Below are 63997 nucleotides of genomic sequence, written 5' to 3' on the forward strand. Positions count from 1 at the left end.
TTTCTGTCCCTTTTCATTATTTTTCGACCTTTTAGTACCTTAATCCACCTCTACCTCCCACCCCTTTGTTGACTATGGATCCCAAGATCAATAATCCTCAATCAAAGAAATTCTCCCCTTATTTGCTTTGGTATTTGACATGTATGCCCTTTTCCCAGCACTGACCTCTCTGGGCACCTCCTGTCTTCTTGAGTGTCATATACTGCCTGTTGCATCAGGTAAGAATTAGAATTGTTCTATCTTTCCAGTTTTGGAAAACCCAACAAATATTGGCTTGATGAAATAGAGATTGCTCTTCTCCCAGGTAGCTGCTAGCAATGTCTCTTCCATTCTCATGTGGTTTCGTGGCTGCAGGCTTCAGATCTATGTTTTAAGTAGGGAGAGTTGGGGTGACAGAAGTGCGACCACTGTTGATGCACCCACTTTTATCTAAGAATGTATGATTTCTCAAAAAGCCCAGCTGACTATGTATGGTTGGGTCCCGTCGGACAGCCCTGTGTCTCTCTCTTTCTGGGACTTGAGTTAATTCATAAGCTTGCATTCCACCGTTGGACTACATGCATCTCTAGGGCACCGTGGGCAGGAAGCTTTGGTAAATTTCTGCTGTCTCATAGTGTTCCCTTTTACAGGGAGCCAGACAGTTGGGATTATATAGTATGTAGCCTTTTGAGGCTGGTGTTTTCACTTAGCAATATGCATTTTTAAGCTTCCCCATGTATTTTCATAGGTTACGAGCACATTTATTTTCATCACTGAATAGGATTCCATTGGATTCCCAAGTTTATCTGTTCACCGATTGAAGGGCATCTTGTTTCCTTCCAATTTGTGACAATTGCAAATGACATTGCTAGAAGCGTTCACGTGCAGCTCACTTGGGTAAAGACTCAAGAGCACCATAGGTGGCCGTATGGTAAAAGTACGTTTAGTTTGGTAAGAAACTGCCAAACTGTCTTGCAGAGTGGCTGTAGCATTTGGTGTTCCCACCAGCAATGACCGAGAGTTCTGTGGCTCCACGTCCCTCCAGGATTTGCTGTTCTCACTGCTTTGGGTTTAGCTTTCTCGTAAGTGTACTCATGACCGTTAAAACTAATTCCAAAACCCACACAAACCTTTCCTTAATGCTGCCTCTGTCATACAGTAAGTGATCTCTTCCCCTTTGAAATCTGATGTGTGGCCCTTCTGGATTCTTCTTGCAGTCCACAGACCTAAAATACTACTTTGCATCGCAGGAGCAAGCCCACGCCTCTAGAAGTTTCCTGCAAATTCCCAAGGCACCACTTCCGCCGTTTGTCGGCTTGTAGGCTGTTTTCCATCTTCATGTGAATCAACCCAGACTCAAAACTCCACTCCTTCCCTGTTTTTCACACAAAAGCTAACCCATCCCGAGAATTATATGAGTTTGTTAACTTAAAGGGGAAGAATCACATAACAAAGGTCAGGATCTCTTGACCATGTCTCACTTTTCTTCTCTTTTTTCTTCTCTTTCTAGATAAAAATCATTCCTCTCTGTCTCATGTGTAATTGTTTAACATCTTTCTCTTAAGCTCTTGTGGTTCTCTTAGCTTTTGTGGTTGCATGTCCCACAGGGATGTACTCTATTGTAATTAGGCCTATCAAGACACATTAAGCACTAAGCCATCTGGCCACCTAGGAGGAATTCTGCTATGGACAGCTGAGAGAATACAATTTGTCTTCTCTTATTGTATGTAGCTATTTTTACACATATTTTTTCCTCTCAGGATAGTAAGGTCCTGAGGCATAAGAATTAATTCTGCACCTTTTTGATCTCCACCATCTTGGCTTTAGAAGTAGTACTCACTACATTTATTATTGAATAAGTGAATGGTACAGTATGTATGACTTCAATCTTTTTTTTTTTTTTTTTGGTACCAAGGATTGAACTTGGGACCTTGCACTTTTGAGGCGGGTGCCAGAACCACTGAGCTAAATCCCTGGCCCTTTCAATCTTCTTTAAAAGACTAACAAAGTAATCCTTTTATGTCGACATACTTAAATTAAAACAGCAGATATCTAAGTAGAAACACAAAGCACTATTTCTTTGCCCACTGTGTAACCTTTATTGAGACACGTCAGAAAACACAGTACTACAAATAAAATTAACATAGCCAACAGGCAAGACTGTTATGATCCTGAAATCAGGGGCTGGATCAGCTGTTGCAGTGTAGAAAGATCCGGCCTACTTCTTAGAGGCTGCATGTTGAGTGAAAAGTTTCCATTCCCTCTGGCGACTTGAGGAAGGTCTTTTGGCTATACTCTGGCATCTCTGATATAAATAGATAATAGGAGGAAAAATAGAGTTGTGGACAATTCTTATGGAAAGAATTCTACAATATGTTGGCAATTTTTGAGCATCAGAAATAGTACATCCAAAGCATTTGACAATCACACAGTGGATTCACAGCATTTCTGTGTTCACAGTGGTCACGGTATTCATTATAGAAGGGAATCAGATGGAACTGTGATGCTCATATTCTCGGTGCCCCCATAGTAGAAAATGAAATAGAGGTCTAAGAACTTGCTAGTGGTCTGGGGGTGGTCAAAGAGGTGAACAATTCAGAGACACTGTGTTGTGGGTAATCGAAAATTAGCAACCTGCCTCTTAAAAGGTGGGCTCACAGCAGTAGCAGCAGCAGGCCGGGCGGCAGCAGGACTGTCCACAGTAGGATGGGCGGCAGCAGGAGGCCTGGGCATGGTGCAGCTGGCAGCAGGTTGGGGGCGTGCAGCTCACCACGCAGCATGGGGGCAGGCAGGTGCCCTCCACATGGCAGTCTGGGTGGCACCACCTGGTGCGGCAGCTCACGGCACTGCTGCCACCCTCCTGGCCAAAACTGATGCCACCCCCAATGCCATAGCCAGTGCCAATGCAGCTTGGCTCCTGGCAGCTGGAGCCACAGATGCCACCAGTGGAGCAGCTGGGAAGTCCGCAGAAGCTAGTGGAGCAGCCAGCCATGGTGTAGGGAGCTGGGTTGAGCTGGGTTGCTTGGAGAAGCGGAGAGCTTTCTGAGCTTTGGAGGTGACGTCCACGTGGGCCCTTTTATATACCTAAGCCAGACACTCTTTATAGAATTCTTCACATATTTTTCTTGTTTTTGTTTCAATTTATTCCTCAGTTGTCTTCTGATTGGCTCACTTTGAAATACTTTTGACTATTATGAGCAGCACTTTGAAAATGGCTTACTTTATAAGGTCACAGGGCCTCCTTGTATCAGCCCTTAGCTCTTTAGAATATGCTTGTGGTTTCCAGTGTTCAAAGAGTCCTCCTGTTTTACATCAAGTCAACGCCCTCTTTCCAAGTAGTAGTCATTCCATGCGACAATCTGTTCAGACCTTAAAGCTGAGGGTAATTTTTGTGCTCTGTTTAAGTATTATTTTTTTCCCTCCTGGATAGACAGATCAAATTCCATTGAATCTAGAACACCAGACTATTCACTAAAGGGCCACAGTATCTTTGGTCATGTGTAATCAAAACGTCCACCTCATCCACTTCAGCATCATATCAAATTACCATTATAGTTCCTTTGGTTTCAGCCAATTTGAAATGTGAAAATATTGTTTGTGTTCTAGGCCCAAAATCTTTTCTTGTGAACCAAATGGTCTAAGGAATAAGAACATGTCTAGCGTGATGCTTAGCTTCTGGTAGAATTAAAAAATATATTTACTGAATCTAATTCAATGAATGTATATTACATGGGTGGAGTAAAAGGCATGATTCACAGGTTCCTGTACAACTCATAAAGGATTAAATAGAATTTCCAAGCTACAGTGTCTCATGAAGGGGACTTGTTATTTGCTCTGAAGAGAGACTGGGAAATGCTGGATTATTTTTATCTGAATTTGCTAGCTGAACCAAGACAGAAAAAAGACATCTAGGAGATATGATGTTTTGACAACTGTACCACCACCTGCTTAGGTCTTTTCTGAAATTTATTATTTTGTGTGTGATCCATCCAGGGTAAGTGCTGGGAGCTTGTGAAGAACTTTAGAAGTGTTTTCATAGTTTTCCTGTATTTATGTCCTGTTACTGTATTTTATACATTGCACTCAAATGCTTGAAGAAGAATTTGGAAATTAATAGTAAAGCCTATTTCTTTCTGTTCCTCTTAAGAAAACTTATTTTCCAATTGGTCTGCAAAGCATGATATAGCTGTTTCGGATTTCTAATTTGTCTGTCTGACGTGGTCACTAGGTATGCCACAGAGCTGTGTGTCCTACTGCCATCTAGACCAGAGTTACACCATGTACACGCAATAATAATGAGAGCTGAACCCCAGCCATGTGGGGAACAGGGGGAGGAAAGAGGCAGGCTACTATATAGGAATTAAATCTTGGAAAATAAATGGCATTTGGTAGATATTTTCAAATCTATTTAACAGGTATTACAATTTTGAATGTTGGTGTGAAGGAAGGTGATAATCTAGTATGTTATATGATAAGAAATTACAGAAGTACATTTAGGCAGGAACCTATTGCTTTGATCAGCCTGAACATTTTAACTAAAAGTGGCTGTATTGGTCTAGACTAATTATAATAGGTCAGAGTATGGAATTATTTGAATAACTATGACAATTATGGGAATGTATGGAACATTTTATCAGTGGACAGATTCAAACATGGTTTAATTTGGATTTAATCTTCCTTGTTTAGGTGATATGTTTATGGCTCAAGATTACTATCAAAATGTAAAGCTCTCTTCTTGATTCCCAGGGGTAGTTGGATATGGGTAGAAGCAAAAGAAAGACACGATCCTGCTTGCTTTGCACATCTGAGAGTTTTATTTAACAGTAATAAGGGCTGTTTAAGTGGAAAGCAGATTTGAAGATGCACAGAGATCAAGAGACAGGGAGGGAGCCGAGATGCCACGGAAAGGAAGACCTGCCCATTGTGTTGCCTGCTGCAGCAAGGCAGGATCTGCAGAGCACAGTGACTGATCCGTGGTTTCAGTGAGCCAGATCAGCACATCTGTGAGAGGCCAACTAAGGGTTGTGCTATTTGTGAGCAGCTTATCAGCATGGCCATACAGGTTGAGTGGAAGGAACACTTCTTAGGAGACTGTCAGATGTGCTTTGCTCCCCTTTCATCCTTGAGTAATCAGCAGCTTGGTCCTTAACAGGTGGGCTGGCAGCAGGTGGTTTAGCAGCAGGTGGGCTGGCAGCATGTGGGCTGGCAGCAGGTGGGCTCACTGCAGGTGGGCTGGCAGCTGGTGGGCTCACAGCAGTAGCAGCAGCAGGCCGGGCGGCAGCAGGACTGTCCACAGTAGGATGGGCGGCAGCAGGAGGCCTGGGCATGGTGCAGCTGGCAGCAGGTTGGGGGCGTGCAGCTCACCACACAGCATGGGGGCAGGCAGGTGCCCTCCACGCGGCAGTCTGGGCGGCACCACCTGGTGCGGCAGCTCATGGCACCGCTGCCACCCTCCTGGCCACTGCTGGTTCCACAGCAGCTGGTCTGGCAGCAGCTTGGCTGGCAGCAGCTGGTCTGGCAGCAACTGGGCTGGCAGCAGGTTGGCTGGCAGCAGCTGGAACCACAGTTCCCACTGGAGGAACAGCTAGGGAAGCCACAGAAGCTAGTAGCGCAGCAGGCCATGGTGTAGGAGTTGGCTGAGAGGTGATTTGTTAGGAGAAGTTTGTGTGTTGGCTGCACCCCTGACCTGGCCTTTATATATTCCTTAGAGCTGTTTGTTTACCTAACATTCAGCATCTTCTCTTGATGTTATTTGCAAAGTCAGGCTCTGATTGGCCCATCCTTGAGTTGTTTAGGCAATTATAATTAGCATTTTAATTATTTGCTTTGGTCAATATTCAATTAAGGCTCATTATGTTTCTCCTTTGCCCTCTGGACTAAGCAAAGGTGCATCCCGGAAGCCAGTGAGGACAGCACCTCTTTTGCAAGTTACATGGCAGAAGGACCTGGGTGAACACTGCCCCTGCTTGCTTTGTCATAGCTGTCCTTTTCTAACCTTTAGGCACGGTTTATCCAAACTGAACATTTACTTCCTCCATGGTCACTCAGTTGTGATCCTGATTTCATAAACAATTTGTTCAGACTTGGAAAGATTAATCTTAGTGTCATCAAAAAATGACCTATCGTTCGATTCATCAACACCCAAACAAAGCCTGTCTTTCTATGATCCATTAGTACAAGTAATACGTTTAATTAGCATTCTTGTCTTCTGTCACCAGTGTACACATCACCAACTGAAGCCCTTAATGACTTTTGCCTGTAAATTACTTTCTGACTTTGTTAAATTGAAAATATATGCTATTGTATGCTGCATTAATGGATACACATTGTAAGAAGTCAAATACTATAAAGTCATACAAGGAAGAAATAATATCCTCCCCCTACCCCCAACATACACACATCTTTCCAACTAGTACTCCAGAGATAATCAATATTAGAAGTTTGGTGCATGTTCTTTGACACACGTATGCCTGTGTCTGAAAATATAAGCATATATATATGCACACACACACACACACATACACACACACATATATACACATGTCTGCTTTGGTAAAATTTGGATCTCATACATATTTAAATTGTGGTGAAATACCAATAACAAAATTTATGGTAGCAATCTTAACTATTTATATTAATTATCTCAGCCATTTAAAAATAGTCATCAGTCTTGCTAGAAATCTTTTTATCATATATTTAAGAGTTTATTTCTGACTCTTCTATTCCATTGGTCTCTATGCCGGCATGTTAGTGTCTGGTTGGATTACTGTCACTTTGTAATACATTTTGAAACAGGCAATGTGAGACTAACTTTGTTTTTTTTCAAGATTGTTTTTAGTTTTTAGGACCCCTTATAATTTCATATGAATTTTTAGATGGATTTTTCTAATTCTGGAAAAGTACTGTTGAGATTTATATAGGGATTGCATAAAATCTGTAGATTCTTTTGGTGATCTTAACAGTATAATATTATAAATGGAATTGTTTTCTTAATTTCCTTTTCAGATTGTTCAACACTAGTGCTTAGAAATTCCAGTGACTTTTGTGTGTTGGTTTTGTGTTTGTGAGCTTTGCTAAATTCATTTATTAGTTCTAACAGTTTTCATGTCTGTGTGTGAAATTTTTAGTGACTTCTACATATAAGATCATGCTGTCTTTTAACAGCAATAATTTACTTTTTCCTTTCCAATTTGGTTGGCCTTTATTTCCTTTTCTTGCCTAGTTACTCTGCTTACAATTTCCAGTATTATAATAGCTAGACTGTGCAAAACTTGGCATTCTTGCTTTGTTCCTACCTTACAGGAAAAAGCTTTCAGTGTTTCATTGTTGACTATGAAGTTAGTTGTATTCTTTTGAAATATGAATTTTATTATGTTGAGGTAGTTTTCTTCTATTCCTATTATTTTCTTAAATTATGAAAGGTTTTTAATTCTGTCAAATACTTTTTCTGCATCGGTTAAGATGACCACATGTGTATTTTCTTTTATCCTATTAATGTAATGTAATAGACTGAGTGATCCTTGCATTGTCGGATAAAGTCTCACTTAGTCATAGTTTTTAAATCCTCTGTGTGTATGTGTGTGTGTGTGGTACTTGGGATCGAACCTGAGACCTTTTCGTTAAGCTATATCTCCAGCCCTTTTAAAATTTTTTATTTTGTGGCAGGGTCTAATTATGTTGTTAAATTGTCCAGGCTGGACTTGAACTTTGGATTTTTCTGCCCCAGCCTCCCCAAAGGGTGGGATTACAGGCATGTGCCACCACACCTGGTTAGTTGTTAATTCTTTTAATGTGCTGTGGAATTCTGTTTGCTAATATTTGCCTGTTGATTTTGGGGTTTTTTTTCTTTTTTTGGTACTGGGGATCAAACTTGGGACCTTGTGCTTGCAAGGCAGGCAGCAGAATCACTGAGCTAAATCCCCGACCCTGCCTGTTGATTTTTGCATGAATATTCACTGGGGATATTGTTCTGTACTCTTAGAGAGTCATCTGACTTTGGTGTCACAGTGGTACTGGCCTTATAAAATGAATTTGGAAGTGTTCCCTTCTCTTCCACTTTTTAGAAGAGTTGAGGATTGATGTTAATTTTCTTTACATTTTTGGTAGAATTCATTAGCAAATCCTTCTAGGCCTAGCCATGGATTTTTTTTGTTGGGAAGGCTTTGATTACTCCTTCAACCTCCGTTAACTATATATTTGTTCAGATTTTTCTATTTCTTCATGATTCAGTTTTGCTAGTTTTTGTGTTTCTAGGAATTTATTCATAGATATGTTTCTTTATGAATAAGACATATCTATTTTACTCCATTCCTAATACATCCTACATATAGAATTCATTTTTAATAGGTATATAATGTTATGGAGTCTGATCATTTCAGAATTTATTGAGTCATCTCCTTATTGATAATATGTCAATCTTTTTAGGTTGATTTCGAATTTTAAAATAATCACAGAATTTTAGGGTGAAGTGGATTTAAAGTGAGTTGAGGTGATTAGAGATGGTCATACAATGTAGGAGCCTGAGCTCTCCACTGAGAAGTAATTTATTTAAAAGGCCTTTCAAACTCTTGCTACAAACAAGTGATTGTATGACCTCAGAAAAATCACTAATTCCTCTGAACATTCATTTCCTCATTTGTAAAATGAGGTTATCTCACAGATGCCTTCTTGGGCTAGAAGTGTATAGTTGCTACCCTGTTATTCACTCCTTATGGGGTACTATCTGCTCATGTCAAATTCATGCCATGCCCTACACAGTGCCTCTGTACCATCCCAGTTCAGTAAAAGATTGTGGAGTCAGAGAGTGAAGAAATGATTAGCAATGCATGGCACTGATGAAAAATTAAATGTCATTTTGTCAAAGTCACTTGTAATTTTATTTCATCTTTTTCTCTCAGTAGGAACTGTTTACATTATGATACCTGAAAGTGATGAGTAGAGTGAAGAGGTCCAGAGGATTCTCCATTTCCATTCTGACATTCAAAAGGGGTGTCTGGATTGGATCAGTCTCTAGGAGAACTATCAGGGAAATAGCTTCTTTGTTTATAAGTTGTCCTTTATTCACGGTTTCTAATTTTCTGATTTTTTGTTAACCATTGAATTAATAAAATGTTGTCATTTCAACCAAAATATTAGAATTTTAACCAAAGTAATATTCTTTGCAGAAAAGCATACCTTTGGTTCCCTCCAATTCTAAGTCCAGGAACCCAAGTATCAATCCTGATCTCTGTCTGAAAAACTATCCAAACTTATGAAGGACTTCCTAATAATTGTGTATAAATTTATAATCTATGTGTATTCTATATAAATGTGTTTATATAATAAATACCTATATGTTCCTATTAAGTGAATATTCTATACCAAAGAACATACATTAATTGTAAATATTGAGTGAAGGCTGGGGATGTAGCTCAGTGACACTACACCTGCCTGGTAAGCTCAAGGTCCTGAGTTCAATCCTCGGTACCAAAACAACAACAACAACAAAATATTGAGTGAAACTTGCTATCTTCATTTCCCAGATAGAAACTGGGGAAAAAATACTTGGAATAAGAAACCCCATCTAATTCAGACCATATTTTTTTCAGGATTTCCCTCATATTTCTCTTGCTCTATTCTGCAAGACTCTATGTGAATGAAAGAGTGTGGTTTACTAGTGTATATTACCACCGTTTGAAGATTGCTGGAAATAGCATCTCTCTACCTAATGACAAAGTATGACCCATTTAGGCTCTAGATTCAGAGGTCCTGGCTTCTATATTTCTCTGCTTTTGAGAGCACTGTGTGAGGGCTAGGTACAGTAAGAGATCCTACACCATTTCTCATGCCCTAGGTAAATGATTTCACTGTATATATATATATTTTTAATCATATCTGATTCTTTTATTTATTTTTTCCCCATTAACTTTATTGGTACATTTTAGGTATAAAATACAGTTACGTTCATCATTGGGATCTTGTACCATTACATGAGTCTCTTGGTTCTTATTTTTTTTCCCCTTCCCTTGCCCTCCCTTCACCCCCTCCACCCTTCCCTATTTGCAAAGACCTTGTTTCCATTTTTTCCTCTTCTCATATTTTTTCTTTTCCCTTTTTTCCCTTTCCCTAACCCTCACAATTCCCCTGCTCTTTTAGACCTTTTCTTCCTGTTACACAATATCAGTTATACATTTTTTAAATTACAATATCAAGATCTAGGAGACATTACCACAGATTTTCCAGAATTTAAAAGGATATAGAAAGCATATTACAAAAATCTTTTTGGAAATAAATTTGACAACTTCTAAGAAGTAACTTGGAAGACAAATTAATGAAACTAACTCTGGAGGAAATATAAAATTTGAATAGCACCTATTAAAGAAAGTATATTCCTAGCTTGAAAACCTACCTATATGACAACAGCAGGCTCATAAACATTTTAACTGATAAATTATATCAAACAATTAAAACAGAAAAAAGAAGGAACACTTCTCCCCTCATTCTAGGAACTCAACATTGTGCTAATCTTAAAACTGAATAAAGATAATAGAAGAAAAAAGTATGAACATAGATAGAAATTTGTTTAACAAAACAAACTGTTAGAAGTCAGATCTGGCAGGATGTAGAAAGTGGTTTTGTTATAGGGATGGCAGTGTTGGTTCAGCATTGGAAGATCCACCCCCAAAAGTCATCATTTTAACAGAGGAAAGGAAAAAGCCATATGATCCTCTCACTAGTTGGAGAAAAAGTATTGGACTAAATTCTACAACTGTTCACGGTAAAAGCTATCAGGAGACTACAAGTAGAACAGAAACTTCTCAACAGATTAAAGATATGTACTCCATACTTCCAGCGAGAATGCCTTATATGAATGGAGAAGATACAATGCTTTCTCCTTAAGGTGGGGAACAAGGGCAGATATGCTTACTCTTTATCTGTCCATTAAACTTTGAAACCTAGTCCCCACCAAAATAGTCTGGTAATAAAATGACACAACTAGGATAGGATTGGCAAGGTAGAAGAAAAATCTTTATATGTAGATGAAATGAATGATCATCTACAGAGAAAATACTAAGAAATCTTTAGGAGCCCCTAGAACTTGTATTTGAATTTAGCAGGATTAGAAAACACAAGGTATATATAAAAATTCAGGTCTGTATATACTTGCTATAAATGAAGAATTGGATATTGAAATTTAAAAGTTATGTAGGAGTACGAAGGACCTAGAAAAGTAAAAAGAAAAAGAAAAAACAACAACAGTGTTTGAAGATGTTTAATACCTAATTTTAAGACTTTCTCTAAAGCTACAGTAATCAAGGCAGTGTTGGTATAAGGAAAGACATATAGATGATTGGAATAAAACAGAGAATCTAGAAATAGAACCACACATATATGGTCCACTGAATTTTGAAAGATTATTTAACATTAGCATTTTATACAATATAAACTCGATTCAAGAGTGGAGGAAGAGATAGTGTTTTCAGCAAACGGCACTACAACACCTGGTATCCATATATAAAAAATTAATCTCAACCCTTTTTTTCCATACATGAAAATAACTTGAAGGGATCTATGAACCTAAATAAGAAAGCCTAAAAGTATAAAACTTTAAGAAGAAATTATAAGGGAAAATATTTATGAATTCAGGGTAGGCAAGAACTACCTAGGATACAAAAAACATGATGGATAAAAGAAAAAAATTGATAAATGAGATTCCATCAAAATTTAGAACTTTAAATGACATCATTAAAATGAAAAGTAGTCCTTAAACAGACCATATTTACAATGCATATAACCTATGAGCAGAATATATGAAGAATTCTTAGAGCTCATTAATAGACAACCCAATTAAAATGTAGACATAAGATGATAAATAGCCAGTGTAGCACAAGGAATGGTGTGCAACTCTAGAATGAGAAAAACACTAATCAGTACAATAATAAGATTGAATTTTACACTCATTAGGGAGATGAAGTTAAAAGTTTTAAAAGCCTTGTCATGACTTTTTCTTTTTGTTGAATTCTCCCCCTTTGCATTTAATTTGTCACGCCCAATGGATTCATTCTGCTGGGTTTCCTGGGGTTGTGATCCTCATTGTCTTTTCCTAGGGTATTGTCTAAAATTTTTTGGAGTGCCGGTTTGGTATTCATGAAATTCCTGAGGTGCTCTTTATCATGAAAGTATCTTATTTCTCCATCAATTTTGAAAGATAGTTTTGCAGGGTACATCAATCTGGGTTGGAGGCTGTTTTCCTTTAGGGCTTGAAATACATCACTCCAAGCTCTTCTTGCCTTGAGGGCTTGCACTGAGAAGTCTGCTGTGATTCTGATGGGCTTTCCTTTGTATGTGATTTGTTTCTGTTCTCTCACTGCTTGTAGAATTTTGTTCTTCTGTTGGATTTCTGGAATCCTAACTATTATATGCCTATGTGTAGATTTTTTTTTGATTAAGGCTAGCTGGAGTCCTATATATCTCAATTATCTGTATGTCAAGTTCTTTTCCCCTGCTTGGGAAGTTTTCTGCCATCACTTCTGTGAACAGTTTTTTATGTCATCTGCACTCTCTCCTCTTTCTTCATTGACTCCAATCAGTCTTATGTTATTCTTCTTTGCATCGTCTAGCAGCTGCCGGATTGATTTCTCATGTTCCCTTACAATTTTAAAGCAATTTTTCTTTTCCTCCTCATTAATTGCAATCTTATCTTCTATATGTGAAATTGTATCCTCACATTGGTTCATTCTGCTGTGCAGATTTTTGATGGACTTTTTAATCTCCTGGAAATCTGTTTGTCTCTGTGTTATGGATTCCATTTGTTTCCTATGTTGGGATTCCATCATGTTCCTCAGATCCTCTATTTTTTTATCTGTGTCCTCTCTAGATTTATTAATCATGTCTTGTACCATGAGCAAAATCTTTGCTGTTATCTGAGTAATTATTTCTGATTTCATTTTTCCCAGATCCTCTTTTGTTGCCAGTTCAGAGACTCCAGGTGGTTGAGTATCAGATTGTTCCATCTTGTTTCCCTTTGGGATTGCTGTAGGTGATCTGAAAGTCTGCTTTTGAGGCTTGTTTATGTGTCTTCTCATTTCCACGGTGTGTGTGGGGGGTGCTTCTGGCACCCATGCAGCTCACCTTCTCTGCCCTAGGAGCTTGGGTTGGCAGCAAGGGAGCTTCCTTCTGGGTTCTGGGACTGGCTCAGCTTCTCTGCCCTAGGAGCTTGGGATGGAGGTGGGGAGCTTCCTTCTGGGTGCAGGGACTGGCTTGCCTTCTCTGCCCTAGGAGCCTGGGATGGCAGCAAGGGAGCTTCCTTCTGAGTGCTGGGACTGGCTAAGCTTCTCTGCCCTTCACTCTGTCTTTTTATGGGTCATGCACTGGACCTTTCCAAACCAAGGTATGCAGAGTAGTTTGGGATAGCAAAAACAGATTGAAATCTTTTACGTGATATTCAATGAAATATCTATCATGAGAACACTTGTTACAGCTTGTCCCCCTAGATGTCCCCCTAAAGCCTCATGCAGTCATAGGTGGGGCTTTTCAGAGGTGACTGGATCTAGAGTGTGTGATGACCAGTTTGATTCATGGTTCAATACTAGGCTCAAGGATTAAGGGTGTGAGTGCTACCTGCTCTAAGTAGCCTGGATGTGATATAAGAGCTAGAAAGAGCTGTGGTCATCCCTTGTTGCTCTGGTAACTTCTGCCCACCATGAACTGTTTCTCTATGATGCTGTCCTGCTTTGGAGCCAGCTGATTATGGACTGAAATCTCTACAAAATGTGAGCTAAATAAGCCTTCCCTCTTTAACGTTGAGTGTTGGGTAACTAAGACAGAAATTTGGTATGAGAGAAGTGGGGTCATTGTTGTGAGTGTACCTGACCATGTGGTTTAGGAGCCTTTGGAACTGACTTGTGGGAAGGGAAAGAATTAGGAAAGGTTTGGAGATGCCAGATGAAAAAGTAGAGCTGGAAGGCCTTAGGCTGTACTTGATGAGAGATTCTGGTCAGAGCTCAGAAAACCAGAAGGCTGATAGAAATGGTGCTGTTAAAGACCAGGCTCAGGAGCTTTCTACTGGGAAGAAGGATTGCATTGGCTATTGAACTCCAGATGATGTATGTTATGGCTTGGCAGAAAGTTTGTCTTCATTTTTCTCATGTCTAGAGACTTTGCCTGAGACTGAGATTAAGTGTGGTGGACTAATTATTCTGGAAGAAGAAATTTCAAGACATTCTAATGTTGAGGTGATAGCATGGCTACTGTTGGGGTTTTTTAGCCAGATTTATGTTGAGAATCAAGAGCAAATAGCCCAGCAGAATGATTCAAATAATTACGAGTTTGGTCAGAAAGGAAGCTCCAGTAAAGTTGCAACATACAAAGATGGAAAAGAGGAAAAATTGGTTGCTGAAAAGACTAGCAAGAAAAAGCCAAGTATTTCAGAGGAAGACAACAGAAAAGGTGGTCTGAGGACATCACAAGAGCCAACAGGACTCCAGCCTTTGCAGCCCAAGAGTTGCAAAGGTAAAAGACTTTGGTTTGAGAAGAGAAGCCCAGAGCACCATGTTCCAGAATGGTGGCAGCCTCAGGAAGTTATTCCTCAGGATTTGGTTCATAGACACTTGATCCCTACAGCCAAGAGAGAAGAAAGCCTGGCTGCTGCTCCAGCTTGTGACAGACCTTGGCATCATCCCCGTAGTGCTGGTTTTAGGTGCATGCAGAATGAAAGAGTTGTGGAGTCAGAAAGGTTTCCACCTAGAGTTCAGAAGAAGGCCTTGGAAGCAGGCAGTGTGCCCCTGATAGGGCAGTGTGTGAAGCTGTGATTGTAAAACCAAAGGTGCAGTGGAGATCCCAGAAGTTTGGAGAAATCAGAAATATGGATTGTTTAAGGGAAACTGCAAGGAGGGAGTAGAATCAGCCTGAGAGAAGCCATGGGAGTGCCCACCACTGGCAGTGTTGTGAGGGTGGATCCATCTGAGCCCTTTGGAGTTGCCACAGATTGCAGGGGATGCTTGAAGTGGAACTGTGAGATTTAATGTTTGTCCTGCTGGATTTTGGACTTGCTTTGTTCCCATTCCCTGCTATCCCCGTTTGTAACATTTGGAATGGAAATGTCTATCTTGTGCCATTGAATGTTAGAAGTGATTAACTTTCTTTTCATTTGTACAGGGGCTTGCAGCTAAGAGTTTGCCTTAAGTCTCAGAGGAGACTTTGGACTTGGACTTTTCAGCAATGTTGGAACAGTTAGGACTTTGGCAGCACCTGGAGATGGACTAAATGCCTTTTGCATAAAGAAATGTGCATGAGTCTTGAGTCTTTGGGGGGCCAAAGTGGAATGTTTTATGGCTGTGCCTAGATGTCCCCCCAAAGCCTCATGCAGTCATAGGTGGGGCTTTTTCATTGGTGACTGGATCTAGAGTGTGATGCCGGGTTTGCTTCATGGTGCAGTGCTAGGCTCAAGAGAACTAGAATTAAGGGTGTGAGTGATACCCACCCTAAGCAGCCTGGATAAGATATAAGAGATAGAAACAACTGTGGTCATCCTTGTTGCTTTGGTACCTTCTGCCTGCCATGAACTATTTCTCTGTGACTGCCCTGAATTGGAGCCAGATGATTATGGACTGAAACCTCTACAGACTGTGAGCTAAATAAACCCCCTTGTAGCAGACATCCCTGCCCAGAACTGGTGGGCTACAAGTCACACATGCTTCTTGCCTTCCCTAATTTAGCTATATTGTTTTATATCAGGAGTCAGACTGAAGCCCTATGTGACTCAAATGGGCATGTTAGATAACAAGTTGGGCTAGTATTGCTCCTTTTCTAATGGCTGTCACTAAGGCTTAGGTCCTGGTCTGTGAAGTGGCAGGGCTCTGCTGAGTTATATCCAGCTGAGGTCAGCATGACTCCCATTAAAGTTCTTTTTCCTAAATTATGGCTTCTCACTGACCTGATGGGTTGCTTGCTAATTGCACCTCCTCCCAGTACCTGTTTGTTCTATCCAAGCAAGATAAGCAGTGCTTCCTCCCTAACATCCCTGCTTGGCACCATTATGTCAGGTGTTTGGCAGTATTTCACTAGATGCCTTGAAAGCACACCCTGCTCCCTATTCCTTCATGTCCCGGCCCGCGGGTAAGTCAACGGAGACCCTAGAGGGGGAGCGAGGATGAGAGGGGACAGGGGACACGAGAGATGGAGACAAGACAGGTTTCTGATCAAGTCTCGTTTATTGCAGAAGCTGTTACAACATATATACCATAGGGCTAGAGGGGAGGAGCAAGAGGAGGGTACTGGGGCTACTTCCTTGTTGCCGGGTAGATTTGTAGCAGGCCCGGATATGTCCGTAAAAGGCACTCAAGATTTCCAGCGGGGGGGGGGCAGGGCCCCCTACAGGTCCTCCCTTTTAAAATTATTTTTTAGAAAAGCGTCAGGAGAATCAAGCCTGCGGGGGCTGAGCCTGTCTTGGGTCAGAGCAACATACGTGTCTGCACCGTGCACCTTACCCGTCATCGGTTAACCAGAGAATCAAGGCTCTGGCACCTGTCTTAGGCGGCACACGAGGGCTCTCTCATTGCATGGCACGCTTGCTCAGTTGCCCGTCATTGGCTTGCCAGCCCGCTCACCAGGTGGGGCGAGAATTTTACGCCGTGGCAGAGATGGAATCGGCCCATGTAGCGTATGTCCAGCCAACATCCTGACAGTAATTTACCGCTGATTTTGACGTACATCTTTGTCTCCACTATAGCTCCAGGGGAAATCACAACCTTACAAAATCAGAACTATCCGAGGACATTTTAGTTACTAAGATTAACATAGGTTAAAATACAAAGGGGAATACAAGGCTTTTAAATCATATCAGCCTGAACCTTTTATCTAAAAATCAAAGCGATTTCTACGTATAAGCATTGGTATCCATTGTATGCAGCAGCATGACAATAACAGACAAACACATACAATTGCAATGGCAAGAAACAATTGTTTTACCCATTGTAGGTTGGGTAGCCATGAGGTCAACCATTTAAATAGGTCTCCGCCATCCTCATTGTGCACCTTATTAGCCAGGTCTTTCAATTGTTTTATTGTATCATCGATTTTTTCTCCATTGTCAGTCAAATTAAAACAACACATATTTTTTATTTTTTCACAGCCCTGGTGATGAAAAAGCAACAAATAATCTATTGCTGCTCGATTATCCAAAATAGCTTGTCTTTGTTCCTGTAATTCTTGATTAATCAACGCCAGGGCGGTGGAGGTGGCATTCAATCCTTTTACCACTTTACAGGCTAATCTTCGTACTGCCGCTTCCGCGTGCACCCCGATGGACGGCAGAGCAACAAAAGACCCTATCATGACTAACACTTCTGCATCAGTCAATAGACCCACATCATCATTACATCCCGGGGCGGTATACGGCGACCACCGTCTAATTCGATTAGGTACAATCAAATCAGTTCTGTCTGGTAATATCACAGCCAACCGACTCAAGCAACAACGAGTGTCACTCAAGTTGGCCGGAATGTAATTAAAAGTTTCCCTTTCACAAGTGTAAAACCAACCCATTGGCAAAGAGACATGGCAATTACTATACATAATTTCTTGTTCAACACGGCAGGACATGTTTTCCAAACGTTTAACTTGCAGACATTTAGTTGTACAATTTCTGTATACAGCACATTCGGTCTTATTAGACATAATTACCTTAGGTGAATATAATTTGACAGCATTCTTGGGCCTGCGACAAGTAGCAGATCCCCAATTGTAACTATCTGCATATGTGAGATTTTTTCCTGGGATATCTTTAAACAGAGTATAAGGCCGCAATGATTCCAATGGGGTACATACAGGAACGAGGCAACTTCCCAACATATAATGAAAGTTTACATCAGCACTTAGACAAAACTCAGACAAGTTGAGCGAGCCTGCCAACTGAATCCATATATTTTTCATGTGGTCTAACCCTTCTGAAGGCGACACCACCCATACCCTGGTCAGCAACATCAGGGGAACTAGGCATTTCCAGCTCATCCTATTCTTGTTTTCGGATCGTTCATTCAGCCAGATGTCCTTCATGAGTTCCCTCTTCATTGTGCGCCGGAGGTCCAAACTTTAAATGATGACGATGTTCCCTAAGATCACATGATATAAATTTCACTAAGGAGTCCCTTTGAGGAATTAAGACCAGAACAATATTTTCTGGGTGGCCACTTCTATATTCATCAAAGGGAGTTCCCATCTAAAAATCACTTTAATCTAATAAATTCCAGTGATACCTTGATCCAAGAGAAAAGCATATCTTTAACAAAATAACATCATCAATGTAACGATGGGTGAATATCCCTTAAAGAGAAAAGAACATTTTGAGCTCAATTACATGACCACAAACAACAAACACTAGACAAACATGTAAGACGGTGTAGAACATCAGGGTGCACCCAAACATTACTAGATAAGCTGAATTATATCCTTGCTCATTTTAAATTGAAATTGTGGGCGCCATTGTTAACTGATCAGGATTGGACAACGTCAGGTCATCGGCATCATCAGCACGCCCATCAACTTGTTTTACTAGGCGTTCTGGGAGCCATCTGGCTGACTTCATTTCCTTGGAATAAATACACACCGATCCTCGGCCCCAGATAAGTACAGGATCGGGCCCGTGCCATGAGTGGTCCAGGGGGTCTTTCCACATCACCGAGGCAAATTGTCGTTGCGTCTCTGGTTGCCAGAAACGATTGGCTGCAGATGAACCTTTGGCATCCAAATTTAAGAAGTTAAGAATAAATAGTGCATGTGATATCAGGTTTCTAGGAGACCCCTTGGTAGGGTACCATTCCCCCTTTTTTATTTTGTCTAAAGTAATTTTGAGTGTGAGATTAGCCCTTTCTATAATGCCTTGTCCTTGAGGATTATATGGGATTCCCGTTATATGTGTTATTTCAAATTGTTTGCAAAAGTTGGAGAAGCCAGAGCTGGTATAGCCGGGACCATTGTCTGTTTTAATTTGTTGTGGACATCCAAGTACTGAGAAGGCAATGAGGAGATGAGCGATGACATGTTTAGTAGCTTCCCCGGACTGCAGGGTGGCAAATATGAATCCACTATAGGTATCAATGTTGACATGTATATATTTAAGATTTCCAAATTCAGGGTAATGCGTGATGTCCATTTGCCAGAGGGCATTTGGAATCAAGCCACGAGGATTAACTCCCAGATGAGGTGTAGGAAGGTGTAGAGTGCACGTAGGGCAGGCCTTAACAATTTGTCTAGCTTGTTCTCTAGTAAGCTTATACATAAGGCGAAGCGTGTGAGCATTAAGATGATGCAGTTGGTGTGCCTTTTGTGCCTGGTCAATTGGAATGGGGGCATCAGTATTTATTGAACAGGCCAAAACTTGAGGTCTTGTAGCTAGGTCTGCTAAGCGGTTGCCCTGTGTGAGTGGGCCAGGTAAGTTAGAGTGGGCACGAAGGTGTCCAATGAAAAAGGATTCGGATCTCTTTCTGATTAAATCTTGTAATTGGAGGAAGAGACCACCAGTCTGAGAAGCAAGTTTGATCAATCCACATGTTTCCAATAAGGGGACAGATTGAGCAATATAAGCACTGTCAGTAAAAAGATTAAAAGCTCGGGCAGGGAATGTAGAAAAGACCGCTATAACCGCCTGCAGCTCGGTTAATTGGGCCGAAGAGTGGGCGGTTTGGAACTGGGCAATGTTATCGTCCCACACATAGGCAGCCATCCCAGTGGAAGAACCATCTGTAAAAACGGATAGGGCTTCTGGCAGAGGAGAACAAGAAGTGACCTTTGGGAAAATGAAGTCATGTCTGTTAGCAAAGTCAATGAGTTTGTTGGGAGGATAGTGATTGTCCAATGATCCTGAATAAGAAGCGAGAGCAATTGGCCAGGAATCGGTAGTCTGCATAAGCCAATCGATTTGATCTTTAAGGTAGGGTTGGATAATGACATCAGGTTCCTTTCCAAAGTACATCTTTCCATGGTCTCTACCTAGAACAATCAGGTCTGCAACTGCAACATAATAAGGGTAAAAGGCCCGCTTAGGGGAAACTGGGAGATGAACCCATAAAAGGGGAGCGGTTTGCCAAAAGACAGCGGTGGGGGAGAGAGAGGTTCTGCAAACGATATATTGTAAAGGAGAGTTATAATCTACAAAGGTAATTGTCTGATTTTGAATGGCTTGTTCTACCGTGCTAATGGCTTTGCGCCCCTCAGCAGTGAGCTCCCGAGGCGAAGTGGGGTGGCTATCACCTTGCAGGGTATCATAGAGAGGCTTCAGGTCATGTTTAGTGAGCTTTAAATAGGGCATAAGCCAATTAATATCTCCGAGCAGTTTTTGGAAGTCATTCAGAGTTTTAAGACCGTCCAGCCGCAAGGTGAGCTTCTGGGAGGAAATATGACGTCCCTTCATCTGAAATCCGAGGTAACTGTAAGGGTCTTTTAGTTGAACCTTATCAGGGGCAATCTGGAGGCCACAAGATTCAAGGGCCCGCCGAAGGTCAGCATAACAAGCCAAAACCTCACTTCCCAATTGTCCCGCCACGAGAATATCATCCATGTAATGGATAATATACATTTGAGGCCAATTGTCTCGGGTGGATTGAAGTGCTGTGGCTACAAATGACTGGCACAGGGTGGGACTATTGGCCATGCCTTGGGGTAGCACTAGCCATTGAAAGCGCTGCATTGGGGCGCAGAAATTGGTCGCCGGGAGGCTAAAAGCGAAGCGTTTTTGATCTGCAGGATGTAAGGGAATGGTGAAAAAACAATCCTTTAAATCAATAATAACCTTATAATATCCAAGGGGGATGGCTACCGGTGAGGGAAGACCGGGTTGTAAAGCTCCCATGAGTACCATAGTTTTATTAACTGCTCTGAGATCTTGCAAGAGCCTCCATTTTCCCGACCGTTTTTTAATGACAAAAATGGGAGTATTCCAAGGGGAGTGGCTAGGAATGATATGGCCAGCATGAAGCTGCTCCTGCACCAGCTGTTGAGCTGCTAACAACTTCTCCTTGGAGAGGGGCCACTGATCGACCCACACTGGATCATCCGAGAGCCAGGTGATCTTTTCAGCATGGACCGCAGGAGCGTCAGCGACCCCTATGGAAAATGGCCCAACCCTGCTCGAGGGGGCCGAGGGACAGGCTCAATGGGGTGAGTAAGGCTAGTAGGGTGTTTTCCCAGCCCTGTTCCTGGAATGTACCCATTTTTAAACATCTGCATAGTGACAATTTCATTGGGGCTGGAAATAATTATCCCCATTTGTGATAATAGGTCTCTCCCCCATAAATTAATGGGTAACCCTGAAATGATATAAGGTTGAATGGTGCCCTGATTACCATCTTGGTCCCTCCAGGTCAGATCTTTGGCACTTTGTTTAGGATTTTGACTCTGCCCTATACCCTTGAGATGGGTGAGGGTGTCCTTCAATGGCCACGCCTGAGGCCAATCCTCTCCCTTTATGATAGTTACATCGGCACCAGTGTCGACCAACCCAGAAAACTGTCTCCCATCTAACCACAAGGTCATGAGAGGCTTTTGTGCTGAAAGTACCTCCGACCAGTAGACATCAGATGAGCCGAAACCCTGGCTGCCTCGGGCGTTTTTAAGAGCCTTATTAGAGGTGGAGAGAAGGGGAAGGAGTAACAATTGGGCAAACCTTTGGTCTGATTGAATGGTATTAATAACTTTGGGGGAAGAAACCATAACTTTAATTTCCCCAGAGTAGTCACTATCAATCACTCCTGGGTAAACCAGCAGTCCATTCATGGTACTGCTGCTTCGGCCTATTACGAGGCCAAAGGTCTCCTTAGGTAAGGGTCCAAAGACTCCCGTAGCAAGGGCCTGAACTCCCATTTCTGGGGTTAATACTGTGTGGGTGGTGGCACTGAGGTCCAATCCGGCACTTCCTTTTGTGGCTCTGACGAGGTCTGAAATGGATTGCTGTTTATTGGAGCAAAATTGAGCGCCCCGTAAATTTGTTTGGAATTGGGGGCCCGGGGCTGGCCCCCTTTCCCGTTTCCCGAATTCAAACCCTGGAGAGGGGGGAGGGGTCGACCCTGGGCATCAGTCTTGGATCGGCACTCACTCGCCCAATGCCTCCCCCGATTGCATCGGGGGCAGGGCCCTGGGGGCGGAGCGTCGGGGCCCTGCATTTTAGCGGTCGGGCATTCTCTAGCAAAATGGCCGACGGCCCCACACCGGAAGCATTTATTGCCGACGTGGCGTTGTAAGAATTGTTTGACTGTGAAGCCTTGCATGGCGGCCGCCATGGCAAGGCCCTGTTGGTAGGCGGCCCCAATCTCAGAACAAAGGCGAATGTAGCCGGAAAGGTCAGTTTTCTTTTTATAGGGGCGGATAGCGGCCTGACAGGCGGCATTGGCGTTCTCAAAAGCAAGCTGTTTAACAAAATCTGTCCCTGTCTCCGCGCTCCCAAAAATCCGGCCTGCCGCCGTGAGAAGGCGGTGGACAAAGTCCGCAAACGGCTCGTCCGGCCCCTGCCGGATATTAGTGAGGGAGGCACTCACGTCTCCTTTGGAAGGGAGTTTCCTCCAGGCCCTAGTGGCTGCGGTCTGAATCTGGGCATACAACCCCACGTCAAATTGCATTTGCTGGTCGTTAGCGGCGTAGGCCCCCTCCCCAAGAAGCATGTCAAGCACCCAACCATTCCCCGCCTGAGCATTGCGTCTAGCGGTCTCTCGACAATTCTCAACATACTCAGATTTCCATAATAAGTAGTCACCTCCTGCAAGGGTGGCACGGGCCAGAGTCTGCCAATCAATTGGGGTGAGCCAATTTTCTGCCACCGATTCTAGAATAGCCATGGTGTAAGGTGCAGTGGCCCCGTACTGAGCCGCAGCCGTTTTAAGCTCTTTAATAACCTTAAAATCAAAGCCGCCATGGTGTCTCCATGCCTGACCCTGTGCGTCAACAGTCTCAGTGACAGGGAAGGCTTCCACGGGCTCAAGTTCTAGGGGTACCCTTGACCCGGACGGCACCCTGGGGGTCGCCCCTCTAATGGGGGGTCGTGGCTTATGGGTGTCCTCTCTAGGGACATTTCCATGAGCCTTGCCTGTTCTTAAGCCCTCAAGCTGGGTAATAAGTTCTTGATGTTCCTTTTCTAACCTTATCTGTTCTTTTAGAAAGTCTATTTTGTCCCGGAGTTCCTTTTGGGGATCAACAACAGGATAGGCCAAAGCGGGAGTGCTGGGGCCTGGACGGATATAAGGAGGGGGGCACCCAGAGCCGCCCCGCAATGCTTCCCCCGCAGACTCGTCAGTTCCGGAGTCCTTTTGGGGTGGATCTGGGGGCGGAGGCAAGCAGCGATAGGCTTGAAGGGAGGGATATAGGGGCGGAACCTCCCGCGAGGGTGGGGTTGCCTTAGAGGCAGTGATGGAGGAAGAGGAAGCGGGGGTCCGGCAAGGCTTTGCCTTATAGGGCTTGGCAGGGATCGCGGCCGTTTGGGATTGGTCCGAGGGAACGTTATGTCCGTCGGGGGCGGGATCATCATCACTGTCAAAGGACATCAAGTCCTCTTCCTCGTCTGGCGAGGAAGGCGTGGCCTTAACTGGCCTGGGTCCCGGCGCCATATTGGCGTCCCGGGGAACTGCGTCAGTGTCACCAGCGGGTGTCAGCTCCTCACCACTACGGAGGGCTACCTCCCCAACCTGTATAGCCTGAGCTACCAGTGGATCCCTTGCTTTTTGGGAAATAATATCATTAATCAAATTCCAATATGAGAACGCCGCAATCGGGACCTTCCCGGGTCCGCAAGTGGCATAATAATCCTGGAGAGCCTCCCCCACCTTTTTCCATCTCTCTTCGTCAATGGTTCCCTCAGCAGGGAACCAGGGACAGAGATGTTTAATAAAATCAAAAAATTTCAGCAATTGTTTGACTGTAACCTTTACCCCTCGTGCCTGTAATGTCTTCTTGAGACCTTGCACAAACAGTTCGTGCTGACTAATGCCCTGTCCCATAATCGCTGCTCAACTTACCGAGGTGCAAAAAGACGGCAGGTCCACGTCAATCGCAAGCCTCTTCTATGTCGAGTATGCTCTTTGTTCCTCAATCTTAATCTTAGGGCCCCTGAGCAGCGTCCTTCACTGGATCCCCCGTTCTCTGGCCCCACGTTGGGCGCCACTTGTCCCGGCCCGCGGGTAAGTCAACGGAGACCCTAGAGGGGGAGCGAGGATGAGAGGGGACAGGGGACACGAGAGATGGAGACAAGACAGGTTTCTGATCAAGTCTCGTTTATTGCAGAAGCTGTTACAACATATATACCGTAGGGCTAGAGGGGAGGAGCAAGAGGAGGGTACTGGGGCTACTTCCTTGTTGCCGGGTAGATTTGTAGCAGGCCCGGATATGTCCGTAAAAGGCACTCAAGATTTCCAGCGGGGGGGGGGGGCAGGGCCCCCTACACCTTCACATGATTGTACTCAATAAATACTGGATGTGCTTGGAGGCCTTTATCTTTGTAGACTAGGAGCACTGATCAGGTCCCAAGACACAGCTTCTAAGTCTAGTTTCCTGTCTTTATTCTTTTGCCTTGTGCTTTAGTGGCTCACAGGAGGCCAGGACCCACTGCAAGGGTTCTGGCAACATCCCATTCCCCATTCTCTGTACCCCCTTTAACTTCAGGTGTTGATTTTGTCTTGGTAATGAGAGAAAAGTAACTAAGACGACACTCTATAAAAAGACAGAGATTTTTGTTGTGTCAGTAGATATAGTTTATTAGACCTTGGTGTATTATTTCTTTTTCATAGGAAGTGCAATCTACAGGATGGAGGAGTAGAGGAGGGAAAACTAACTGAGAAGAGCAGACAGTTCTTCCAAGGCCCTGCAAAGCAATGAGCCTTGCAGGTTGGGGGTCAAACTTTGTTGATGACCACTAACAAGGCAAATTAGATTTCCCATTTCTTGAATCAAATTTTTATTTTGGCATCCACAGAGGAGAGATCCAAGTCTTTCCAGTGCTGAATGGAAACAGTTCTTGAGGCTCAAATATTTGATAATCCCCACAAAAAAGCGAAATTAAGTTCAAGAACTTGTTTGAACTCCAGGAATTGCTGAAAAGCTATTTAGAGCTGAGTTGGAACTTGAAACTACAAATTGAGAATCAGCAGCCTGGTACTTAACAGGTGGACTCGCAGCAGGTGGGTTTGCAGCAGGTAGGCTGGCAGCAGCTGGGCTCACTGCAGGTAGGCTGGCAGCAGGTGGGCTCACTGCAGGTGGGCTGGCAGCTGGTGGGCTCACAGCAGTAGCAGCAGCAGGCCGGGCGGCAGCAGGACTGTCCACAGTAGGATGGGCGGCAGCAGGAGGCCTGGGCATGGTGCAGCTGGCAGCAGGTTGGGGGTGTGCAGCTCACCACGCAGCATGGGGGCAGGCAGGTGCCCTCCACACGGCAGTCTGGGCGGCACCACCTGGTGCGGCAGCTCATGGCACCGCTGCCACCCTCCTGGCCACTGCTGGTTCCACAGCAGCTGGTCTGGCAGCAGCTTGGCTGGCAGCAGCTGGTCTGACAACAGGTTGGCTGGCAGCAGCTGGTCTGGCAGCAGCTTGGCTGGCAGCAGCTGGGCTGGCAGCAGCTTGGCTGGCAGCAGCTGGTCTGACAACAGGTTGGCTGGCAGCAGCTGGGCTGGCAGCAGCTGGGCTGGCAGCAGGTTGGCTGGCAGTGGCTGGAACCACAGTTCCCACTGGAGGAACAGCTAGGGAAGCCACAGAAGCTAGTAGCGCAGCAGGCCATGGTGTAGGAGTTGGGTTGAGAGTTGTGCTGTCTTGGAGAAGGTTTTGAGTTTGGTGGTGACTGCTACACTGAGCCTTTTATAATCCTTGGCCAGCTGTTATTTTCCTGGTTCCTACAGTTTCTTCCTTATTTGTGTTTAAATAATTTGCCTCTGAATGATAATTGGCCTGTTCCTGAGTTATGTGTTCAGACTTCTGAGAGCCTTTTAAAGTTGTTTTTATTTGGTCTTCAATTAGGGTTCTTTACCATGGTATAGTCATTAGCATTCATTGGGAACACAACCCCTAAACCCCCATATTTGTTAAAATTTTCCCATTCAAAGAATAATTGGCTAATGCTACTCCCCCTGTAAGGAGTGCCATTACTCACTGTTTATCCTTGTAATTGGGCTTTGGGTCTCAAATGACAGTATAATTCTTAGCAACGTGTCTTCCAGTGTTGACAGCTGTTTCTTCAATACCTTTCCCATTTTCACTGTGACTATGAAGCCAGGCTAGATCCAGCTGGCCTGAAAAGGGATTCTTTCTTTCAGCCTTGGAAAAGTGAAGGGGTTGTCATTAGCAACATTTTCAGAGTAGTTGTAGACATAAAATGTTCCCAATATCTTATGTGTATCAATTCACTTAATTTTCACAGCAACAGTATGGGGTGGGTACCATTTCGACTCTCATAATCCAGCCGAGGAAACTGAGTCACAGATTTAAGTGACTTGCCTGAGTTCACACCAACAAGTAGGTGAATCTGAAAACTGAATCCCCACCATACAGTCAATTTCCTCTTTCCTGACGTAAGTAGTAGTTCTAAGGAAAATCAAAGGGTGAAAGTCAGATGTGAAAAAGAAAAACACCTGCTGACTTACAGATGTTCTTGAGAGTAAGGGGTAGGTCTTAGGGTAAGCAATAACATGCTTATAGCTACTTCTTCAGAGATTTTATTTATTTATAACAGCAGAATAAGTGCCTTTCAAGAACAAATGGTAAAAATGTGAGTTTATCTGTCTTGTGACTTTGTCTGTCTTTTACCACAATGTTATGGTGTAGATCTAAAATCTTTCCCTCAAAGTCTCATGTTCGTAGGTAGGGCCTGGTCAGAAGGGCTGGGTCACTGGCGTTGTGACCTTAGAGGGTGTATTCTTATCCCTGACTCTCCCTCCCTCTCTGTTTCCTGGCCACCATGTGGTGAACAGCTTTCATCTACTGCGTCCTTCCACAGTGCCATTTTTGCCTTGGAGCCAGCCTACCATGTACTGAACCCATTGAAACTGTGAGCCAAAATAAATCTCTCCTCCTTTAAATTGTGGATTTCAAGTTTTGTGTCCCAGTGATGGGAAAGTGACTGAGACACAGAGGATGTTCTATAGATTTAAATGTTCTTAGCTGTATAAAATCTATGGACTTAGCATATGTGACACATTATAGTCTATCAGATTGCAGCATCTGGGTTATTGTAGATGTTAAACAGTAGCCTAATTGGCTATAATGTTTGAATTGCATATATGATTTGAATGAGGCAACTGATGAAGGTGAGGTTGAATGAATTCTTTGGGTACAATTTTTTTGTTTTTTTTAAAATTAATTTTATTGGTACATTTTAGGTATAAATATAATGACATTCATCATTGGAAATTTGTACCTTTACATAATATATCTTGGTTCTTATGTTTTCCCCATTCCCCTGCCCTCCCTTCAACTCCACCCCTCCATATTTATAAAGACTTTGTTTCCATTTTTTTCCTTTTCTCATATTAATTTCATTCCCTTCTTTCCTTTCTCCAATCCCCCACACTCCCCCTTCCCCTTTTGACCTTTTCTTCCTATTTCACATTATCTACTATACTTTTATTAATTTTTCCCCATTAAGTTTATTGGTACATTTTAGGTGTAAAATACAGTTACATTCCTCATTGGGATCTTGTACCATTACATGAGTGTCTTGGTTCTTATTTTTTTCCCCCTTCCCTTCCCCTCCTTTCACCCTTTCACCCTTCCCTATTTGCAAAGACCTTGTTTCCATTTTTTTCCTCTTCTCATATTTTTTCTTTTCCCTTCTTTCCTTCTCCCTACCCCTCCCACTTCCCCTGCTCCTTTAGACCTTTTCTTCTTATTACACAATATCAATTATACATTTTTTTAAAATTACAATATCAAGATCTAGGAGACATTATGACAGATTTTACAGAATTTAAAAGGATATAGAAAGCATATTACAAAAATCTTTTTGGAAATAAATTTGACAACTTCTAAGACGTACCTTGGAAGACAAATTAATGAAAGTAACTCTGGAGGAAATATAAATTTGAATAGCACCTATTAAAGAAAGTATATTCCTAGCTTGAAAACCTACCTATATTGACAACAGCAGGCTCGTAATACATTTTAACTGATGAATTATATTGAACATTTAAAGCAGAAAAAAAAAGGAACACTTCTCCTCTCATTTTAGGAAATCAACATTGTGCTAATCCTAAAACTGGATAAAGATAATAGAAGAAAAAAGTATGAACATAGATAGAAATTTGTTTAACAAAACAAACTATTAGAAGTCAGATCTGGCAGGATGTAGAATAGGGATGGCAGTGTTGGTTCAGCATTGGAAGATCCACCCCCAAAAGTCATCATTTTAACAGAGGAAAGGAAAAAGCCATATGATCCTATAAGTAGTTGCAGAAAAAGTATTGGACTAAATTCTACAACTGTTCATGGTAAAAGCTATCAGGAGGCTAGAAGTAGAACAGAAACTTCTCAACAGATCAAAGACATGTACTCCATACTTCCAGCAAAAACACCTTATATGAATGGAGAGGATACAATGCTTTCTATTAATTAAAAGTTTTAAAAGTCTTGTCATGACTTTTTCTTTTTGTTGAAATCTCCCCTTTTGCATTTAATTTGTCACACCCAATGGATTCATTCTGTTGGGCTTCCTGGGGTTGTGATCATCATTGTCTTTTCCTAGGATATTGTCTAACAGTTTTTGGAGTGCTGATTTTGTATTCATGAAGTTCCTAAGGTTCTCTTTATCATGAAAGTATCTTACTTCTCCATCAATTTTGAAAGATAGTTTTGCAGGGTACATCAATCTGGGTTGGAGGCTGTTTTCCTTTAGGGCTTGAAATACGTCACTCTAAGCTCTTCTTGCCTTGAGGGCTTGCACTGAGAAGTCTGCTGTGATTCTGATGGGCTTGCCTTTGTATGTGATTTGTTTCTCTTCTCTCACTGCTTGTAGAACTTTGTTCTTTTGCTGGGTTTCTGGAATCCTATTATATGCCTATGTGTAGATTTTTTTTTGTTCGAGGCTAGTTGGAGTCCTATATGCCTCATTTATCTGTATGTCAAGTTCTTTTCCCCTGCTTGGGAAGTTTTCTGCCATCACTTCTGTGAACAGTTCTTTTATGTCATTTGCACTCTCTCCTCTTTCTTCATTGACTCCAGTCAGTCTTATGTTATTCTTTGCATCGTCTAGCAGCTGCTGGATTGCTTTCTTGTAGTCTCTTAGCATTTTAAAGCAATTTTTCTTTTCCTGGTCACTAATTGCAATCTTATCTTCTATATCTGAAATTCTGTTCTCACACTGGTTCATTCTCCTGCGTAGACTTTCAGTGGCGTTTTTAATCTCCTGGAAATCTGTTTGCATCTGTTTTATGGATTCCATTTGTTTCCTATGTTGGGATTCCATCATGTTCCTCAGATCCTCTATTTTTTTACCTGTGTCCTCTCTAGATTTATTAATCATGTCTTACACTATGGGCACAATCTTTCCTGTTATCTGAGAAATTATTTTTCCAGATCCTCTTTCGTTGCCAGTTCAAGGAGTCCAGGTGTGTGAGTATCAGATTATTCCATCTCATTTCCCTTAGGGGTTGCTGTAGGTGATCTAGAAGTCTGTTTTTGAGGCTTTTTTTATGTGTCTTCTCATTTCACAGGGTCAGAGGTGCTCCTGGTGCCTGCACGGCTCACCTCCTCTGCCCTAGGGGTGATAAAATGGCAGTGGGGGAGTCTCCTCTTGGGTGCTGGGATTGGCTCACCTCCTCTGCCCTTGGAGTGGTGCAGTGGTGGCGGGCCTCATCCTGGGTGCTGGGCTCTTTGGGTACAATTATAGGTGACCTGATTTCTGTGGAGCATGGACTCTATTACAGAGAAATTGAATTAAAATGGGCCTTGAACACTATAGGCATGTTCTGCTTCTCCTGAAGTGACAGCTTTGAGTTTAGGTCATAACTCTTTCCAGGTCAGAATTAAGACACGTTTGAAAATCTCACATCAAATCTGAATGAAAGTATGGTTCTTTGTGAGTTTCTTGCTACTTTTTAAGCAAAGAAACCTTATGGCTTCTTTGATGAGCTAGTTTGTCACCTTGGATATTTGAAATTTATATTTGTCATGGTTACAATCTCAGAAGCTATTTATTTCATACTAAATTCAGCAGAATCTTTGTTACTAAAAATATTTATCTCCCCTTCCAAAACATTCAGATATTTGAGTGTTGGAAATACATTATTGATAACAGCATTGAAGATGGTAGCATTGGATGTTGGATCTTCATTTTAAGTTTTCTACTCTGGCATTGTTTTCAACATCTCCCTCAGAGCAAAATTTAACTCATCGTTCATGTTCATGATCTTTGGCTGCCCTAAGGGAATTATTGAGAATAAAATATAACACCTAAAATTCAAGAATTCTACTCCTCAGCTAGAGAATGAAGATTAATCTGAATGTTCCCCTTCTTCTCCTAAATCCATCAAGAAAATTAAATTTAAATAGAACCTTTCCCCTAGCATTTGAACCCATATCTTCTTGATTTGTTTCTACGGAAATAGAGTAATGTCACAAGTCATGATGTTGTTCTAGGTAGATCATCTATTCCCTTTAAGTGCTAGGTAGTTCTATCTCTAGATTTCTTGGTGAAAATGCCACTACTGTGAAACTTGAGACTTTTGGGGGGGCGGGTACCAGGGATCAAGCTTGGGTCCTTGCATTTGCACAGCAGGTGGCAAAAACAATGAGCTAAATCCCTGGTGAAAGTTGAGACTTTAAAAAAATGAGTGCTTATTCTTTTTGGTTTTCATTTAAGTTAAGGGCCAAGATTGGTCCAGCACCACAAGCTGAAAGGATATGTTCATTTGTTATTTTTAAACATTTGACCACTGTTTTACAGAGATGTAATGTTTTGAGTTATTTTTCTTTATGATGTTGGGGTTCCACTTTCCTAGTCACAAGCTTTGAAGAGTCTCAATTCCTTCGTTTCCATTTTACCAGTTCTCTAGTCCAATTGCATGTGTCCTACTTAGATTTCTGAGGGATAAGATGTGGCCCATGCACCAGCTGCAGGAACACCCCATCCATGGTTCTGTGCTGAGCTCCATCGTAGCAACCTGGACTTGACAACAGATCAATATCAGGAACCTCCTCCCACCCCCAACTTTCTGTCTTAAACCAGGTAGCAAGATCTTTCTCAGTTCTCTTGAGTGCCAACCTAGGTCTTCTTGGTGCTTCTGAGCTAGAACCTTTCTAAGTGAAAGCTACAGCAATGCTAACCCTTCTTATCCTGATGGAGACAAGAGATCTATACTGCAGAGGAGGGGAATGTAGCCCACATTGGAGAGCCATCAAGTGTAGATCAGAGTTGTGTCCTGACATGCGGCTCTGTCCAGGCAGAGGAAGGAACACCAGGGTATCTTCACACCATGGTGCTGTAGGCTGAGCCAGCTGGATGCCCCAGCTCTGTGTTCATCCCAAATGCTGCCTTTTTCTAATTCTAATAAAGCTGTGGCCATGGAGGGACAGCTCATCATGCCAGAAGAATAGCCCATAACTGTTAAGTAGGCCCTTCCATACCCCTCTCTCCTCAATCCCTGGCTCACCACACGGATTTTAGGATCAAAGACTTTATCCCATAGGATGGAAGCCTCACGTGTGACTTTCATTCATTCTTGCTTTATCTCAGAACTTTCTGGAGATTGGAGTAGGAATGGTGATAGTGTATGGCCAACATCATGTTCATTTCAATCCATCCCTGTAATGAACATTGGTTTTCTGCTTCACAACATGCAAGAGGTTTGTACAGGTACAGTGAAAATATCAATAGATATTCCTTTCATCATTTTCTAAAGTATATTTTGAGGGCCATTGGTATTACAGGATGTCAACAGGTAAAATAGGAGCAGAGGATTTTTGGCTAAATCTTTTTTGGGGTAATGTCATAGAGGTTTCTTTGTTGCAGGGCATATTTCAGCCCCTTTAATATTCTTCTGTGCTTGTAAACCTTCAAGAAGGCTATTGAATATTGTCCCCTCTGGGCATTAATTGTTAGTATCACCATTTAGAAAGAAATCTACTCTGTGTCTATGCCTCCTGAAAGGGACATTGTAAGTAATACAACTCAATTTTCAGACTAGGAATAGTTGCCCAGGCAACTTGCCCAAAATGTCATTCACTGTTGGTTTCAAAGCTTGGACTACAAATCAGGATGCCCTCACATCTTGTGCTATTGTTTTACAATCTTGTGTTTACGGTTTTTCCCATTTTGTGTTATCCTTTTGTATATCTTGATCATTGGATGAATTATATAGACTCATATATAAATAATGGGTATGTTTTTACAAACATTAGGAAACTAAATGGCATTTCCTTTTTGTAAAATTGATCTTCGAAAACCCTAATCCTACCACTTTGCCTACGTAAGGACCTTAGGAAATACCTCAATTGTGTCCTTTTAACGATATGTTTTGGCTGCAGAATACAGGGACATTTAATGGCAAAACAAAGAAAAATCAGTTTTAAAGACTGTTATTAAAGAATAAAAATAAAAACGATAGGCCATGTTGAGATTTTGAAAAATCCCAATATCCTGGTACCATTAAAGAAAAGAAAGTTCTAACAATGACTTCAATAAAGAGGTGGACATTTTTTATTAAATCCAAGTCCCAATGAGCTGTTGAAACACTTCAGATGATTTTACAAAGAAGTATTACACATCCCTTTTCACATTGTAGGACTGCTGTTGATATTCAGGCCTGTGGAAGATTTTGGATCTTGCACTTGGAAAATCATGTAGCTGTACCATAAGGAGCTGCAAGCTGGGTTATGGGTATTGGAATCGGGACTCAGTTAGGTTTGAAGGGCCAGCTCTCCAGATTTCTATCAGAAGAAGGTTTTTAGCAGGTGGGCTGGCAGCTGCTGGGCTCACAGCAGTAGCAGCAGCAGGCCGGGCGGCAGCAGGACTGTCCACAGTAGGATGGGCGGCAGCAGGAGGCCTGGGCATGGTGCAGCTGGCAGCAGGTTGGGGGCGTGCAGCTCACCACGCAGCACGGGGGCAGGCAGGTGCCCTCCACGCGGCAGTCTGGGCGGCACCACCTGGTGCGGCAGCTCACGGCACCGCTGCCACCCTCCTGGCCGAAACTGACACCACCTGCAGTGCCACAGCCAGTCTGGCAGCAGCTGGTTTCCCAGCAGCTGGGCTGGCAGCAGCTGGAGCCACAGTTCCCAGAGGTGGAGCAGCTGGGAAACCCACAGAAGCTAGTGGCACAGCAGGCCATGCCGAGAGGAGCTGGGCCGAGAGTGTGTTGTGCAGCGAAGTCTGAGCGGTGGTCGCTCGGTTCAGCTCGAACCCTTTATAAGCTGCCGCCAGCTGATTAGTCTGTGACCGAAGCATTTTTATCCTATTACTCCTTCAACCAGCTTCTCTAGGGCCCTCTGTTCAAATTCTGAGTTACTTTAAATAGATCTCCAAATTGGTTTGCCCTTATTACTCAGCTAATAGTCGCCAAATGTGTTCATCCTTCGTAGAAATGTTAATGCTTCATTTCCAAACTATGCTGTATTTTCCCCTGGAGCCTCAGCTTGAGTCTTGTGCCTGTGGTTGCAGCACCTGACAGGTGACTCTCCTCCTTAAATTAGTGTGATGTGGGGGTCACACGATCAAACCTCAACTTTGGGGAAAAGAATTATTGGCCATAGACGATCCTCCGTGTAAAACTATACTTATATTTTCAGATTGATAAGGGATAGTCTCTACAATCAGCCAAGTAGAAACTCTGATAAACCCCATATTCATAGAAATTCATAGATCTCTCCAGATATTGGATCTTCCCTCAATTTCTGTGATCTTTCTGAACTTCAGACCTTCACATTTCAGGAAGTATTTATTACTCAGTGTATAAATGGAACACAATTTGTTACATTCCAATTTAATTTTTAAAAGGAGCTAAAATTCATATGCAGTCACTGGGGAAAAAGAATCACAAAATATTGTAAGTGAAATTTACACTTCTCTGCTAGATGAATTATTTGGGCAGTATTTCTCAAAGGCAGGATTTACTTCCAGCTTACATCATGAGATGTTGCTACAGCATATGTTCAGTTAAAGGATATTGGTTGACTGCTGAACTTGCAAAGGACCAAAAATGAAGGAATTAGGAAACATTTTTTTTGTATCAAAGTGTTTGTAAGTCAGGTTAAGAATGGGTGATCAAATATGGTTCAATGGGTATAAAGATCAAGATAAATTCCAGCCAAAGAAAATTTGAAACAATTCCAGGGAGTTGCCAAATGAAAAAATGTGATTTTTTTTAATAGTAGTGTATGCTGATTTTATTTTATTTTATTTTTTCCCCATTTAGTTTATTGGTACATTTTAGGTATAAAATACAGTTATATACATCATTGGGATCTTGTACCATTACATGAGTATCTTAGTTATTTTTTCCCCTTCCCCTGCCCTCCATTCACCCCCTCCACTTTTCCCTATTTGCAAAGACTTTGTTTCCATTTTTTTCTTCTTATATTTTTTTCCCTTCTTTGCTTTCCCCTACCTCTCCCACTTCCCCTGCTCCTTTAGACCTTTACTTCCTGTTACACAGTATCAATTATACATTTTTAAATTTACAATATCAAGATCTAGGAGACATTACCACAGATTTCACAGAATTTAAAAGGATATAGAAAGCATATTACAAAAATCTGTTTTGAAATAAATTTTACAGCTTCTAAGAAGTACCTTGGAAGACAAATTAATGAAACTAACTCTGGAGGAAATATAAAAAGTGAATAGCACCTATTAAAGAAAGTATATTCCTAGCTAAAAACCTACCTATATGACAACAACAGGCTCATACACATTTTAACTGATAAATTATATCAAACATTTAAAGCAGAGAAAAAAGCAACTCTTCTCCCCTCGTTTTAGGAAATCAACATTGTGCTAATCCTAAAACTGGATAAAGATAATAGAAGAAAAATGTATGAACATAGAAATTTGTTTAACAAAACAAACTATTAGAAGTCAGATCTGGCAGTATGTAGAAAGTGGTTTTATTATAGGGATGGCAGTGTTGGTTTAGCATTGGAAGATTCACCCCCAAAAGTCATCATTTTAACAGAGGAAAGGAAAAAGCCATATGATCCTGTCACTAGTTGGAGAAAAAGTATCAGACCAAATTCTACAGCTGTTCATGGTTAAAGCTATCAGGAGACTAGAAGTAGAACAGAACCTTCTCAACAGATTAAAGACATGTACTCCATACTTCCAGCAAAAACACCTTATATGAATGGAGAAGATGCAATGCTTTCTCCCTAAGGTGGGGAACGAGGGCAGATATGCCTATTCTTCATCTGTCCATTAAACTTTGAAACATAGGCCTAAATCAAAATAGTCTGGCAATAAAATGGCACAATTAGGATAGCATTGGCAAGGTAGAAGCAAAATCTTTATATGTAGATGAAATGATCATCTGTAGAGAAAATACTAATAAATCTCTAGGAGCCCTTAGAACTTGTATTTGAATTTAGCAGGATTAGAAAACAAAAAGTATATATAAAAATTCAGGTCTATGTATACTTGCTATAAATGAAGAATTGGATATTGAAATTTAAAAGTTATGTAGGAGTACGAAGGACCTAGAAAAGTAAAAAGAAAAAGAAAAAACAACAACAGTGTTTGAAGATGTTTAATACCTAATTTTAAGACTTTCTCTAAAGCTACAGTAATCAAGGCAGTGTTGGTATAAGGAAAGACATATAGATGATTGGAATAAAACAGAGAATCTAGAAATAGAACCACACATATATGGTCCACTGAGTTTTGAAAGATTATTTAACATTAACATTTTATAGTATATAAACTCAAATCAAGACCTGAGGAAGATAGTGTTTTCAGCAAATGGCACTAGAACACCTAGTATCCGTATATAAAAAATTAACCTCAACCCTTTATTTCCATACATAAAAATAACTTGAAAGGATCTATGAACCTAAATGTGAAAGACTAAAACTATGAAACTTTAAGGGAAAATGTTTATGAATTTAGGGTAGGCAAGAACTTCCTAGGATACAAAAAACATGATGTATAAAAGAAAGAAATTGATTAATGAGATTCCATCAAAATTTAGAACTTTAAATGACATCGTTAAAATGAAAAGTAGTCCTTAAACAGACCATATTTACAATGCATATAACCTAGGACCAGAATATGTAAAGAACTCTTACACCTAATTAATAGACAACCCAATTAAAAAGTAGAAACAAGAAGATGATAAATAGCCAGTATAGCACAAGGAAAGGTGTGCGACACTAGGATCAGAAAAATACTAATCAGTACAATAACAAGATTGAATTTTACGCTCATTAGAGAGATGAAGTTAAAAGTTTTAAAAGCCTTGTTATGACTTTTTCTTTTTGTTGGATTCTCCCCCTTTGTGTTTAATTTGTCACACCCAACGGATTCGTTCTGTTGGGCTTCCTGGGGTTGTGATCTTCATTGTTTTTTCCTAGGATATTGTCTAAAAGTTTTTGGAGTGTTGGTTTGGTATTCATGAAGTTCCTAAGGTTCTCTTTACCATGAAAGTATCTTATTTCTCCATCAATTTTGAAAGATAGTTTTGCAGGGTACATCAATCTGGGTTGGAGGCTGTTTTCCTTTAGGGCTTGAAATCCATCACTCCAAGCTCTTCTTGCCTTGAGGGTTTGCATTGAGAAGTCTGCTGTGAATCTGATGGGCTTTCTTTTGTACATGATTTGTTTCTTTTCTCTCACTGCTTGTAAAACTTTGTTCTTTTGTTGGGTTTCTGGAATCCTAACTGTTATATGCCTATGTGTAGATTTTTTTTGATTAAGGCTAGTTGGAGTCCTACAGGCCTCACATATCTGTATATCAATTTCTTTTCCCCTGTTTGGAAAGTTTTCTGCCATCACTTCTGTGAACAGTTTTTTATGTCATCTGCACTCTCTCCTGTTCCTTCATTGACTCCAATCACTCTTATGTTATTCTTCTTTGCATTGTCTAGCAGCTGCTGGATTGCTTTCTCGTGGACCCTTACAATTTTGAAGCAATTTTTCTTTTCCTGATCACTAATTGCAATCTTATCTTCTATATCTGAAATTCTGTCCTCACACTGGTTCATTCTCCTGCGTAGACTTTCAGTGGTGTTTTTAATCTCCTAGATATCTGTTTGCATCTGTTTTTTGGGTTCCATTTGTTTCCTATGTTATGACTCCATCATGTTCCTCAGATCCTTTATTTTTTTAATCTGTGTCCTCTCTAGATTTATTAATCATGTCTTACACTATGGGCTCAATCTTTGCTGTTATCTGAGAAATTATTTCTGCTTTCATTTTTTCCAGATCCTCTTTTGTTGCCAGTTCAGGGAGTCCAGGTGGTTGAGTATCAGATTGTTCCATCTCGTTTCCCTTAGGGGTTGCTGTAGGTGATCTGGAAGTCTGTGTTTGAGGCTTGTTTACATGTCTTCTCATTTCCATGGTGATGGGGGGGTGTTGCTGGTGCCCATGGGGCTCACCTCCTCTGCCCTAGGAGCAGAGGAATGGCAGTGGGGAAGCCTCCCCCTGGGTGCTGGGATTGGCTCCAGATGTGATTTTTCAATTGAATATTTAGGGTTACTTTAGGGGAACTGAAAAAAAAGTAGTGTCCAAAAAATAAAATGTTTATTTCCAATCAAACTGAAGCATCTTTTTATGAGGTGGAGGCAATGATATGTACAGCAGTGGATTACACTAGAATATGACCCATGCAGTTTCAATAAAGGTTCATGTCATATGATAACCATGACTACAGTTATGAAGTTGAAAATGGTTATATGTAATCATTGAATAATTATTCATATTGTAGGTGTAGAAACTGACATCAATCCTAGAGTACATGTTACATGTTTGTTTAATTCCACTGTGCACAGAGCACTAAAGGGTTACATAGAAAGCAAGATCCTATTTTCTATCTTGCTCCAGTGCACAAATCAGTGTGATACCAACAGGAGGGGTTAATCAAGGATATTAATCAAGGACATGATTATAACCTAAAAGTTATAAATTGGGACATAAGTGTTATAATACGTACTACTTTTCATTTTCCCTCAGCATCAGTGGATGTTAGAAGACTATTGAGTTTGGAAGGGATACATTTTGGAGAAATTAAGTGAGTTTCTGCATTCACACAATAAACAGCCAGAATAGCTGGGTATAAAATTCCTTTCTAGACCAATTCTTTGCATTCTATGCCATGCTGCATTCCAGAATCAAGTCATATTATTAAAACTCTTTGTCTCCTGCTTTTATTTTGAATGTGATGGCTTAAAATAGAAAACTGAAGTAGAGGGTAGAGTACACTATGGAGTAGTGATTATAAAGGCAATAAATAAGTTAAAAGTTTTTTGTTCTCAGACCCAAAGAGTTTTCCCAAGAACTACAATAAGTTACACTTACTTCTTGCTTCTCAGTTCCCACATTCAATTTAGTTAAATACCTTCTGGGTTTCAATGCCTGCCACAATCATGTGTTCTTTATTCCCTGGGCATCATCTTAGCTCTGCTCTTCTATTTCACTTGGACCAGGGCAATGACCTTCTGATTAGTCTATGTGTAGTTGTTACTTCTGTAGACTTTGGCCTTCTGTTTCTATAAGGACCTTCCCTAAGCATCATCCCAATGCCAACTCTTGTCATGCCATTTCTTGCCCCAGAACTTTCAACAGCTCTTTAGTGCTTACTTGCCCGCTCCTTTGGCAATATGCAAAGGATATAAATTTTCCAATTTTCTTTTCTGCTCCCACTCTGGCATATTCGAGTTCCCATGCAGAGTGTCCCCCAGACAGTTGTGTAGGTGTCTCCTCCATACTTTATACCATTTCCATTGCTAAGAATGCCAACTTCTCTCTAATCTGGACACCAAAATCTTAACTCACATGCACGCTAGTTTCTCTAAATCTTTTTCTTTCTCCCCCAAAAATAGTGACCTCTCTGTGGGTACATTGCACTTTTTTTGTACTTATACCCATTTTATTTTTAAATTTTTCGTGCATTTTAGTACACAGTATATAATGGTTACAATTACTGTGAGGAGTTTGTACGTGCACCCAACATAGCAAACATTTTTAGCCCCTTTCCCTCCCGTTCCTCTCCGCTCCCTTAAACTCTTGATCTCTTCCCATTTGAAAAAGTTCTATTTCCATTTTTTCTTTGATTCTCTCTTTTAAAAATTGAGCTTTTCCCCTTTTCTTTCCCTAGCAGATGTTCTCCTATATGTTGAACTTTTATTTCTCACATTCCAACTTTTTAGTTGCATTATAATGGATTTGACTCGTCCCCTAGGAGTTTGATTTTTGTTGTTGTCATTTGCTTTTTAAGAGGGGAACATTTTCAACTCAACTTGAATGTGTTTGGTACAGCACGCAGCCTGTGTCTGGCAGATGGGAGGCCATCAGCCCAGGTTTCAGTGTATTGAAATTTAATGAAAACAAAATTAGTATGAGTAAATAAAACCAAAGCAGTGTTTGGGAGGGCAAAGAAGAGAAGTTTATTAAAAAGTAAACACACCATCCGATTTTAGATCTAAGATGGGAAGAAGGTCATTGCTTCAGTACCAAGACATGAGGGCAGCCCAGGTCTTCATAGACAGACAGGGTTGGTTTGGGGTCTCAGTAGCTGAGGGCTGGAGCCTTCTTGGGTGAAGAAATGGACTCAGGCTTTCCCAGGAAGGTGGTGGCTTGCTTGCTCCAGGCTCTGGGCCCTATGTTCAGCAGCAGCAGGGGTCAAAGCTGGAGCCCCTGCAGGTCATGCGGCAGGGCGCAGGCTGGCAGCATGGGGGCCGGCAGCAGGGAGCCTGCACCGTCACAGGCTGGTAGCTGGTGGACGCCCAGCAGCAGGGCCTGCACACCACGGCCGTGCACGACGATGGGCAGCAGGTGATGGGGCGGCAGCAGCCCTCCTGCAGGCCACAGGGGTCGCAGCATACGGGCCTGCGGCAGGGCTGGCAGATGGGGCGCGTGGTGCGGGGCACGCAGCTCACGGGGCGACACACGGTGGTCTGGCAGGACACGGGGCGGCAGCAGCAGGGGTCACGGCAGCAGCAGGGCTGGAGGCAGCCACCCCCGCAGCTGAGGGAGGAGAAGGAGCCGCAGCAGGACATGGTGGAGCTGGGTGCGGGGCTGGCTTCTGGGTGTGATGTCCTCCTCCGGGGCCGGGGCCTTATATACCCTGGCCCGTCTGATGACCTCACCTGTTTGTCTTTTGGCCAATTAAGTAGAATCTTGTTTGACTCATGGCTACTTGTGATGCTCATGTGACCCCATTCAAGAATTCTTGCAGCTCTAAGTAGTAGGAATGTCTTGACACTCTCCATCATGAAAACTAGGAAATCACACCATCCCAGGCAAGCACAGATGCCAGAATTGGCAGATAATGGTGCGTCTTCTCGGGGTAGACAGTGGTGTTTTGGGGCAGCCGTACCTTGCTTACTGATGACTCAGGACAGTGAGGTTTCCATCATTTCTTTGTGATGGGAAAAATGCCAAATTGTCTTGGAGCTTTCAAACGTACACAAGACACTATTGGTGACTAAATCCACCCTGTGGGGAGTGCTTCCCCAAACTTATTCTTCCTACCTGGCTGGGCTCTGTATTTGAACCATCTTCTCCTCCTTCCTCCTTTCTTGGTGCTCAGTTTGAGTTCATAGCACCTGGTTAAACCTCAACAAAGGGTCCCAAGAGAATCTCCATTTTTTAGAGAAATTAAACAGAGAAATCTGTAGATCACTAAGTCCTTGTCCCCTCAGGAGATTGTCTGGGAGCAGCTACCTGTGAGCCAGGCAGGCGTCAGACATGATGCTTATCACTTGAAATTTTAATATGTGTATGGCTTGAAAAGGTTAGCAGCACGTATACAGAAAAGCAAAAGTTTGATCTGTAAACCGCTAAGTGCTGGCATAAACCACCTGGGCCGCTCCTGGATGCTTCCTCTTCTCTATTTCAGGCTGTGTGCAGCGGTACTCCTTGTGTTCACAGAGCGCTGGTATTCTTCTCATGTGTGTAACCAAAAGTGGTGTCATGGGGAAATTCTTTTCTTGCTGTACCATGACATGGGTGCTTTGACCACCAGGTGACACGAAGGAGGTTTTCTCTCCCAGAATGCACTGCTGGGAGGACGCTCTTCTCCATGGCTCTGCCATAACGTGAGAGGCACTTCTCCACACAGCACTCCAGAGGCGGCGTGGGAACTGCCTGAGGGATAAGCATCTGGTTTCTACCTTCACCCCTCCTGCTGCTGCCAGCAGCATCTGGGTGACTTTAGGATCATTCACTTTGTTCTTGGGCCTGAGGATCTAACGCTGCTCTAATGAAATCTCAGACATGATTTCAAAACTTTCAAAGGAACACATTGTCATGATTGGAGACACCGAGTGGGAAATCAGGCAGTCTCATCACTAATGACCTTTGAACATTTCACAGTCTTTCTTTGTCCGTGGCTGTGGAAGTTTCCTCCCCAAACTGTAACCTACAAAAAGGGTGTACATTCTGTTTTGTTTTTCCTGGTACCGGGGATCAAACTCAGGCCCTTGTGCTTGTGAGGCAGGCACCATACCACTGAGCTAAATTCCCGGCCCTACATTCTGTTGTTTTGGGGGCACGTGATCTCATATCTGATTCTCACATTGCTGTGGAGTCTTTGTGACGATCGTTTTTTGTTTGCAGTGGGAGCCTCTTTGGGAGACCCACAAAACATCAAGTTAACAGCACTCATTTCTCCTCTGTGAGCACTGCAGCCAAAGTCATCCCAGGGCGATTTTCACTCCCCCGTATAAAGAGCCCCAAGGACAGCGAGGCGAAGAACCACTCGGGGACCTCTTGCAGTAGATTTACTGCAGCGCACTTGTCTCCACCCCCTAGGAAAGTTTCACTCTGGAGAAAATACGGGTCTGCTTCAGTTATTCATGCCACGGGTGTGAGAACTCAACTCCGGGCTTTGACGGTGGATGCCATGTATCCCATGAACAGGCGACACACACGTAAAGCAGAAGCTTCCTGGCTGCGGGTCCTTGGATCATGTAATGGTACCTATCAGGATTGTCACAAGAACCAAATGAGCTAATGCTTGTAAGGACTAACAGCAGTGCCCAATAGTGAAATGTATTTGTTAAATAAATAAATAAGTAAATAAATGTATTTTAAAACCTCACATTGCATGAGTGCCTAATAAACTAAATTTTGATTCTGAAACAAATCCAACATATTGGATCTGGCCAGTTCTCTGCTGAGCTACCACAGAATGCACAGTAAATGAGGTCATCCAGGGCTGAGCTCCATTCACAGTGTGAAGAGAAATTAAAATAACAGAAGGAAGATGGAGAGTTCCCTCTCACTGAGCACCAAGCTCTGGTTAGGGAAATCGGGTATGGTCGAGCACAACTGTTTTGTTTGTGTCAGAACTGTGACCAGCAGGCAAGCTTTGCTGAGAACCCTACAGCCCAGTAACACAGAGTAGAGTCTCAGAAAAAGAAAGTCCTAAAAGAGCCTTCGCATGAATTTAGACATATCCCTAGTGGTGATGAGCAGTTACCATTTTGCATAGCAAATCAAGGGGCTTTATTTAATAGTGTCATTCAATAATAACATTATGAATACATTTAACATGGAAAATATCACCAGGTGTGGTGGTGGTGCACACCTGTAATCCCAACACTGGGGAGGCTGAGGCAGGAGGATTGCCAGGAGTTCAAGGCTAACTTGGGCTACATAGTGAGTTCAAGGGCAGCCTGAAATACACAGTGAGACCCTGTCTCAAAAACAAGTGTGTCATCTTGTGTTCTCAATTCTTAGTTGCCTATACCAAAGTGTGTAAAAACAATTCTGCGTATAATGTGGATAGCTAGTAACTTTTAAAAGTGCTTAATTGTGAGCATATGCAAAGTGCACCTTGTTTGATACAATTGAGAAAATCCTAAAATGTTAAAAGACAAATAAGCATAAGTATTGTGGGTTTCTCTTATATTAGAAAATAAGAATCTAAATAAAGAGCAAAATAAAAGGTGGATGATAGGGAGATCTTTTGCAAAAGGGAAGAGGACTGAGAATGGAGGGGAGAGAAAAGGAGGGCAGAGGATGCAAGAACAACTAAGATGCGTCGTGTATGTGGACCAACTCCCCACAAGGAATGCGGTCGCTACGTGCTGCAACGCGGACTAACAACAAATAAAGTTGAAGAAAATGGATCACATTTTAAAGACAACCAATAAATCCACTATAATATAGTGGTATGTTTTTCTATTTAAAGAAGAATTCTTTAGTAATACAAACAACGGCTGCCTAGCTAAACTTGCTTTAAGTCCAATTAGACTTTGATATGTCAGTTTTTAAAGGTAAAGCATCATCAACAAAAAGTTTTAAATATTTTCTCAGAATAGGAATAGGTTTTAGACACTGTATTTTGTTAAAAATGCATCTTCATTTAAGATACACACACACACATATTTAAGAAAAATCTAAGGAAGAAAATGAGTATTATCACTGACCATTGTTCCATGTTGTTATATAATGTCACAAATAATTTTTTAATGATAAGTACATACAGATATACAAAAACTTTTTCCTCGTACAATGTCTTTGAATTTTACAGTTTAATTTTAAACATATATACATATATATTTCATGAACAACCACACGATATTTCCTAATAGGTATACAAACCTTAGCCATTTTAAACTATTTTGCTATTTCTTTATATTTCTACATTATGTACAGTTTGACTTTTTCTCATTGATACTTTATCTCTCTCAGTAGATTATAACCTCTTTGAAGCAAGGTCTTTTCCGATTCCTTTACATCCATAAGGGTGGTCAAGTCTGGACCTCATTCATAGCAGATGTTCAATAGACATGTGTAGAGTGACAATTGCTGATTCACTTGCTTGGAAACTGTCACTCATGTGCAATTTCTGAGCACAAAGATAAGCTGCCCTGGAGAGCCAATGTGAACATAACTTCCGCAAAAACTGGAACTGGGTATCACATCCTAACTACCAAACTGCAGACATATAAAAGAGATCCATTGCCCAAACAAGCAGTTATACATGGGCATAAAAGAAAAAGAACATTATTACGTTGGGTAGACAAGTGTGCTTCTACCATGCTTCATGAAAGTGCTAACTTAAAGGTCTAATGTCAGGAAATTTGTATTCTCTAGGATTATTTGGTGGACAACTGTGATTATAATCACATTTTAATTATATAATAAGTGACTTAGTTCACTTATGCCCACTCATTTTTCTTCTTCAAAATCAAATGTGATCGGCCAGACACTGCCTGGGGTTCCTTCCTCCCCAGCCTACTGGGCAATGATGGTGTGCAGCAGGTGCCAGCTTGGTAGACCAGCACTCTGGGGTTCCTGCTGCTGCAGGAAGCCCCCAGGCGGGCCCTGTGTCTGCAGTTCTGGGCACACGGTGAAGGATGGTCCTGCCCACCCTTTGATCAGCTATGGGGCCCCGTGCACACCATCTACAAGGACTGTAACAAAACCACTGAAACTGTTTCAGAGAACATTTGAAGAGGGTTAGTCTTCATCTTGCCTTGAGAAATATCCCTGGACAACAGAAAGGCAATCTACTGAAATGAAATGCCGGAGACCATGATTTCCATGCTGGGAGTATTACATTTATTAGAAAGCAGACAACACGATAAAGGAGTCCCAGGGCAGCCCAGTGAGGACACAAGGGTACCAGCCACTGGTCTGAAAGGCGTCTTCAATGCACAGCACAAGCTACTTGGAAGAGCTGAGGCACAGGGTTGTCAGGGTAGTACAGTGTCTGCCCTGGGGCAGTGAGGCCCGGTGGGATAGACCCGGCCACCGCCTGGGGACCTTCAGGGACCAAGGGAGCTCAGCAGCAGCAGGGGTCGAAGCTGGAGCCCCTGCAGGTCATGCGGCAGGGCGCAGGCTGGCAGCACGGGGGCCGGCAGCAGGGAGCCTGCACCGTCACAGGCTGGTAGCTGGTGGACGCCCAGCAGCAGGGTCTGCACACCACGGCCGTGCACGACGATGGGCAGCAGGTGATGGGGCGGCAGCAGCCCTCCTGCAGGCCACAGGGGTCGCAGCATACGGGCCTGCGGCAGGGCTGGCAGATGGGGCGCGTGGTGCGGGGCACGCAGCTCACGGGGCGACACACGGTGGTCTGGCAGGACACGGGGCGGCAGCAGCAGGGGTCGCGGCAGCAGCAGGGCTGGAGGCAGCCACCCCCGCAGCTGAGGGAGGAGAAGGAGCCGCAGCAGGACATGGTGGAGCTGGGTGCGGGGCTGGCTTCTGGGTGTGATGTCCTCCTCCGGGGCCGGGGCCTTATATACCCTGGCCGGTCTGATGACCTGCTTGACCCAGGGTCATTCCTCGTTAATCTTCTGGCCAATTAAGTGGGGAGTTAGTTTTGACTAATGACATTTGTGACCACTCCCACCTCATAGGGATCCATGCACACACACTACCAACAGTCCTTCATTTCCTTTTATTGTTTGTTTACCAAATTCAGACATTGGATTCAATTCTGGTGAATTCGCCTCTTAAATATTTCTGACTCGTAAGAGAAAAAAGAATGTGTCTTGTAAACTAACGCGGTGTCTAATCTCTCTGCTCTTTGCCCCTGGCCTCAGCCGTTCAGTGGCCAGCTTGAAAGCTTCCGATGATTGGCACCCATGTGTGACTGGCTTCTTTGCTCAGGGAGGTGATTCTCACAGGTTGATAGCATTGCTCCAGCTGGCCTGGGCTGTTGATGTCTCCCCATTCACCTGGAAGGCCCTCTTCATCCTCACAGTCCCAGCTCCACTTCCACTTTGGTTGTAGAACCTGCTTCCGAGAAAGACTTGGTGCATTCCTTGCAGTGGTTATGTTTGCAGTGTATCTGGGGTGAGTCTGGCTCCTGCACAGTCTCGGGAGGGACTGTAGACAGCAGCAGGCCTCTTCTCCCATTGCCCACCCCAGGGAAGCTGCGGCCGAGGTGTCGGCTCCAGGTCTCGTCTCCGCGTTTGTCAGACGTGGCTTCTACTTTGAGCTTTGCACTTACCCTTTACCAGAATTTTATTCAAATAAGTGGAAAGTTCCTCCTTCCTTTCAGCAGCATCGTGCAGAGAGGGGAAAGGAATTAGGGAACCAGTTGACCCCAGGGACGGATGAGCTGAAAGGGCCTCAGGACTTCTGGGAGCGGTCAACTCTGGGTCCAGGCCAGAGGATTCTCTCTGAGGGTCAGCAGAGGGCAACTTCTGGCTGGTTGGTCGGTCTGCTTGATTCCCCGGATCTCGGTCTCAAAGTTCAGTCTGGTTGCGCTTGGTAACACTCGGTGGGACTGTGAGATGTAACCATGCCTAATTCCTTTTATTAGTATTTGTACCTTCGGCATATATGTTATCTTTTATGATGCGTTCCATAAATATACCTCTTACTTTGCAAGCAGACCAATATTTTCCCGCTGGATGTGGAAATATGGAAAGAAAAATAAAAAGAATACTGACGATCGACCACAGTTGCTTTCTAAGAGCCCTGGGGAGGGGGTGAAGGAGGGGAGAAATAGGGCAACAGGCTCTGAAAACTCCACTGGCCTGCTTTGAAAATGTCATCTGTCCTGGGATTTCCTGCCTCCAGTTCAGACGGAAGGCGCTTTGCTGTCATGAGGAATTAGTAGCATCTGGCATTGAGGATACTGTGGAAGGCATCATGGGTAGAAATGACAGCAAATTCTTTCTCCGTCTGTCCTGTTGCTAGGATTCCCTCTTAGCTCCTTTAGAATGTTACTTATTTTCAGCACGGACCAAATCAAACTCTGAGTTAACGTGGAACTGTGTTACTGTCCTGAGAAAAATGATATTATGACTTTGTAAAAGAACAACATTTCTGGATTACACAGAACCTTTTTTATTTAGGATCAGTTTTCTGTATTTTTGGCCCAGCGATCCTTGAGCTAATGTCTTTTCTAATAGTTTTATAAGGAATTCTCTCTTATTTTAGTGCTAGGCTTTTCTTGGAAGCTACACCCATTTTCCTCTAAAAACGATTTATCACAGTTCCCCCCTGAAGTGCCTTTTCATTTTTAGTAATTTTATTTTATTCTTTATTGGTGCACGTGTGCCGTACATGCAGTTTACAGTCATCTTGGGCCGTGGGTGCCTGTACATACTCTTGTTTTAAATCCTCTTCCCTCCCCTGTCCCGCCGCCTCCTCTCATTCCCTTTCCCCCATTTTCATTCATGTTGATATTGTTAATCTCAGCTCATGTTCATGGCCTATTGTGTTCACCTTTCTTGAGGTTGTTAGGTTCCTGTACATGGCACTCTTTCTTCTATTTATTTCCTCTTTCCCTCCCCTTTACTTTTCAGCTTTTCCCCTTCTACCCCTTCCCAGCTGCAAGAGACCCAACCCCATATCCTTCTACCCATCCTTTATTACTTTCTTTGTTTGTGCTTTGCCTTACACAGGTGAGAGACACCATATAGTATTCAAGCCTGTGTGTCTGGTTTATTTTTCACTCGACATTATATTTTCCTGGTGTATCAATTTCCCTACAAATGTCTCAAATTTGTTGTTCTTTATAGCAGAGTAGTATTCCATCAACTGTAGATACCACATATTCTTTATCCAATCATCTGTTGATGGGTATACAAGCTATTTCCAGGATTTAGCTATTATGAATTGTGGGCCTATACACATTGGCATGCGTGTGTCACTGTAGAAGGATGTCTTAAGCTCTTTGGGGAAGATACCTAGAAGGAGGGATTGCTAGGTGATATGGAACTTCTAATTTCAGTTCTTTGAGACCTCTCCATACTGATTTCCATAACAATTGTGGCAGTTTACATTTCTACCAACAATGTAGGAGGGTTCCTTTTTCACCCCAGCTTCGCCAGCATTTGTTATTTTTTGATTTCTTGGTGATCACATTCTTTCTGGTGCAACATGGAACCTTAGCATTTATTTGCATCTCTCTAATGGCCAGAGATGTTGGACATTTTTTCATGTGTTTGTTGGCCATTTGTACTTCCTCCTTTGTGAAGTGTCTGTTCATTTCACTTGCCTATTTCTTGGTTGGGTCTTTTATTTTCGGTGGTCTAATTTTTTTGAGTTCTTTATATAGTCAAGACATTAGTCCTCCATTGATGTTGGATTTAGCCGCCATTTTTTTTTGTCCACTACATAAGAAGTTTGAGTTGCCCTTTACTGAGTACTTGACATGCTCCATATCATTTATGTCTTATCTAATTTATGACTATGATACCCTACAGAGGTAGATATTATTGTCTCCACTCCATCGATCAGGACTCTGAAGCTTAGTGAGTTTAATAAATCTTCCCAAAGTCACATAGCTCTTGAATAAGAGACTCTGGATTCAAATTCAAGCATGGCTGACCCATAAAGCTGTGCTTTAACAAAGGGAAGAGGAAGAAGAATTAAGATATATTATGCACAGGTACAAATTCTTATGATGAATGTGAGCACTATGTATGGCAAATATACTAATAAAACATTTTTTAAAAAAGAATCAAGATTATCCTTCAGTTTTATATCAACAGTTATACCTGGTACTCTCCATAAGAGCTCAGTTCAAACTATTAATCTATAAATTTATTAACCTGTGCCTGCCAGATAATTCATTAAAACTTAAATATAACCAACCCTTGCACATATTCTTGGGTACTGCTCTATTGCTATTTACTTTGTAGAAAACAATCTGCTTATATTTGCCCACAGATTGATGTGTTAAGCTAGTTTCTCATTGTTGCCATGGCTGAATTAGTCAGCTATAGCTGCATAACAAGAAACCACAAACTCTCATTGCACATAAAAATAAGCATTTATTTCTTGGTCACGTGTCTGCCAGCCAGTTGAAGTTAGGCTGATTAAGGCTGGGCTTGGCTTCTGGCCACAAGTTGACTCAGAAATTCTTTGTAAATTAGACTTCCCATATTTAGCAAATAAAAATAAGGTTCTCCAGTTAAATTTGAATTTCTGATAAATAGCAAATAATTTTTATTATAATTTATCTCTGAGTATGGATGGAGTTTATTTATATATACAGTGTATCTGTGGATGATCTGAAATCCAAATTTAAGGAGGCATCCTGTATTTTCGCTGGTAACTCTCTTGCTTACCGAGGGACAGGAGGACAACCCCAGTCATGCAGGTTCACTTCAAGTCTTTGCTTGGCAGGAGGGGATACTTCTCCCAGGGAGAAAAAAGGGGAAAAGACTAAATGCTAATGGAGAATAAGCTAATTTACTACGGTGGAGGATCAATGAAGCAATCTCTTGAACAAAGACTTTTAGAATGCCATTTAGAAAAAGTCCATAGGTCTCCTTCATGTAAGTGATTTTTATTCTTCTCTCTGCTCTTTCTGATCAGCTGAGAAGTATCATTTATTAAACAAGGACAACGTGTTTCTCTATGAAAAAGAAGTTCATATTGTCTATCTCCTATTAGTTTACATTTGGTTAGGTATTTAAAACATTTTTAAAATAAAACATTTTTTAAAATACCTTAAAGGGTCTAGTAAGGATAATACCAATTTTATGAAAGTAGATGGTGACTTAATCAAATATTTTCTCAGAAATTCTGTTTAATTGCTTAAAATAAGTATAGATTATCCCAAGGATTAATAATATTTTTCTTCTGAGGAAAATATAATTGAGGAACTTGACTTAATATCCATCTCTCTTCTGAGCACATAGATATAGGCTGCAGTGGTGGCGAACCTATGGCATGGGTGTTACTTGTTTTTCTTTTAAGACAAAGATGTTAATGTATGAGTTGTTTTTTCTAAACTTCAAACCTCGGTATTCAGGTTTAATTGGAGTGTTGGCACTTTGCGATATAGAAGTGGGTTTTGGGTTGCAGTTTGGGCACTTGGTCTCTGAAATATTCTCCATGGCTGGTATAGGGATTCTGGTTACAAATTACAATGACAAATTTCTGAGCTAGAAGAAAGAAAAGTTGGCAGATGCCAGAACAAAGAACACCAGCTACCATTTTGTTTGGTTCTGACCATCTGAGACCAGATTGTTCACTCCAAGGACTGGGGCTGCAACATCAGGGTGACTCAGTGACAGGGTTGGGACTTTAATGTCCTTTGCTCCAGAGTCATTAACAGCTGAGTCTCTGAAGGAGGTCTCCCATCTGAGGCAGGAGAACTGGAAAAATTCAGTGCTCTCCTCAAGAGAAGTCTAGAGAACCATGTTCTTTGGGAAAAGTTAATGCGAGAAGAAAAACACATGTATCCATACTGAAAAGTTATAGCTAAAGCAGGTTTGGAATCCAACTTTCACCTTCTTCTAGATGCAGGAATCCCAAGTGAAAAATTCATTTGTCTCGGGTTATAGAAGCCCTGGAGCTTCTAGCAGCAGCAAGCTCGGAGCTATCATGAGGAAGAAGCACTGACCCATTTCCTTGTGTGGTTTGTCATTATTATTTATTGTGAGATAATATTCTACAGGATTTATTTGTTTTTACTATGGGAGTTTTATTTTCTTTAGGTATGAAAATGTCCTTATAATTTTATTTTTTATTAACCAATCAATTATTGGTCTCAATTATGTTTGAACAGTAGGACACACTACTATTCAGATATATTGCAACTCTGGTTACATATTCTTAGGATTCTGTGGTTTGGTGTTGCACTGACGGGTATGCTTTCCACTGTCCCTCTGTCCACTTGGTTGTCTGAAACAGCCAGAAACCACAGTTGGTCTGGGTGATAGTGAAAATGCTGGTGTCCAAAATCTTGCGTGGACATTCTTTAGTGAAACCGCCTTTTGGAGAAGGAGGAGAATGCAGGATCTAACAGTTCCCTTAACCCTTAGTTAAAGATGTATGGCACCCACAAGCCATACTTAGGGATGTCTGTTGAAGCCATTTACACATAAAGATACAGTTAAAGTTTAAATTTTAAAAAATGTATTACAGTAAAAGACACATTGCCATTAACGCCCTTCAAAACACTCAAAATACCCACCTCCTGATTTTGAACACACTTACCCCATCTTCCTTGGCCACCTGTCTTTTTTTGTAACAAGGTTTTAAAATTTAAACACTTGCCGTATTTTTAGATCACCCTGGCAAATGGCATCTCACTACAAATGTTCTACAATTTGATATTTCTGCTCAAGATTCCGTGTGAGCTTGCTTCATCCATGTTCCTAAGGCTCATTCTGCTTCCTGTGCTTTTGCTCTTCACTGTTTTCCTGTGTGAATGAATGTGCTGCTCTTTGGCATCCACTCACCACGCTTTTGGCAATCTAACAGTGGATATTTGATCATATTCCAGATGTGTTGCCCTCCGTGATGTGGACACACCTTAGCCAGTCAATAGAAGACCTGATTACAACAAGAAAATCTGGGTAAGAGGGGACATCTCCTGCCTAATTGCCCCGGTACCAGTCTTTTCCTGACTTCAGACCGGAACCGGAACCTGAGCTCGCCGTGGGTCTTCAGACTGCAGACACACGGCTGGAGCGTCACCATCTGTCCTTCACTACAGGTCTTGGAACTTGCTTTTCCATAATCATGTGGGCTGGTCACTGGTAAGATCATGTAGCTTGTCTCCTTTAATGGACCAATGTCATAAAAGGTATTTAAATGTTTTCTCATTTTGAAATATTCCTAAATTTCTAGAACAACCTTCAGTTGGTAATGATGTAGTATTCCTTTAAATATTGCTAAGTTTTATTTATTCATATTTATGGGATTTTTGCATCTGTAATCTTTAGCAATATAGGCCAATAAATTCCGTGTATCACACTGTTCTTGTCTGGGTTTGAAATTGTGATTAAAATGAGTCGAAAAGACTTTCCTTTTTTTTGGTATTGGTATTCTTTCATTTTTTTCAGTTTGAATGCAAGAGGATCTGCTTAAGGTAACAGTTCCCAATATTTTTGGCATGTGGACATTTTCATGAAAGACAGCTTTTCTTTTTTAAAAAATCATGTATTTTTATTGGTACATGTTTGCAATGCATACTGATTACGTTTATTATGGGGAGTTTGTACATGTTTATAGCACATCTTAATTCCTTTTTGTCTCCTTCCCCTCCCATCCCTCCCTGTTTCCTCCAACACTTGATCTCCTTCCTATTTGAAAAAGTTCTATTTCCTTTTTTCTTCTAGTCTCTCCTTTTTAAATCCTTTTTCTCTTCCTTCCCCCATGTCTTATTTCCCTTCTCTTTTGAAATAGATCTTTCTATTTCCTATTATCTATCTTTTATTTTGCTCTTTATTTACATTTTTATTTCTCATGAAAGAAACCATTTACACATGTGTGTCTGTTTTATTTTACTTAACATTATGGTCTTGAGGTGCATCCATTTACCTACACGTGCCTCAGGTTTATCCTTCTGTATGGCAGAGTAGTACTCCATTGTGTGTAAATAGCATGTTTTCTTTATTCATCTGTTGATGGGCATATAGTCTGCTTCCAATATTTAGCTATTATGAATTGTACTACTGTCAACATGCATATGCATTTATCACTGTAATATGATGACTTTAACTTTTTTGGTAAGATTCCTAGAAGGGTAATACTGAGACAAATGGAATTTCTATTTTTAGTTTTTTGAGGAATCTCCATACTGATCTCCATAGTGGTTGTACTGGTTTACATTCCCACCAGCAGCATAGAAAAGTCCTTTCCTCCCAACAGCCTCTCCAGTATTTGTTGTTATTTGGTTCCTTGGTGATGGCCATTCTTTCAGGAGGAAGATGGAATCTCAGTGTTGTTTTAGTTTGCATTTCTCTGATGGCCAGTGATGTTGAGCATTTTTTCATGGATTTATTGGCCACCTGTACTATGGTAGACAGCTTTTGCACTAATGAGGATGGAAAAGTGGTGGTGCTGGGCTTATTCAAGTGCGTTACCTTTATTGTATGAGAATTATATTATTTCTTTGTGCACTTTATTTCTATTATTATTATCACATTAGATTCCCATAGGGAGCGGCACTCTAGATCCTGGGCCTGCACAGTTCCCAGCAGGGTTCTGTCTCCTGTGAGAATCTGATGCCATCCTGACCTAACCAGAGGTGGAGCTCAGGCAGTAATGCCAGCCAGCAATGGCGCACAACTGGAAATACAAGTGAGGCTCACCCGCTGCTCACCTTCCATTGTGTGGCCAGATTCCCAGCAGGCCTGGGGTCCGGGGACCCTGCTTTCAAAGTTAGTTAACCAGTTTCTAGACTAGTATAGGTCTGGTGTCTGCCCTCCACACATTTTAACTTCTGTGGGGACAGATTCTGGGTCCTGGGTTTAGTTTCTTTTGTTTTCTTTTTTTGTTGTTTTTTGGTACCGGGGATCGAACTCGGGTCCTTGCGCTTGTGCAGCAGGCTGCGAAACCACTGAGCTAAATCCCCGGCCATGGGTTTAGTTTCTTAAATGGTTATTGGTTTACTTCTGTTTTCTATATTTTCTGGAATTAACTTCTTAATTTATGTTAGTATAGAAATAGTCAATTGATCGTAATTTGCTAACATAGTACTCTAAACATGCATAAGTTTCATCTGTGTTTTTAAAAATATTCTTTTTGTGGCTAACTATCCCTCTGTTCAAACATATTTTTGCCTGTGAGCCTTTTATTCGCTCTTTTTTCTCTCCTCAGTCTCACTGTGCATTTTCTATTCATTGGGTCTTTGTCTCCTTGTATTTACAAAGTTGATTTTGTTAAACTCTTGTTTAAAAATCTTCTCTAGTTGATTTTTCCACATCTTGTGATAAGCTTCCTTTCACGTTGGCTTTGCTGACTGATGGCGTGGGATGGGGGTGAGATTGGAGAAGAAATTTCCCTGTGACGCTGCTTTGAGTAGAAACTCCTAGTGCTGATCTGCTCCAGTGTCACAGAGAAAATAAAACTCAAGCTTTTCATTTTACTTGATGAGTATCAAAGCTTGGGATATGTAAAACCCCAGGATGGAAATTTATAAGTTCTAAGACTTCAGAATCAGGGTATCATCATAACCCTGGACTATGCAGTGTCAAGTTTAAAGTATATTTCAGCCTTCCTGATTCAAAGCAACTAAGGTGGATTCCAGGTGGGGTGTATGCTGAGGGAACTGCATTACTCTACGTGGATGCCGTAACTGTGGTTAAGGTCTTGGCAGCATTTCTCTGAAGGTATCTGTGGAAACATGAAACATTGGTAGTTTCCGAACAAATCACCTTCCATCTGCTTGTTTCAGTAAGCAGGGTCTTTTCAGAGCCTGGTACTAGGCTAATTTCAATTTAAATAAAAACACCAAGGCAGGTGCTCTTCCTAGGTGACTGTGAGATTATCATCTCCGCAAATCCACATTTTCAAACTGAAATGTAGGCAGCTGTCCTGCAGGCTCCAATCCCTGTTTAGGCTCCTGCTGAGAACTGCCATCAACAGATTCTAATTGTAAAAGTCAGTGAAAAGAGAACATGAGTTCTGAAATTCTAGTCTTCTCTGGTCCACTTTTCAGTGTGGAGAATTATAAGTGTGTTTGAAATATAAGAAAAACCCCAAGAGACCACATTCAGAAAGAAATCATGCTGCCCTCAGGAGGCATAACTGCTTAAAAAGATAGCAAATGTGCATTTTTTCTTAGCAGAAGACAATGAAAAATATAACTCACTTTGGGCTGATACATTTTAAATGCTGCTTATCAAATGAAATGCATTGAATAATTGAATTCTTTATATGACAATTTCTTTCTTTCATTAGTACGACCCTTTCACTCTTCCATAAATTTGGTTTTACCTTTTCTAAAAAAAAAAAAGCTAATGCTATTAAGAGGTATTAAAGATGTAATATGTTGTAAAGGACAGCTAAAATGTGGATTAAATTTGCCCCCATTTGGGACCCCCGTATGCACACTTGCATGCATGCACATGCCACTGTTGGGCTAATTTTAAAAGTGATCTATCCTTGACACAGTATTTGCTTTTAAAATGATTTCAAAAGGAACTATTCTTTCTACATCTTCATGTCAAATGCAATTGTCTGGTTACTGAGTGAAATGATTATGGAAAAAATAGAGACCAATGCATTTTTACATGCAGACATATTTATTAGAAAGCAGAGAAGCAACAAAACATAAGAAATTCGCTGTAGGTGACAAAAAGAATAAAACTGCCCCCCCCCAGGTCTGAGGGTGTAAAGCAGTGCTGCACAAAAGGTGTGGTTGCTGTCTAACCTGTGGCAAGAACAGTAATAGAGCCCCGAGTGAAGAGGAGAATGAAGAATCACGAGGATTAGGCTAATTTCGTAGCTGGTGGACTACAAATTAGTTCATATTTGGTGCCAACATTGGAAGGAGAGACTAGCAAAGAAGAGAGTTTAAAATGAGCCAGACTAGGTTTCAGGGCCCATTGGGAAGGCGGTGGGCTCAAGCAAGTCACGAGGCCCATCTCATTAACTGGACCCCATTTTTCCTGAGGGTCAGCACAAAACAGGTTGACTTCCGTGAGGACCGAGGGGAAGGAGGGGGTGGGCACAGGATGGGCTCAGCAGCAAGGGATGGCACAGCACATGGGGCGGGGGCAGGTGGAGATGACGCAGGTGGGGTGGTAGCAAGAGGTGTGGCAGGACACCTGGCCACACACGGGGCGCAGGCAGCAGGACCAGCAGGGGCGGCAGCAGCTGGAGCCACAGCAGCTGGAACTACCACAGGAGGGGCGGCAGCAGCTGGAGATGCAGCACTGGGGCCTGCAGCAGCTGGGCTGGCAGCAGCTGGAGATGCAGCAGCTGGGGCGGCAGCACTGGGGTCTGCAGCAGGTGGTCTGGCAGCAGGAGGGGCGGCAGCAGCTGGAGATGCAGCACTGGGGCCTGCAGCAGCTGGGCTGGCAGCACACAGACTGGCAGCACTGGGGCCTGCAGCAGCTGGACACACAGCAGCTGGGGCGGCAGCAGGTGGTCCTGCAGCACGTGGGCTGGCAGCAGCTGGGCTGGCAGCAGCTCTCCTGGCCACAGCCCTGCTCAGAGCAGACGGAGCCACAACAGGAGTTGACCATGGTGTCGGAGGTTGGAGGTGCTGGATGGGGTTCCAGGAGAGTGAGGCTCTTGGGTTTGGAAGCCTTCTTGGCCCACATCCCCTTTTATACCCAGCTGAAGGCCTCCTGTCACCATGTCATGATTTCCTTGTTATTTTTACCTTCCTGGAAAACTTAATCATTTAATCACCTAATAGTGTGTTTCTAGTTAAATACTTCAAAAGAAAGCAAATAACAGTCTTCTTTTTCCTGTGTGTTTCCCATGGAAATACTTGTCATATTTCTTTCTTGGTGTCACTTTAAAAAGTGGCGTAGGCAGTGGTCTTTTTTGAAGTACTTATCACATGACTCTCTGGCATTTTGTTTTCCCTTTTTCTTTATGAGTGTATGTTTACCATTCATGATAGTCCCATTCATGCTGGAGATGGGTACATTTTTAACATAATCGGACCATTTTTGATCACTTTACACCTTCTCCCCTCCTCCTTCCTGTGACACCTTCCCCATATGCCAAAGTCTGCTTTTTTGTTTCCTATCTCTCCTTGGTTTTACTCTTTTATTTATTTATATATTAGTTTTCTCATATAAGAGAAGCCATGTGATATTTAACTTTCTGTGTAACATTATGGTCTCAAGCTCCATTTTCCTGCAAATGGCATGCTTTCATCCTCTTGATGGCTGAGGCAGAGGTCTGTGTACACAAGGACAGATTATTTAGGCACTTTGTCTTCAAGGGTGACATGCCCTCCTAGCTGTACAGTATTTGTAAATAATAACAAGCATGTGAGATCACAGAGGATGATTTTCTCAATGCGAATGTATGTTCTTGTTGTCATTGCTGTCACTGAATGTTCTGGTCTGGGAAATGTTGGGAAGGAATTAGAAGGAAAGACGCATTGGTGGGAGGACATCCCCTCCGTATGAGGGTGTCGACCATCCTGTGATGGTCAGGGGGTGGTCCAGCCCAGGTTCGCTCTAAATGGTCAGATCTCACCTGGGGTCCCCAGCTGAAGCACTTGGCCATGACTCACTGCTTGGCATAATTAATAAAAACACTTTTCCACCATGTTTTCCAGGGTAGCCGTTAAGTGGTGCAAGGAGCTTTGAATTCTCCTTTTCCTGTCAAACTTGCCGAGTTGAGTTGTCATTCACAGACACAGTGTTTTACGTATGAATCCCCGCGGCAATCCACGAGCTGCCCTAGAGGTGACAGACAAGCCCATCTCCTTCCTCTGTCCACTTACGCACCACATGTGCATTGGGGAAAAAAGCTGGCAAAAAATTAAAGAATTACAAGGATTTTAATTAAACTAGTAAAATCAAAATGCAGATGTGGGTAAATTCCATGCACCCTCCAGTTGCGTGTCTCATTTGTGAATTGCTCCCTCTGTGCCAAGCACTGTAAAACTGTGTTTATTTAGTTTGTTATCTTTAAGGCAATGCTATAAGGTGGTGGATATTCACCTTACTATTTTAGTGACGAGTAAAAGGAAGCACAGAGGACTTGAAATAAACCAAAATATATGTCCAGGAGTAAACAAAAAGTAAGCCTCCTATGTCTCTGAGAACCAAGGACAGTGTGAAGAATCAAACGTGCACAGTTTGCATCTTCCTGGCATTTTTCTTCTTTTTTGGTCAGCTCTGCAAACTCCTGCTTATGTGTCAAGAGCCAGCTGAAGTGCTTCCTCCTCGCCATCTCTCCTGATCGATGATCCCTTTTGTGAATCCCTGCACTGGGCTTCTAATGTAACCCACTCCCGTGTAACACTGTCACTAACTTCTATCTCCCAGGGGCAACTCAGATACCCTGAGGGCACAAGCTGTGACATTTATTTTTGTTACCTTGGCACTCAGCACAAGGCAGGGACAGAGGACACTAGTGATAAATGCTTGGGAAGTGAATAAAGACTTTTTGATGACATAGAGAGGGACCTGGATTGGTCCTGTAAAAATGTTTATGTTTTGATGGTCAGAGAAAAGAAACATTCCAAGCATATGAGTCACAGCTCCATTTGAGTAAAACTACCTTTATTTATGTGGTAAACAACATGTCACTTAATAAGTAACTTATGAAAGCTGTAGACATTAAGGCTCAGTTTGTAAAATGAGACTTGTTTACAGATATCCGTGAATACTGTCTTTAACTCATCTGCCTGTATTCACACAGGGACAAGAAAGAAAGAGGTGCATGCATTGGTTCTCCTCTACCTCCTGACTTCTCGGTTGTTCTTTTATTGATGGGAAAAAAAAAAAAACCATTACCAGCTGGCTACACATCGGCCATGATATTTGCTGAATGTCTGTTGTCTTAGCTTGGATTATACACAATGTAGAACCTAAGACATAGATTTGGGTGCAAATAGATCCCTGAAGGGGAGATCCCAGGAGGTACAAGTGACAAATTGGAGATGAGACAGGAGAGGAAGAAAACCTGAAAGATGTGAGCGATGGGGTTTCCATTGTTTGTCCATGGGACAGGCCCAAGTCTAGAAGCATTTGGCTGCCATCTTTGTAAACTTCCAATGTCCTAGAAAATCAGAAGAATATTGGGATCAACCAAGAGGTTAATAAAATATGAACTAAAAATCAGGACATCTCTTATACATGAGCAATAATCCTCCATAAAATATGGTGGGAAAAGTATGCTTGTCATTCTTACAATACATATACAAATATGTAAATAAACTCGCCAAGCAATAACTTGGCCTATGTGCTAGTCATGTTTCCATCTTTTGTGACAAGGTATTGGAGAAAATCGCCCAAAGGGAGGGAAGATTTATTCTTGCTCACGGTTTTAGAGGTTTGGCTCTGTAGCTCCTCGGCTGTATTGTTTCTAGGCCTGTGGTGAGCCAGATCACAGCGGATGGGTCAGCAGAAGAGCTGATCTTGTGGTAGTCAGCAAGTAGGAAAGGGATAGAAAGAAAGGGCTAGGGACAAAGAGTCCCCTTGAAAGGTTCCTGCAGCATCCACCACCCCCTAACAGCCCATTGAGCTGTGTGTCCATCAAAGATTCACCCATCAGCGAGGTCAGGCCCTCCAGTCGCCCCCTAAGGATCCACTTCTGAACATGGCTGCATTGAGGACTACGCCTCTGACAGGAGCTTTGGGGGACATCGCAGATGCACCCCATAATGGCCTGGATGGGGGAAGTAGCAACATTTGCCGAAGGGCAGTGAGTAATATTTGAATCCTTGTCAGCGTGAGCAAGATACACCTAAAGCCAGGTTTGCAAGTGAATGTTTACATGGGGTACAAATGCGTTTAGTAAGGATAAAGCTCGCAGAAACAGCCCTTGAATGAGATCGCAGGGATTAATTAAGGAAAACTTACTTTTGGCCATATTCTTTTGTATTGTTTAGATTTTTTAATGTATTACAAATACATGCATATACAGATATTTGTGTATAAGTAATGATATAAAGAGCCTCAGAAAATAATAAATGTGATTTATATAAAATTTATAATAATCAGGGCAGATTCTGTTAAATGTTTTCTCCTTCCTTCCTTTCTTTCTGGTACTGGGAAGACTCTAGGGCTTTTTCACTGAACAATGTCCCCAGCCTTTCCTTCTTTCTTTTCTCTCTCTCTCTCTTTCTTCCTTTCTCTTTCTTTCCTTCCTGCCTTCCTTCCTTGCCACGGTCCGTGTGGCTAAAGGGTCCAGGGAGTGAGAAATGGTGAGGGATGAAGAAAATCAAAGAGATTCAAAAGAGCCAAGAGATACAAAGCTGGGGCCAAGTGGAGCCTCGCTCCTGATGGAGAAAAGGACTGCCAGGCAAGTGCAGTGCGTTTATTACAGGGGTAGAGATGAGGGAAGTGCAGGGGGAGGTCAAAGGGGCTGGTCTGTAACCGGAACCGGGAGAGAGGCTAAGGTCTGCAGATCATCACGCATGATGGTTTCACGGGGAATGGGTGGGAAGGAAGACAGCCCTCTTCCCGGCCAGGCCTTGCTCCGCCACACCCTGTTGTCTCCTGTTCTCCTCTCTCAGAGGAGGCAAGTTAGGCCTGGCCATAGTGATCGGCAGCAGCGCAGCACTCACAGCCTGTCCTTCCCTCCTTCCTTCCCTCCTTCCTGCCTTCCTGCCTTCTTTCCTTTTTTGAAGACACGGTTTTACTAAGTTGATAAATTGTCCAGGCTGAGCTCCTCCTGCCTCAGCCTTCCAGAGTGCTAGCATTACAAGCCTACAGCATCACACTCAGTTTACACTGCTATTTCTATCATGTATTGAAAGATTAAGCACAGATTTCATCCATCGGTCATTGTGGCTCTCAACTTAGCTGCTATGAATTTCAAATTGGTTTAGAGGACAGCATGAGACCCCAAGCAAGCAGCCATTAGATGCAGATGACCCTGTGGGAGGGTTATCAGGTGTGTTCTTGGGAATGGCCTTTGGAGGAGGGAGGAAAAGGGAGGAGGGTTGGACATGGGGAGAATCGGCTGGGGAGGCACCGCAGTAAGATTCTCAGCGGACTCCACGGGAGCTGGGAAGATGGAATGACCTCTTAGGGACATCCCTATCGGAGAAGAGGAGAGGTGGTCTTTTTCATCCTGCCCTGGAGTGGGAACAAGGGTGTGGAAAAAAGTGAGAGTGTCCAGCAACCCTGTGAGCTTCTGCCAGGGCTCATCTGTGCCACCAGCCGGCCCAAAGCTGGCCCCTCAGGCGGTAGGATGAATGCCCCTCTGCAGCCCTCTACCATCTCTGTGAAAAGAAGACCCACTGTGCCTGACTCTGAGGACCGAATACTTAGATCTTCCTAAACCATCCATTGGCTGCTTTATTGGCAAAAAAAGGGAAGGAGTATTTTAAAAGATCATGAATTGTATTCAATCTTTCTAAAACTTTCCCATTGCTATATTCGTGAATAATCCATAACTTTAGACTCATTCTTTATTTCTGAAGACTACAAAGTGAGTAGTTGATTTGCCCAAGAGTAGAAGACTTTCTAGAGAAAACAATTCTGTGGTCAATGTTAGTAGACTTCTGTTAGAAAGGCACCTGATGTGTGGGGTCTCCCCTACTGGTGTAGCCGGAATATCATTGCCCAGGACCCATATACAAATCCTTTAGTTTAGGCTGGGGATTTAGCTCAGTGGTTCTGCCGCCTGCTTCACAAGCGCAAGGTGCCGAGTTCGATCCCCAGTACCAAAACCAAAAAAACCTTTATTTTAAAAAGAGAGCAATCCTATTCCATTTTCAATGCCAATAGAATGTAGGTTTATTTGGTTTATGGCAATAAGAAGGTACATGACGATTTTGCAATAGACTATAAAAGAGATACTTCATTGGCTTCCGGTGTCACAGGCATTAAAGTCTGTGGCCCTATGAGTGACAGAAACAATCTTCAAATTCCTTAAGCATGATGAGTGGATGTCCGGAAGACAGAGGGAAAAATGAAGGGGGAGGCGATTTGTTAAATTATAGAAGATTCTCAGTGAATTCATCTGGAAGGCAGGGGGATGTGGACAGATGTCAGCATGTGCACACAGAAGCACTGGGAATGAGATTTGCTCAGGGGATGCAGGAGATCAATTCCCTTGAGCACCACACATCTTTTCAAAGGAACGTCTCTATCTGTGGGGAGGAGGAGATAAGGAGATCATACATTTAAAGGGAAGATTTAGCAGCAAGGGATGGCGCAGCACATGGGGCGGGGGCAGGTGGAGATGACGCAGGTGGGGTGGTAGCAAGAGGTGTGGCAGGACACCTGGCCACACACGGGGCGCAGGCAGCAGGACCAGCAGGGGCGGCAGCAGCTGGAGCCACAGCAGCTGGAACTACCACAGGAGGGGCGGCAGCAGCTGGAGATGCAGCACTGGGGCCTGCAGCAGCTGGGCTGGCAGCACACAGACTGGCAGCACTGGGGCCTGCAGCAGCTGGACACACAGCAGCTGGGGCGGCAGCACTGGGGTCTGCAGTAGGTGGTCTGGCAGCAAGAGGGGCGGCAGCAGCTGGAGATGCAGCACTGGGGCCTGCAGCAGCTGGGCTGGCAGCACACAGACTGGCAGCACTGGGGCCTGCAGCAGCTGGACACACAGCAGCTGGGGCGGCAGCAGGTGGTCCTGCAGCACGTGGGCTGGCAGCAGCTGGGCTGGCAGCAGCTCTCCTGGCCACAGCCCTGCTCAGAGCAGACAGAGCCACAACAGGAGTTGACCATGGTGTCGGAGGTTGGAGGTGCTGGATGGGGTTCCAGGAGAATGAGGATCTGAGTTTGATCTCTCCTTGCCCTCTCTTGCTTTTTATACCCTCCGGAGGGCTACTATGACCATGTGAAAAATCTTGTTTACACTAAGAAAAGATCAGTCGGTTTTACTTAATTAGATAATTGTGTTTGTCTGGTAAACATTTCTATATACAGAGAAAACACCATTTTCTTTTCCTGTTATTTTATGAGTTACTCAATTTGGTGAAGCCAGGTGAGTCAGCTTCATTTTTCTTCCTTTGTCTGATACATTTCCCAAAATAGACCCATTACCTCCTATTACAGGACTTAGTTTCGTTGGACTGAGTGTTACTTCTTCACTTACGTATTTACTTCCAGGATAATATGTTGAGAATAGATTTTAGGATGACTAAATCTCCTGTGCTGTCAAATATGTTAAAAGCAAGTCACATGGAATACTGGTGGGAAAATAGGATAAAAAACCAGTGTTTGGGGATGAGAGGGAAATGGCTTGTGTCCAATGAGGAATACTGTAATTCCTTTGGATTTCCCCAGTGGTCAGTGTGGTGTAGATGGCCCCAGTGGAGTTCAGATCTACTTTGACTTATTGACTCTACTCAATCTGATATAATCATAATGCAATGATTTGTTCTTTTTAAATAGTAGAAGCATATTTGCATGATAAGTCCTTTTAAAATTATTAAATTATTTCTGCCATGTTTTTCAGAGATAGGGTATCATAAGGGAATAGCTCTGACCTGCATTTTAGCAAGTCAACATACTCAATGAGTAAATGTAGCAGCAGTGTTATTGGCAGTATATACATATTGAACATTTTGAGCATTTTTTGGTCTACAGTGTATGTTACAGATACTGTGCTTGATATAAAGCAGAAATAAAGGATTAAACTTTCATCTAGATCCCACAGACACTTAAGACAAACAGGACAATATATAGAGAAGAGGTTGGCAACTTAGAAGATTGTTTTATTAGTGAACAAAGTAATGATTATGTCTTTAAATCTGTACCTTCCCCAGTGAAAGGTGAGATACTACATTAGTAGTTAACAATTTGTTGTGTTTTCTCTGTGTGTCAGGAATTTTCTGGATCCTCTGTTATTGTTATCTTGTTTGTCCTTCACAATGATTCTATGAGGTAAACACAAGTTTTCTTAATTCATTGTACATTAGGTAATTGAAGTCCAGAAGGCATATTGTCAATAGGGAAGGCGTTTCTCTTCCAAAAAGCTGAAGGACAGTGTAAAGAATGATGCTATTTCTCCTGCCTAGGACATTCCATTTGGCTAGAATATTCCTTTCCCCTCTGTCAATTTAGCAAACTCTCGTTCATACTTGAATATTCCAAACATCTCATCTCTATTATCTTTCTTGACATCAGTTACATTTAAGATGAATCCTTCCCTTCCTTCCCTCCAAGATATGCCTCTGTCCTAGGGTATTACACGTTATCATAATTGTTGTATGTGTCTTTCTTCCAGTCCTTTCATGAAGCCCACAAGGTCACCGTATTGTGGAAATATCTTATTCAGAGTTGTTAATATGGTGCTTAGCAAATGCCCTGAGAGAGGATTGGTTGGGTGAATGGGGGATTTATTGAAAACACAAGGCCCTTGCTCACCGTGTAACACACTAGATAATCTTGCTGGATGGAGAAGACAAGAAAGAGACTCAGACAATGAGCCCATAGTTGGATAAGGGTTTGCATTTGGCTTTTGTTGAGATCAGTGACCAGTCTAGATACTGTGTGTAGGAGAGTGGAGAGAGAGAATATTCAACAGATAGAATGGGAAAAATTGAGAGATACTCGAATTTATGCAAAGAAACTAGATATCATATCATCACTCAATGGGAAGAAAGATGTGAGCAAAAATCCCAGGCTTGCAA

General features: G+C 42.4%; 8 protein-coding genes across 8 annotated transcripts; all 8 read right to left on the reverse strand.

The window, feature by feature from the left end:
- Window positions 1–2095: 2095 nt before the first annotated feature.
- LOC101700607 (keratin-associated protein 9-3-like) lies at window positions 2096–2981 on the reverse strand. The gene has a single exon (XM_004859852.3). The coding sequence runs from the start codon at window positions 2969–2971 to the stop codon at window positions 2621–2623; it is 351 nt and encodes a 116-aa protein (XP_004859909.2). The 5' UTR covers window positions 2972–2981; the 3' UTR covers window positions 2096–2620.
- Window positions 2982–4783: 1802 nt separating this feature from the next.
- Window positions 4784–5631, reverse strand: LOC147821049 (uncharacterized). The gene has a single exon (XM_087202619.1). The coding sequence runs from the start codon at window positions 5599–5601 to the stop codon at window positions 5152–5154; it is 450 nt and encodes a 149-aa protein (XP_087058745.1). The 5' UTR covers window positions 5602–5631; the 3' UTR covers window positions 4784–5151.
- A 10519-nt stretch (window positions 5632–16150) lies between these two features.
- On the reverse strand, window positions 16151–24351 carry LOC147821050 (uncharacterized). Its single transcript, XM_087202617.1, has 2 exons — window positions 23955–24351; window positions 16151–18068 (listed from the first exon to the last, which is right to left on the reverse strand). The coding sequence occupies exon 2, from the start codon at window positions 18025–18027 to the stop codon at window positions 16816–16818; it is 1212 nt and encodes a 403-aa protein (XP_087058743.1). The 5' UTR covers window positions 18028–18068; window positions 23955–24351; the 3' UTR covers window positions 16151–16815.
- A 325-nt stretch (window positions 24352–24676) lies between these two features.
- LOC147821051 (uncharacterized) lies at window positions 24677–25859 on the reverse strand. The gene has a single exon (XM_087202618.1). The coding sequence runs from the start codon at window positions 25700–25702 to the stop codon at window positions 25091–25093; it is 612 nt and encodes a 203-aa protein (XP_087058744.1). The 5' UTR covers window positions 25703–25859; the 3' UTR covers window positions 24677–25090.
- A 6731-nt stretch (window positions 25860–32590) lies between these two features.
- Window positions 32591–33272, reverse strand: LOC101699884 (keratin-associated protein 1-3-like). Its single transcript, XM_004859850.3, has one exon. The coding sequence runs from the start codon at window positions 33234–33236 to the stop codon at window positions 32856–32858; it is 381 nt and encodes a 126-aa protein (XP_004859907.2). The 5' UTR covers window positions 33237–33272; the 3' UTR covers window positions 32591–32855.
- Window positions 33273–39481: 6209 nt separating this feature from the next.
- LOC147821052 (keratin, high-sulfur matrix protein, IIIA3A-like) lies at window positions 39482–40128 on the reverse strand. Its single transcript, XM_087202620.1, has one exon. The coding sequence runs from the start codon at window positions 40107–40109 to the stop codon at window positions 39717–39719; it is 393 nt and encodes a 130-aa protein (XP_087058746.1). The 5' UTR covers window positions 40110–40128; the 3' UTR covers window positions 39482–39716.
- A 4483-nt stretch (window positions 40129–44611) lies between these two features.
- Window positions 44612–45261, reverse strand: LOC147821053 (keratin, high-sulfur matrix protein, IIIA3A-like). Its single transcript, XM_087202251.1, has one exon. The coding sequence runs from the start codon at window positions 45239–45241 to the stop codon at window positions 44849–44851; it is 393 nt and encodes a 130-aa protein (XP_087058377.1). The 5' UTR covers window positions 45242–45261; the 3' UTR covers window positions 44612–44848.
- Window positions 45262–55007: 9746 nt separating this feature from the next.
- On the reverse strand, window positions 55008–55996 carry LOC147821054 (uncharacterized). Its single transcript, XM_087202637.1, has one exon. It carries the CDS (start codon window positions 55953–55955, stop codon window positions 55449–55451), a length of 507 nt encoding a protein of 168 aa, XP_087058763.1. The 5' UTR covers window positions 55956–55996; the 3' UTR covers window positions 55008–55448.
- Window positions 55997–63997: the final 8001 nt, after the last annotated feature.

This window comes from Heterocephalus glaber, unplaced genomic scaffold (genome assembly GCF_053883595.1).
Source record: "Heterocephalus glaber isolate CG9 unplaced genomic scaffold, H.glaber_assembly_v1.0 deba00001773, whole genome shotgun sequence".
Lineage (NCBI taxonomy): Eukaryota > Metazoa > Chordata > Mammalia > Rodentia > Bathyergidae > Heterocephalus > Heterocephalus glaber.

Bases quoted from the DNA above. Each gene is read 5' to 3' on its own strand.
- LOC147821049 (XM_087202619.1), bottom strand. From the start codon at position 5,601: ATGGCCTGCTGCGCTACTAGCTTCTGTGGCTTCCCTAGCTGTTCCTCC.
- LOC147821052 (XM_087202620.1), bottom strand. From the start codon at position 40,109: ATGTCCTGCTGCGGCTCCTTCTCCTCCCTCAGCTGCGGGGGTGGCTGC.
- LOC147821053 (XM_087202251.1), bottom strand. From the start codon at position 45,241: ATGTCCTGCTGCGGCTCCTTCTCCTCCCTCAGCTGCGGGGGTGGCTGC.
- LOC101700607 (XM_004859852.3), bottom strand. From the start codon at position 2,971: ATGGCTGGCTGCTCCACTAGCTTCTGCGGACTTCCCAGCTGCTCCACT.
- LOC147821050 (XM_087202617.1), bottom strand. From the start codon at position 18,027: ATGAAGAGGGAACTCATGAAGGACATCTGGCTGAATGAACGATCCGAA.
- LOC147821051 (XM_087202618.1), bottom strand. From the start codon at position 25,702: ATGGCCTGCTGCGCTACTAGCTTCTGTGGCTTCCCTAGCTGTTCCTCC.
- LOC147821054 (XM_087202637.1), bottom strand. From the start codon at position 55,955: ATGGTCAACTCCTGTTGTGGCTCCGTCTGCTCTGAGCAGGGCTGTGGC.
- LOC101699884 (XM_004859850.3), bottom strand. From the start codon at position 33,236: ATGGCCTGCTGTGCCACTAGCTTCTGTGGGTTTCCCAGCTGCTCCACC.